At 38.0% G+C, this 72,089-nt stretch overlaps 1 long non-coding RNA gene across 1 annotated transcript; it reads left to right on the top strand.

Moving 5' to 3' along the window:
* The first annotated feature begins 23,513 nt into the window (after window positions 1-23,513).
* Window positions 23,514-55,091, top strand: LOC140523348 (uncharacterized). Its single transcript, XR_011973370.1, has 3 exons — window positions 23,514-23,731; window positions 26,909-26,952; window positions 54,973-55,091. It is a non-coding gene; the product is annotated as an uncharacterized lncRNA (long non-coding RNA).
* The last annotated feature ends 16,998 nt before the right edge of the window (window positions 55,092-72,089 follow it).

Here is a 72,089-nt window from a genome sequence, read left to right as displayed (position 1 = left end):
ATGTTAGCGTTAAGGGGAATCAGAAAGGACATCTCATAGAAGATGAGATTTTCACTGGTGCTCGAAGGAAGCCAAGGAATCCAGGAGGGAGGAGGGAAGTGGATAAAGAGGAAGAAAATTCTAGGCATGGGAAAGAGCCTTTTAAAAATGTCTGGAGTCAGGAGATAGAGTGTCCCTGTGAGAGGAACAGCAAGGAGGTCAGTGCCATGAGATCCCAGTGTCATATTTTACCATATAATTGTCCATCACATAATCGTTGCTCCCTGCCTTTATTTTTTGCCCCCAAAAACTGATTTATATCTTTTCATCACATAATCGTCGCATGATATAATTCTGTTTGGCATGCTGCTTAAAAAGTAAACAGAACAGCAACGTATTCACCAGTGGTGTATGGATACGCATTTATCTCTGCAGCTGTGAGCATAGAATTCTCAGCGTACAAGCACTGTCTGCATATTTCTGAAAGTTGACTTCCATGGTTTGGTTAGAGTGTTTCAGCACTAACGGTATTGTTACTCAAACCCATGAAAAGCCATAGGTGCAAGGGGAGTCGGTGGGGAGACAGAGTTGCCCTGAGTAAGTCATGTCATATGGAAAATATTTGCATCTTCCCAATTTTAATGTCTATTCATGAGCATTCTGTGAGTCGTCTTAATCTCGCACCAAAGACAGTTAAGTAATAAATGATTTTTAAGCCATACTGGCACAATTTAAAAAAAAAAAGTTTCACATAATGATTGCACCCCACTTTTTAAAAAAAGGCATAAAATCTGCAGTAATCATGAGATAAAATATAGTTTATGAGGGGGAATAAGGTGAAAGAAAACTGGAAAGTTAGTGGAGGACAGGGGGACAGGTTGTGAAAGGCTCTGAACAGCAAATAGATGATGTTCTATTGGATCCTGGTGGTGATAGGGAACTATGAGAGTTTACTGAATAGCGGTGGGGAGAGGGATGACATGATCTGTAGTTCAGGAAGATTAATTTGACAGCCAAGCAGAGACCACACTGGAGCAGAGAGAGAGCTTTTCCCCACCTTGCCTTCAAACATCTTCAACCCTTGCCTAAAAATAGACACAACTTTGCTGAGTATATGTTTAAGACAATGTTCTCTAAGAAAGATCCTCAACTGTCCCCATCTTCTCTCAAGAAACATTTATGGCATGTATAATCCTATTAGTAGATCATCAAATCATTCATAGAGACTGTTACTTGTGCCAGCATCCACTAGTCTGTTTATCATCCAAGAGGGAGCACCAATGGTATGTGTAATGGAACTGAAATTCCCAACCAGTACATTCTCAAAACTAATCTTTTCTTAAAGGCTAATACTTGCACTTCCTTCTCTGATGGCTATGTAATTTCCTCTAAGTAGGTTCTCCTTCAAATGGTGCCAACCCATCTATACCTTTTCATCCTCTCTGAGTCTTGTCTATGTCATCCTATAAATGTGTGTGTGTGTGTGTGTGTGTGTGTGTGTGTGTGTGTGTGTGGTGAAGGCCCAAGGGATTCACCCAAAGTGCTAATAGCCCTTGCTTTGGATCCCTGGACAGAAATACCAGTGGAACATATGGATTGCCCCTGCTTTTGGTACATGACTTGACCAGGTAATGCATTTTGACAAATGTGGACATGAAACTCTGTCTGATTTGTGAGACATTCTTAGTAGGCACATATGCATTACAATGTTTCCTAAAATGTATTTCTCTCCTTTAAGGGATCAGATTTGAAAAAATTCACAGGAGATTGGGGGTAGGTTGGGGAGTGGGAGTGAAGTTAAAGGAGTGGTTGTAGAGGCAGAATAGGAGAGGCTGGGAATAAGAAGAGATTGTCAGTTCAAACTATCTCTACTTTTACTAGCAGATTCATCTCATCTTCTGTGTGCTTCCCCTATTTAAAGAGTTTATTCTCCACCCCTCACCCTACAATTGGAGAAACATATGTTCCCGGCTTCTTGAAATAAGGCCAGTTGAAGATGGAAGCTCCAAACCTCAATCTGCTCATTCTCTCCAGGAACCAGTGTGAACGATTAAAGGATTCAGATTGTGCCAGTTTTAAACCTGCCCCCGTGATGTCTTTATAATCTTGTCTTAAAAAGGCTGCTAAATCACATCTCACCAGTGGGAAGGATGACCTTATTTTAAGATAACAGCAGAAAAAAGAAAAATAAAATTTAACTTTGACGTTTAAATCATGGAATCAAACTAAAAACTAACCCCTGGGAGGGATGCGGGGGAAGCTTTGTTCTCAAACTTATGGCATATTCCTAAAAAGCAGCATCCCTATCAGAGCTATGTCATGTCACTATCTCTGTTGTAGGTGGCAAAATAGATAAGCGTTCTGGTCTTGGAGTCAAGAAAGAACTGAGTTCTAATGATACTTTGTATCCTTTACTAACTGTATGGCCCCAGCAATGGATAAAGCTCTGAGCCTTGAGTCAGGAAGACCTGAAGTCAAATAGGACCTCAGACATTTCCTAGCTTATGTGACTCTGGGCAAGGCTCTGTCTGCGTTAGTTTCCTCAAGTGCAAAGAGTTATAATAGCACCAATCATATAGGGCTATTTGGATCAAATGGAATAATATTTGCCAAATGCTTGCTCGGTACCTGTCACATAATGGTCACTTAATAAATGCTTGTTCCTCATCTAATCTCTTTCCATATTCATTTCCTCATCTATAAAAGGGGCATGATAACAGCATCTGCTTCACAGACTTCTTGTGAGGATCAGATGAGAAGATATATAGGTATAATATAATATATACACATATATGTGCATACATACATGTGTCCTCACTGTCCTCACATGCATACACATTTGATATATGTATATATTATATTGTGGATATATTATATAAGAGTATATATTATGCATATATGTGTGTATAGCATATTGTCACAAGGTCAGTTAGTCCTGTTTGACTCTTCATGACCCAATTTGGGGTTTTCCTGATAAAAATACTGGAGTGGCTTGCAATTTTCTTCTTTAGCTCATTTTATAGATGAGAAAACTGAAGCAAACAGGGTTAAATTACTTGCCTAGGGTCCCACAGCTAGTGTCTGATTTGAACTCAGGTCCTTCCTTTTCCAATGCTAGCACATTATCTAATGTTCCACTTAGCTGCTCCTGTGTGTGTGTAACTTTCTATCTATCTATCTATCTATCTATCTATCTATCTATCTATCTATCTATCTATCTATCTAGATATAGATGCATATCTATCTAGCTAAATGTATAGATATGTAGATATAGATATATAATATATATGTATATACATGCATATACATAAATAGCCACACGTATGCAGACATATTCACATAACATATATGTATATACACATAGACATCTATATCATATGTGTGCATTTTCTAATTTTATAGAGATTAACAGCTGTTAACAGATGTTAGTGATAATGTGACAGCAGCACGTTGGGTCCTTCAGCAGCCTGAAGTGAGAGTTGTTAGTTACTATCTATTTTTCTATTCCACCAACACTGTGTCCTCACTAAAGGACCTATATGGGAACATGTGCAGACAGAACAAGGCCACATCTATAGCCTTACATGTCCTAAATAATACACAAGAACATGATGTAAAATATGAAAATAAAAATAATTACTACTTTAAAGTCAGAGTCTTTTGGGGTTTCTTGCCCTGAAAGAAACAAAAGAGATTTCAATACGATACTTCGCTAACTCTGAAGTCCATCTTCATTCCGATGAGCAGGGTAGGCTGAACTCTGAGTTAGCAACAACCAATTAATCAAACACCACCAATCAATTTGCCTGGCTAATTCAATATAGTAATTCTTTCCCTGTCACTCCCTCTACCCCACCATCCCTTCTGCATTTTATAGTTCAATATCAGAGCATCAAATCAAGAATGCCAGGAGGGTCATATATCATAGGTTATATAATAGAAGAGAGCTGCAATAGACCCTAGAGACCATCTAATCCGTTTTTATTCTACAAATGAAGAAACTGAGAGTTAGAGAGCATCATGAGATACGCCCAATGTCAGACAGGCACTTTTTGTTTTAAAGGAGAGATGAGATTTGAATACAGGTACTTTGACTCCAAAGACAGGAACCATCTGGTCTAACTCCAGCACAGGACAAAGGAATTTATAGCATTACAGAGGTAGAAAGATAATTTTGTAGATTTGGAGCTAAAAAACAAACCAACAAACCCAACAAACAAAGACTCTCCGAAGATTATGTAGTTTAAATTTCCACATTTTAAAGACGAGAAAACTGGGGTTCACATAAAAAAATACTGAGAGTTTGATATTTCTTTTTCTTTCTTTTCTTTTTAAACACTGGATCTCCATATCTCACCCTGATTAGAAGAACCGGAATTACTCACAGAATCTGATGGACATAGGGAATCCTTATATACTTATATACTCTGTTTCTCATCTGGATAGGTTGGTCCCTCTTTAGGTAACTTAATGATGCCTTATACTTGGGAGCTCACGATGTTAAGGCTGAATTTAGTACACTGCCTGATCACCAGAGCTTACAACAATTGAGCAAATCTTTTCTCAAGAAATCTGCCAGAATAGGCAGTTTTCAAATGAATAAATGCTAATTATCAATAATCTTATGAAAACAACGACTCTAATTACTAGGAACATCTGTTAGTTCAGAAGTAGTGACAAAAGAGGAAATAGGCAATTGTTGGAGAGGCTGCGGAAGGTCAGGTATAGTGACATACTTTTTCATTTTTGTAGTTGATATTCAGTTTTTGCTTTTTTCATTAAATTTCTTCTTTTTGGGAATCTAACAAACAATAAACATTTCAAAAGAGAAAAGGAAAAGAAATATACCGTTTTTGGAGCTGGGAAATGGTCCAACCATCAAGAAAAGCATTTGGAACTATCAATTAATGAATCGATAAACATTTATTTTGTTGTTGTTCAGTTGTGTTTGACTCTTTGTGACCCTCTTTGGAGTATTCTTGGCAAAGATACTGAAGTAGTTTGCCATTTTCTTCTCCAACTCATTTTACAGATAAGGAACTGAGGCAAACAGGCTAAAGTGACTTGCCCAGGTTTACACAGCCAGTAAATGTTGGAGACCATATTTGAACTCATGAAGATGAACTTTTCTGACTTCAAGCCAGCCACTCTATCCACTGTACCATCTAATTGCCCACAAGCATTTATTAAATACCTACCATGTGCATCACTATGGTAAGCACTAGGGATATAAAAGAGACAAAAACCAGTCCTGGCTCTCAAAGAACTTACAATCTAATGAGGGAAACAACCTGCAAACAGATATGTACAAAGCAAGCTATACACAGGATAAATAGAAAATCATTAACAGAGGGAAGGCACTGGAATTAATTGAGTTTGGGGAAGGCTTCTTGTAGAAGATGGGATTTTAATTGGGAAGTCAGTAGGTGGAACTGAGGGAGAGTGGGCATTCCAGGAATGGGAGATAGCCTGAGAAAATGAGCAGAATCAGGAGGTAGAATGTCTTGTTCCTGGAACAGCACGTGTCACTGGATTAGAGTATGTATCAGGAAATAAGGTGTAAGACTAGAAAGGTAGGAGGGAGTTAGGTTATAGAGGACTTTGAATATCAAACAGAGAATTTTGTAGAATGCTTCATTCATTGGTGTGTCATCCATGATAATAAAAAAAGTCACTAACCTACAACCCAGCATTGCCACTACAGGGAATAGAATCCAAAGATGGAAGGAAAGGACTCATTCGTACAGAAATATTTATAGAAGCACTTTCTGCTGTGGCAAAGAACTGGACTCAAATGGGGTACCCACTGATTGTTAAACAGCTGAACATATTGTAGTGTTTGAATATAATGGAATATTATTGAGCCACACTAAATGAGAAATGTAGCAAATTCAGAGAAACGTGGGAACAACAGTATGTGCTTATGAGGAGTGAAATTTACCAAACCAGAAGAATAGTTGATCACAAAAAGGTAAAGGAAAACAATTCCAAAACACTACAGGATACTAATCAATTTAGCAACCAATAAGAACTTCAGGAAACTGATGAGGAAACATACAATCCATTTCTTGTCACAAGAAATGCAATCCAAGAGAATTGACTTTTTAAAAAAGTCACAGAAAACACAAATATTATATGTACTTATTTGCATATGTATTATTTCTCATGATAAAGTATAGATTCTTTGAAACCAGGGGAGTATTTTATTTTTGCCTTGGTATCCTGAGCACCTAACAGAGAACCCAACAGGTGAAGGCATTTGATTGATGCTTGATGACTGATCTAGTATCAGTGCTGGAATTGGAACCCAGAGTCTCTGACTCCAAGATGTACCAAGATGCTGCTCTTTAAACTGACAAAAAGAGCTGGAGGAGATGGTGCTGCCTGATTAATTACAGCATATAAAATATTCAGAGCAGAGATAGGAACATTTTTTGGCCAATAATTAAATTATAATTACAAAACTATGAAGAATTCTTTATCACCCACAAAACAAACCTTGAAGGGAAAACTCCACATGATCTGATGGTGGTTTCTAAAGAAAAAACAAACAAACAAACCTTTCACCTCATCACACTAGATTATTGTTGTTTTTAACAGAGCAAAATTTCTGACGTAAAAATGCACTGAGTAAAAGAAATAGGGACTTGAATAATAGACATCATAAAACTGCACCCCAAGCTTTAGAACTCTAGGGAGAGATCTATATTTATAAACTTATATAAATCTCCCCTTCCTACCTACTTCTTTCCTCCCAATATATTCAGTACATTAGATGTGCCTAGGACACTTGTCTATATTCATCTGACCAACTTAAAGGTTTGTCTGTGTCTAATTAGAGCCCCAAGGATATGGAAGGGGTGCAGGGATCAGATTAATAAACAACAAAAAATAAAACTACAGTGGCTTGGCAATTTCAGTTCTGCAGAGAAGAAAAGCAAACCCAGTAGAGGTATAGTGAGTTGTCTAAGGTGAGAGCTAGATGGCATGGTAGACAGAAAGCTCAACTTGGAGTCAAGAGGACTGAGTTCAAATCTAGCCTCACTAGCTGTGAGGCTCTGGATAAGTCACTTAATCTCTACCTGCCTTAATTTCCTTAACTGTAAAATGGGGATCATAATAACACCTACCTTTCAAAGCTGTTCAGAGGATCAAATGAGATAATATTTGTAAAGCAATTAGGACAGTAACAGCTAAATAGGTCATAAGTGCCTCAAAATACTCCTCTCCTTTCTTTACCTCCTTCCTTCCTTCCTTCCTTCCTTCCTTCCTTCCTTCCTTCCTTCCTTCCTTCTTTCTTTTTCTTCCTTCCTTCCTTCCTTCCTTCTTTCCTTCCTTCCTTCCTTCCTTTCTTCCTTCCTTCCTTTCTCCTTCCCTCCCTCCCTTACTTCCCACCTTCTTTCTTTCCAAGTTTTGATGGCAGTAGATAGCAGAATTGGGATGTAAAGCCAGATTCCTTGACTCCAAATCCAATGCAATTCCTGCTATACTGTACTGTAGGATATTATACCCAGCCCAGCTTCCATACCTGGAAACTTGGAGACATATAAGTTCCAACAGCTCTGGGAAGAAGCAGGTGAAACAGTCTCCCCTTCCAAAAGGGAACGGAGCTGCCGAAGTTTATAGATTTGGGTGCGTTGGCGAACCCTTGGTTGATTAGTTTTTGACTGCCTCCGAATAAACCCATAAATGTGGGCATGCACATTTTGCATGGAGCGATGGCCAGGTAAAAGAAGACCCCCAACAGAAGAGTAATGGCAAAGTTCGTTTTTAAAACTCAATCATATCCATCAAAAACACAGACAATATCATTTTTTGTTTTTTCTCTGGAACAAAAAATTGGTTTGACTTGGGGTATAGGGAGCTTCAATCATGCCTCTGAGTATTAATCCCCCATTTTTTTACCTTATCCAGCCTCTGACACTGAAAACTATTGCTGTGTCCCTACTCACTATAAAACACACTACAGCTCTTAATTACTGCTGAACTGGGGCAAGGCAAGCTTTCGCTGTTGGACTGGATCCAGTTCCTAGACTTCTCACACTGGATGCACCTTCCAACTATGTAGCCTCTTCCTCTGATTGGCTGGTTCCTCTCAGGACCTCCATTTTAAGGAAGTCATCCAGGCCAGCCACCTGTCAATGCCCTTCTAGGCAGCACTTTTGACTTCTCACTGACATGCCCCTGTCCGTGACTATCCCCTTTCAACCTCCACCAGCCCATATTCTTCAGCTTTCTTTTGTGAGGTGCCTTTGTAACCTCTGGGAGAGCAGGGCTGTCTTTCTGATAATAATTTCATTCTCAGTGTTCAGCCCAGTGTCTGGGACATAAGTAGCACTTAAATGATAGTTGATTTGAGCTTAGGACCAGAGTCATGCATACTTCAGGACTCAGACTGGAAATAGAGTCCAAGGCACCAGACACTCACCTCCGGGACCCTGTTTTGGACCCTACATTCAAATGTCTGATGTCTTATCATCAGGACTGTATCTATAGTTATGGATGCTAATAGCCCTCCATCTCCCTTTTCCCCTTCTGTTTGAAAAAGACTTGACCCCTCACTTCTGTCATCCCCAGAATTCTTGAGGATAGGAACCCTATGAAAAGGTAAGACCTCTACATCTTGTGGCTAACAAATCATTACCTTTTTTGTGCCCAATTCCAGGGATATTGAATTACTAGCTGTCTAAAACAAAAATCTGCTACCATGGTACATGTTTTCATCTCTATCCACCTCAGTACTAACCCTCCCAAGTCCCATTCAGCTTTGACCTCTTCACTTTGAAATCCCCATTCTTTGGTTGGGAAAGTTTCCTTTACCCTCACGTACATATGTTGCTGAATGAAGATGGAGCCCACTGGGCCCATCATAAATTTAAGTTATACAACCTCAACTAGGCCCTCACTGCTGCTAGGAAATCCTAGTATACCTCCCTTATCAACTCACTATCACACTCTCCACAGAGGCTCTTCCAAATCTTTCCATCCTTCCTCATGGCCCTCCCTCCCCCCACTCTATCAGCTAAGAACCTGGTCTCATATTTTATGGGAAAAAATGAGCCATTCTCCCTGAATTCCCTCTTCTCTCTTGTTCCTCATTTCCTATTATCCGAATGCTTCTTGCCTCCTTCACCTCTTCCCAAACTTAACCCCTCTATTTGTTCTGGAGAACCTTTTGCATCCATTTCCTCCAATATCCACCTCTCTCACTCATCTCTTCTCTAACAGCTATTAACTGACTGCTACTTCTCTGTTTACTTTTCTGGATCATCTTCCAGATCAAACCCTCTCACCATAGGCATCCCTCAGGGTTCTGTCCTGGACCCTCTTCTCCCTCTATACTACTTACTTCACTTGGTGATTTCATCAGCTCTCATGGATTCATTTACCAATTTATAATGAAGATTCTTAAATCTACCTATCAACTGCCCCAAACTCTCTTCTAACTTCCAATCTCACATCTCCCACTGTTATTCAAACCTCTTGCACTGGCTGTCCAGTAAGTAACTTAAATTCAAAATATCCCAAACTAAACTTATTGTTTTTCTCCCTAAACCTTTCCTATCTCCTATCTTTCCTATTACAGCAGAGGATAACACCATCATCCTAGTCCCTCAGACAACCCTCCTCACTATCTCTCACCCTTCCCCAACTTATACAATCTATTTCCAAGGATCACTGATTTCACCTTTGCAGCATCGCTCAAATACTCCCCCTTCTCTCCTCTGACCCAGACACAACTTTGGTGCAGGCCCTCATCATCTAATGCTAGACTATTACCTGCTGGTGGATGTGCCTGCTTCAAGTCTCTTCCTACTCCAGTCCATGTTCCATTCAGTCACTAAAGTGATTTTCCTAAATTTCATATCACTATCCTACTAAATAAACTCCATTGGCTCCCTATTGCCTTCAGGATCAAATACAACACTCTGTTTGGCATTTAAAATCCTTCACAGCTAATCCTCTCTTACCTTTCTAGTTTTCTTATATCTTATCCCCATCACATAACTGTTAATCCAGAGACAGGGACTTCCTGGCTGTTCCACCAATAAGACACTCCATCTCTTGGCTCATGTTGTAAATGTGGGTAACCAGAAGCATGGTGGTACCCATGACAATAACAGGGAAGGGCAGATTTTAGAGAGAAGATAATACGTTCTCTTTTGGAAATGCTGTTTAGGACTATCTAGTTTGAAATTCCAGAAGATAGCATTTCAGAATTGGAGATCAGAAGAGATAATAGGGTCATTTATGCCAATGTGGGCATTATCAAATAGAAGTGATAACTGAACTCATGAGACCTGATGAGATTTGAGTAAGAGACTCTAGAGAGAAAAAATAAGGGTACCAAGGAACAGTCACAGGTAGCAAATAGAGATGAGACAAAGAGATTTAAAAGGAATGGTCAGATACATAGTATAAGAACTGAAACAGCACTGTCACAGAAACCCAAGCAGATAGTATGCAGAATGAAGAAGTGATTATCAGTGGCAATGATTATACAGAGGCCTAGAAGAATGACATCTGTGGAGAAAGTCATTATATTTGCCAACTAAGAGACTGTTGGTAACTTAGGAAAAAGTAGTTTTAGGTGAAAGTTGAGCTCAGAAGCCAGACTGCAGAAGGTTTAAAAGAAATTAAAAGTTTAGGATGCAAGTTGAAACATCAAGTAGATGACTTTTTCAATTTATCTCAGAGGAGGAAAGATATAAAATGACAGTTATCTAGAATGGGTGGGATTTGGTGAGGGTTACTTAAATATATACTTTAGTACATATCTAGACAAAAGGGAAGAAGCCAGTAGATAGAGATTGAAGACAGAAGGGATATACTGGATCATTGTGCTTGAAAAGGTAGAAAGGGATGGAATCAAATATACATATAGAGGGAATGGCCTTGTCAAGGAGAAGGACTACCTTTTCATCAGAGAATGGTGTAAAGAAAGGGACAGGGATGATGTCAGGGGATTTGGGATTAAGAGAATTGCAGAAGAGGGAGGTCATAATGAATGCTTACTCTCTATTCGTATATATATACACACACACACACACGTGTGTGTGTGTGTACGTGTGTACATGTGTCTGTATATATACACATAGACATATAGACACATACATAGACACATACATATATATTTAGAAAGAAAGAGAAGAAAATGGGAGGACAGAGTTCTCAGGTACAAAATTAAAGAAAGAGGCACTGTATTTGGTTGGAGAAAAGAAGAGGTTCTGAATAGCTACTGTTATGAGTAGGATTGATGATGATTTAAGGAGGAGCTGAATGATTGCAATTGTATTTGCTGAGGGACCCTTTGGAGATTTCAGAGCTTAACTTTGTAGTGGATGCAGTCATCAAAGGCTTCCTCCAGCTCTGTTCAGTAGTTTGTGAGTAGAATCTAACATTGCAAGTGATGAGAGATGCTTAGGTTTGAGTTTTGGCAAAGTATTAATAATAGAAAAATTATTTTCTATTATTAGAGAGAAGTTTCAAAAGTAGAAGAGAGTGTGGAACTGATCTGGTTTATCAAAGGGTGGGGATCAAAATAGAAGTCAATTGTAGCCAGAGAAGATATGGCTTGCCCAGGAAAAAGCTAAGGGGTGGAAGGACTGTAGGACAAAGAAAAATTTAAGAGATGGAACAATAAAGGATTATTGGAAAACTTAATTTTGGAGTTCTTGAGCATGCAAGTAGAAGAATTTGAGTGATCAAGGGTATGAATATCATCACTATATGGAGCTGTGATAAAGTGAAAGAGTAAATAATATAATATAGGAAGGCTGAAAATTGGCAAACTGGGCATTTCCAAGGTCATTTTCTCTAAGATGAAGTTGCCTAGTATAAGGGTAAGAGTTGGGATGTAGAGGGAAATTATGTGTAGCCTTATGTAAGGGTCAAATGAGATAATGCATGTAAAAGTATTTTAAAACTGTAAAATGCTATATAAATGGGGGCGATTGTTACTATAAATAGCCAGTTTTTCACATATAATACATTACATACATATATAATATGTGACAGATATAATTATGATGATTCAATAATGATACTAATATAATGAAATAAGGATGAACAGCACTGAACTACCTAGACATGTTATCATAATACAAAACAACTATGAATCATTCTCAGTTTGTCAGGAGTCCAAAGTTCCCTGAGAATACGAGAAGTTATGAGGATTAAACATATCACTTATTTGTTGATTTTCCAAGCAAATAGCCCTATCATTAGTGCCCATTAAAAAACAAGGGATGAGGAGAAAGAATGACACATAAAGCCCCATCTTTTCCTACCAGCACCTTGATGGTGCTGACAGCTGAAACCAGTTCATAAATTCCACTGCTGCTGACTGACTCATGAAGTGGTCATGCAGAACATATTTCATAAGGAAAAAACCGTTAGCTGGCTAGAGGCTGTATTGCTGTTCATGGCTTGGAACTGCAACTACTGGTATGTAGCTATGTATTCATTTCATGCACTATAACACCTAATGTACATGACAAAGTGTTGAATATAAAGTTAATTCACAAAGTGAAGAAAGGAATGCCACTGAGGCTGTGATGGGAAAAAAAGCCTTTCCTCTCATACTTTTAAGACATCTAGGAAAGAACCTGCTACGTTGCATATTTTAAGTCTTTTTAATATACTTTTCCAAGCTTCACATCTTTTGTTAGCAAAAAATGGCCAACTGCTTTTGTACAGACAACACTAACATCCCAAACACTGAGTTTTCTCAATTGGTTTAGAGCAGATTTCAAAGGCAACATTGTTTAAAAATGGCACAGTATAATTATTTTAAGGTCACTTGTTACTTAGATTTTTCTTCAGTCGTTTTTCAACAAACCAAACCACAAATATTTATCTATGGTCTGTTATAGATGATACACTGTAGGAGACTGCAAAGAAGCATACCCTCTAATTTCAAGGAGGTTAATAATCTAGAGACAGAAAATATAGGCAAAAAAATAAGCCACCATACAATTCAGCACAGAACCTGGCATGTGTCGAGTAGGATAAAAGCGCTGATTGATGGACTGGTTGATACAAGTATCAAGCTAAAGAAGGTGATAGCCACATAATCATAGATTCTCACAGTTGTAAGAGACATCATTCATCATCTTCTACCTACCTGACCAAAAGCCCCCTCTACGAAATGCATGACACATGGTTATCAAGCATTTGCTCGAAGTTTTCTTGGAAAAGGGTCAGGCTTTCCCTATAGTGTGAAGGAAGGATCTGGTAATAGGTTCTGATATATAAGAGTGGGAGAGGAGGAAGAGCTGTGAATGGAGTATTTGCAGAAGGTAGAGACAGTACTTTCGGGAGGGGGAAAGTGAAGAATCTTGATTAGTGAGTTTCAGTGTCTTGAAAACTTATAGATGCTTTACTTACTTAAGCTTAGAACTCTTCGTTTTCTGTATTGCTATCTGAATAATTCACATTAATGGATTCATTAAAGCAGTGTCTCTATTAAAAACAGACAGAAGAATGGATGGATAGATGGACAGATGGACAGACAGTTAGATAGTTAGATAGATAGATAGATAGATAGATAGATAGATAGATAGATAGATAGATAGATAGATAGATAGACAGATACACATGGAATACTTGAAAACTTCTAGTATGAGGGAGCCCACTATTTCCTTTGCAATCTGTTCTACCTCTAAATATTTCTAATTATCAGGATTTTTTTTCTTAAGCCAAACCTCAATCTGTTTCCTTGCAAACTTCTACCCACTGCTCTTAGTTCTACCATTTGACAACAAGTGAAATAAATCTAATCTCTTGTCCATGCATGATCCTCATATATAATTAATAATAATACTACCATTTCTATAACCCTTTAATATGTACAAAAGACTTTAGATATATTATCTTATTTCATTCTCATAACAACCTTGTAAGGTATGTGCTCATTTTATTATCCCCATTTTACAGGCAAGTAAACTGAGCCTAAATGAAGTGAAGTGATTTGCCCAGGATCACATAACTAGGAATTTTCTAAAATAGGATTTGAACTTAAATCTTCTTAATTCCTAGTCCAGCAGCAATCTATCCACAAGGCCACCTAGCTGTTGCCTAAGTGAAAAATAGATATGCTCTAAGTCTTTTTTTTTTTTCTAGCTACACTTTTAGGTTTCTACACCTGATCCTGACTTCACCCTTTTGGTAACCATCCTCCAGAAATTGTTCAGCTTCCTTTTGAAATGTGGCTCCCATAAATGAAAATAACATTTTATATATGATCTGACTTGTGCAGAGTAAAAATCTATCTACAATCCTAGATACTTTGCCCATCTTAATGCAGTTTAAATTCTCAGTCACTTCTTTCAGGGGTTATAGCACTTTCTAGAATCATAACGATAAATTATGGGAAAGCCCTCTTTTTCTTCCACCAGAACTGTCTTCTAGCTAGACCTTCCATTTCTAATACTGAGGTGGTACAATGAATATAGTGTTAGGGCAGCTAGGTGCCAGAGTGGATGAAGTGCTGGACCTAGAGTATGTAAGACTATTTCTTGAGTTCTAAATCTGGCTTCAGTCACTTACCATCCAGGCAAATCACCTAGGCGTTTTTGCCTCCATTCCTTAGTCTATAAAATGAGCAGGAAAATGAAAGGGAAAAACCACCCTAGCATCTTCACTAAGAAAACCTCAAATGGGGTCATGGAGAGTTGACGAATGAAAAATGAACCAAAAGTTTGGACAGAGTGTTGAACTTGGCATATGGAAGACCTGAGTTCAATCTGACCTCTTGACATTTACTAGCTCTGAGATCCTGGACAAATCCTTTTGTCTTTTTCTGCCTCAGGCTCCTCATCTGTAAAATGTGGATAATAACAGTACCTACCTTATCTGGTTGTTGTGAGGATCAAACTGAAAATGCTATACAAACTCTAAAGTGCTATTGGAACGCCAGTTCTTCCTGCTTCTGTTGGTCTTTTTTGTTACATCAATTTTTTGAACCCAAATGCAAAACTGGAAATTAATAGGAATAAATATAAGCATATTAAAGAAAGATCAGCCTCCTAGCCTAGCAATAGGATCATAGTTCATAGAAGCATAAATGAAGACCTATAAGATACCTTAAAAGTTATCTAGTCCAACCAAATTCTCTCCCTCTTGCAATTTACAAATTTACACACTGAAACCTGGAGACCTCACTCTCCCAAGGTCACAGAATTAGTAAGTGAGAAACCCAGGACTTAAACTTAGGTCACCTGACTCCAGATTCAGCATTCTTTTCTCTAGACCATGATGCCTCTGCATTATCTATTTAACTAATAATAATTTTATAACAGAATACTTAGTGATAAAGAATATGATCAGTGAGGAAGGCATGATGAAAAGGATAAGTGATTGGACCTAGTGTCTGATTGATTGGTCACTTGGGACCAGTTAGGAAAGGTAGGAAATGGAACTTTTGAACCTTGGCATCATAGAGAACATTGAAATCTTGGAAAGAAATAAAAATAATATTAGCAGTTATTCACCTATTGGAATAGCTATCAGAGAAAGGGAGGACCTGGGCAGAGTTAGGCAAACAAAGAGACTATACTGATACATGTCTGCTTGTAACTTTACCTAGGTCCATCACTCAGTCATAAACATTTATTGGGCTCCAACTACTTGCCAGGCACTGTACCAAGTGGAAAGGGATACCCAGGAAGGTATAAGACGGGTTCTGTTCTTGAGAAGCTCACAATCTAGTAGGGGGAGAAAAATATTCAAATACTACGTACAAACAAGCTGTATACAAGCCTAAATTGGAAATTATCAACAGAAGAAAGGAATTAGAATTAATAGGGATTAGCCAAGGCTTCCTGTAGAAGGTGGAATTTTGGTTGAAACTTGAAGGAAGCTAGGGAAGCCTGGAGGTGGAAATGAAGAGGCAGTCAGTAAAAATGCCAAGAGTAGGGGGATGTAGTGTTTTGTTCAAAAACACAAGAGTCCAGAGTCACTGACTCAAAAGGTATTTTGGAGTGAATAAGGCATAGGAAGACTGGAAAGGGGGAACAGGAGTAGGTGTTGGGGGCAGCAGGTACAGGTTATGAAGGACTTCGACTGCCAAACAGATTTTGTATTTGATGCTAGAGGTAACAGATTTACTGGAGTTGACTCAGTAGGGGGTTGATATGGTCAGACGTGTACTTTAAGATAACTTTGACAGCAAAGTGAAAGTAAGATTAGAGGCTCATGGCAGGCGGACTGACCATCATGCTATTGCAGCAATCTAGGTAAGAGGTGAGGAGGACGTGCACCACAGTCTTGGAAGTGTTAGAAGAGAGAAGGAGGCATATTCAAGAGATGTTGCAAAGGTGAAATCAATACACCCTGGCAACAGATTGGATATGAGGTGGTGTGAGAGTTAATGAAGAGTGAAGAATGACATGTAATTTATGAAACTGCATGACTGGGAGAATGTTGGTGCCCTCAACAGTAATAAGTTAGGAAGGGGAATGGTATTGGTGTGAATATATTGAGTTCCATTTTGAACCTAATGAGTTTAAGATATCTAAAAGACATCTAGTTCAAGAAGTCTAACAAGGAGCTGGAGATGAGAATCTGGAAGTCAGCTGGAGATTAGGGTGGGATAAATAGATTTGAGAAGCATCTTCACAGATGTAACAAGATCATTAGGTGAAATAGTATAGAGAGAGAGAGAAGGAGAGGGTCCCAGACACAGTCCTGTGGGATAATCAGGGTTAATGTATATGACTTTGATAAAGATTCAGCAAACACCAAGAAAGATCTGTCAGAAAGGGAGGAGGAGACCCAGATTATCCCAAAAACCTAGAAAGAAGGAAATACTAAGAAGAGGTTAATCAACAGTGCCAGAAGTCAAGAAGGATGAGGACTGAGAAAAAGCCCCTTGATTTGTCAGTTAGAAGATCACAAATAGCTTTGCAGAAAGCAAGTTCAGTTGACTGATGAGGTCAGGAATCAAACTGTAGAGAGTTAAGCAGAGACTGAGAGGAAAGGGAAATGAAGACATCTATTTCATTCAAGTTTATCCTCAAACAGCAGGAGAGATATAGGATAAATGTTACAAGGCATGGATTGATCAAATGAAGGTTCTTTGAGGATGGGGGAGACATGGTCATATTTGTAGGCAGTAGGGAAATAGCCAGTAGACAAGGACAGACTGAAGATAAATGAGAGAGTGGGAGTGATGGAGGAGTCAATCTGTAGGAAAAACAAGCAAAACGTATAAACAGAAAAAAAACTAGGATGTGTACATAGAGGGTTAACCTTTGCGGAGAGAAGGGCCACCACTTCATGTGACATAGGGGTTAATGAGAAGATAATGGTAGAATGCACCTAGGTCTTTGGGAATATGTGCCCTCACAGGAAGAGGCTTTCATGTAGAAGCTATGGAATAAAAGACATGGTTTTACATTGTGTTCTTACTGAATCTTGAAGGGGGAGCCAGTATATCTATCCACTCTAATCCCATCTAAGGGATTTTTATGCCTCAGATAGGGTTCTAGGGATTTCACACTTTCTAAGTGCTAATAGTGGTCCAGAGCCCCAGAAAAATGAGCTTTTTCAGGGATGACTCTTGTAGCCTGAGTTCCTCTCCAGTTGGTCTGTAAACACAATTAGCACCTCTCATAACAGCAGCTGATAATACAGTAACAAACGGAATCAGGGTTCAAATTCTTCCTCCGATCCTCACTACTTTGTGGTCTCGGGCAAATCACCTAACCTCCTTGGGTCTCACTGTCCTTAAATGGACAAGACGGTCTCTAAGGTCTCTAGTTCGGCTTTAAATCAGTGAACAGATGAAATCAAAATCCTACATGATCTTGGAAGGTAAGTATAGGAGGATTCAAATGAAAAGGTGGATCAATCAATAGGAATACATCTTCCTTCCTAGAAAGAAAGAAAAAACATTGAGTTCCTTGTCTTCTCCCTAGAGAAATGAAAAAGGGGAGTTAAAGTGGAGGGAGGTAAGAAAAATTGTGAATTTTGGGGTTTAAAGAGATGTTTTGTGGAGGATTGCTCCTCTTTTTTTTTTAAATAAAACCTTTCTTTCTAGAAAAGATTGATATATTTAAGTTTTTTTGTTTTTTTGTTTTTTTGTTTTTTTGCTCAAAGGCAGCATAGCATATCAGATAGAGGGAGGCAAAACTCCTGTCTCTTAACACTTACATGATTCTGGGCAGGTCACAACTTCTGAGAGCCTCAATTTCCTCAGTTGAAAAATAGTCCCTATTACCTGGGGTTCTAAGGATTAAATAAGAGACTATATATTGATTTTTTGCAAACTTTAATGTGCTATGCAAATATCAGCCATGATTGTTATTATTGCCATAACTTCATAAAGGACCTAAATTATTTTTTCCTTACAGTAAAATTTATTGTTATATATTACTCAATGGATGCAGTAGTTAGAGCCCTGGATCTACAGTCAAGAAGACTGGAGTCCAAATCCAGACTCAAATGCTTCCTGGCTGTATGAATCTGGGCAAATCTCTTGTCTTCTCTCAGCCTCAGTTTTGACATCTGTAAACAGGGATAATAATCGTGATGCATATTTCCTAGGGTTGTTGTGAGGATCATGAAATAATAACTGTAACGTGCTTTACAGACCTTACAGTACCATAGAATTGCTATTTAATAATAAGATCAGATCAATTACTTTCAAGCTAACCTGAAAATTGGTGGTCATTTATTCCTACTTGCGCAGAGTCACATAGCTAGAATTTAAACCCAGGTCCCCTGATGCCCAGCTCAGTGCTCTTTCCTTTGTTTCATGCTGCTTCTACAAGACCAAGGGATTTCTGTGGGTGAAAGAAGACCCAGCTTGGTGAGATAGATGACTTTAAATGCAATTCACAGTTGGCTCAATTTTAGCACCTTTTACCAGACCCAACCCCAAACGACAGATTGTTCAGGAAGTTCCTCAGAGATAATCCCATGTCCTTACATAATAAAGAACAATGGTATATAAAGCAGAAATTATGCAGACTTTAAATACTGCACATGCAATTTTTACTGTCTCATTTAAACAAGAGTTTTGGCTAAAAATAACTCAAACGGAAATATTTTACCTGTTTGCACATGTATAGCATATCTGATTGCTTACTGTCTCAGGGAATGGGGAGGAGAAGAGAGGGATAGAATTTGGAACTTGAAACTTTAAAAAGATACATTAAAAATTGTTTTAACATGTAATTGGGGGAAATATGTTTAAAAAATAATAAGTTTTGATGAAATAAGGTATTTATGAAGTGGAACAGTAATAGATAATAAATTACCACCACCCCCTTGTCATTTATTTCCTACCATTTATGAGACAGTCTCATGAAAACCCTGAAACTTGGATTAAATTTTGTTCACTGTATATTCGTTAACCTAGATAAAGATGAATGTTTATTGGATAGCTTTTTTTTTTTTTTTAAAGCTAAGTAAAACTTTGGACCAAGTTTTACATTATTTCTGCCTCTAGGTAATTTATTCAGTTGTCACTTGAACAAAATTGCCCAGAAATAATGGCTTATGTTATATTGGAGTCTAGGATATTGGTTTTGGGCACTAGAGAAAAAAAAATGTGATTTTCCTGTTCCTATATCAAACTCACAAGTCTTCACAGTCTTAAAAAAAGCCATCAAGCTATCAAATTCTCTATGAAAAATACACATAAATCTCTATGGTTTTTAAAAATCAGATCTATAAAACTTTTATCACGGGCAAGTCATTAAGACCTTAATCCTGAAACAATGTAACAGTACTAATTAATCATCATCGTTATCACCCTGATCTTCATCCTCATATAGTACTTTGAGGTTCTAAAGTTTTTTATCTCCTTGGATCTTCATGACAAGTCAGTGATGTCGGTGCTATTATAATCCCCATTTTACAGACTGAGAAACTTCAAGTGTTTTGCCCAAGGTCACACAGATAGTAAATTTCTGAACATTTGAATTCCTAAGTACTAAGCTAGTCCTCTAAGCAATGTTCCAGTTAGATGTCATTTTTTATTGCTGACTTTTTATTGACAGTGTCTATATCTTGTTTAATAGCTTCCATCAAGGCTTTCTACTCTGCTGAATTTAGAATCAATCCTGGGTTCAAATTCTAATTTTACTACTTATTGCCTATGTGACCCAGGACAAACTACTTTATCTCACTGAGCTGAATTCAGTGTTCTTATCTATCCAATGAGGCGTTTGGGACCAGATATCCACTAAAGTCCTTCTAGTTCTCAGTTTATGGGTCAGTGTAACAAATAAATATTAAGTACTTGCTTGATGCACAGTACATCTTGTAATGCTAATGAGACTAAAGATCTTTCCCATCCATTAATGGGCCTGCCCATTAAGGGTAGTTTGATTAGGAGAGATTTGAAGGAAAGCCCACATCTTTATTATTATATTATTATTTTATTTGTTTTCAGTGTTCTACAATTACTTTTGTATATCTTAGATTTTCCCCCTCCCTACCCCCCCTTTCGCCCTACCTCCCCACTTCCTCCCCGATATTGCATAGTTTTATATAGATTCTACACATATATTCCTATTAAATACATTTTCACCTTAGTCATGTTGCATAGAACAATTAAAATGAATGGGAGAAATCATGAAACAAAACAAAACATAATACAAAAGAAAATGATCTGCTACATTCTGCAATTGAATTCCATTGTTCTTTCCCTGGATGTGGAAGGTATTTTGCCTTGAGAGACCACTGGGAACTAATTAAGTCCTTGCATTATAGTGAAGTGCTACATCTACCAGAAAAATTCCTCACACACTGTGGTTGTTGCTGTGTACAAAATTCTCCTGGTTCTGCTCTTTTTACTCAGCATCAGTTGATATAAGTCTTTCCAAGTCTCTCTCAAGTTTTCCTGCTCATCATTTCTTATATCACAATAGTATTCCATTACATTCATATACCATAATTTATTCAGCCATTTCCCAACTGAAGGGCATCCTCTTGATTTCCAGTTTTTGGCCACCACAAAGAGAGCTGCTATAAATATTTTTGTACATGTGGGACCATTTCCCATTTTTATGATCTCTTGGGGATACAGTCCCCAAGCAATATTGCTGAGTCAAAGGGTATGCACGTTTTTGGAGCCCTTTGGGCATAGTTCCAAATTGCTCTCCAGAATGGTTGGATCAGCTCACAGCTTCCTCAACAATGAATTAGTGTTCCAACTCTCCCATATCTTCTCCAACAAGCCCACATCTTTTGTTAATGAGGTACTGGTTCTCAAGCGTAGTGATGCTCTCTGGCTCTAAAAACTATATAAATACTCTGAGGTAAGGTTTTACTTTGGGGCTTACTCATCAGAAGTATGTTTTTTTTTGGCCAGATGAGACTCTGGGCAGCCAATCAAGAGTCCTCCAACTTTGGATCTGTCAGGCAGTTGGAAGCCCTGTCTGTTGGTTGAGTTTTGTTTCTCTGTATTTTCTCGGAAGTTCAGAGTGCTGACGTTTTTCCCTGAACAAGGTGAATGATATATGTGCTTGAATAAAGTGATTTTTGACTCCTCAAAAGCTACCCTTCCTTTTAGAAAAGCAGATCAAAGAACCTGTGATAGCAGGCCATAATGGATGTGTGAGGGTGTTTGCTTTTATACATCTCTATCCCATGATGTCTGTGCCTCTACTGGTTTTCTCCAAATTGAAACAAAAATATACCAAACAAAAATCAACCAATAAGCAAACAAATGAAACAAAACAAAAAAACTCAGGCAACTCAACATATAGCATGATTTCCATGATGCTGAGAAAGGTGAAACTTCCACTTAACACAGTGGCTGGGAAAGAATAAATATTTGATAAATATAGAATAAATGGATGATCCTGTCTTTCTTTGTATCAGCCCTTTTACAAATGAAATTGAATGTTGGTCTCAGATGGGTCTGGACAGAAGAGAAAGGAGAGGATGTGAAACGAAGAATAGAAAATTTAATTCAAATTAATTTAATTCAATTCAGCTAATATTTATTATTTCCTAGGTGCTAACAGGTATAACACTAAATGTCTCTATAGAGTCTAAGGATCTCCCTGCTCTTGATGAATCAGTCAGGCACCTGAGGACAAAACAAGCAAATTAGGCTTATGGTCTAATTTTTATTAATTCTTATTAATCTATTAACTCATTAATTCTGCCCTTAAGAGGACAGTTATCAAACTTATGAATACCTTATGATTGTTCTTCCAGCTAATGAAAGAAAGATTGTAACATAAAGTTGGGGTTTGGATGTCAGCCCCACAATCCGGGAGGTCACCATCTCCTTTGTGGCTCCTAGAGGGGCCTCCATGCCCTCAAGATAGGAACTAAGGGAGACAAGGAAATTTGCATGCCTTAGTCAACTGTAAGAACTTGTGAGAAGTAAAACTAATTTTGTAAAGCCATGTTTGTGACATGGTTAGAACTTAAATGCTTGTTGACTTGTCTCCTCTGATTTCAAGTCTTTTCATATCACATTATAGCAGGCACGGTCCATATTATTACAGTGAACATAATTATGTGAAATTGAATATAATACAAGTCTGATCACATCACTCAAAAGATAACAGTGACAGGTAAAACATGTTTGTAGCCATTTAGTTGTTTTTTCAGTCATTTCTCACTCTTCATGGTATTTTTTGAAGTTTTCTTGGCAAAGATATTCGAGTGGTTTACCATTTCCTTCTTCACCTCATCTTACAGATGAGGAAACCGAGGCAACCAGGGATAAGTGACTTGTCCAAGGTCCTATAGTCAATAAGTATATGAGGTCAGATTTGAACTCACAAAGATGAGTCTTTCTGATTCCAAGTCCAATGCTCTATCCACTGTACCACCTAGCTGTTCTCTGATAGATTATAGCTAACCTATAATGTGGACATTTTTTTCTTATCTCTCATCCCCTATTCATGTCATGCAATGATTTTTCCACTGGATAAGTCATTTAACTCTGGACAGAACAAGGCAGTTGAACTTTTCCTTTTTTCCCCATATGATCTCAGTTTTACATATTTCTAAGTAGATGTTAATTAAGTGCAGCATACAGCACAGGTTTAACGCTTCCATCATATTCTGCAAAAGTGATTTTAAGAAAGGCAAGTATAAATAGTCTGAGCACAGATGAGGCATGACAGAGTGGAAGGCCACAGCTGTCCTTTTGTCAGCCTAGAACATTTTGTAACATATTTCAATAGAAAGTAGAATTTAATTCACTAGCATATGCTTGGGATTGTTTCCAACACCTCTGATAGCTTATAGTGATAGAATAACTCAACCATATTTAAATAAGGTAAGCATCTGCAAATCCACATATTGAACATCTTTCCAAAGACATGTAGACTTTAAGATTTTGCCACTGCCAATTTACACTTACGTTTAATTATTATTTTAATGATGTATTTTTAACAGATTATATTTCCATGTTGGTATGATTAATGTGGAGGCTTTTCATCTGTGGTCGAGGGAGTCTACCTGGGATTTATAAACCAACAGGCTAATCTGGGCACTGACAGATCATTTTCTACACCAGGGAACTCTACAAACATTCCCTTCAAACTAGACTAAACTAGTTCAATACACTCAACGGCTTCATGATTTGTTTGTTTTTGTCTCTTTTCCCCCTAGAAATACAACCAAGACTGTGTAGTTTTAGGCTGCCTATTCCCAGAGAAAAAACAAATACTTGGATGCACTCAGCACATCCCGGAGAAACCACCTAAAGAAACCTCTGCATACCTGCGGAGAAACAAACATGACTTGGCAGAGGCTGTGAAAGACCCAAGAGGTAAGAAATCATTTTTAAAGTTCCCCCCAGATCCTTGAATAATATTAAGCAAGTCATTTAACCTACCCTGCCCGTTAACTATCATCCTATATCTCTTCTCTTTTTGGTTAAACTCCTTGAAAAAAAAACTGCCTCTCTAAGTTTTCCTTTTACTCTAGATGAATATTCATTAAGTACTTACTATGTTCAAGGCACTGTGCTAAGGGCTGGGGAAACAAAAAGAGACAAAAGATGGTCCCTGCCCTCAAGAAGATTATAATCTAATGGTAGATACAGCATGCAAATAAATATATACAAAGCAAGCTAGATACAGAGTAAATAGGAAATCATTTACAGAGAGAAGGTATTAGAATTAAGAGGGGTTGGAAACGACTTCCTGCAGAATTTAGGATCTTAGTAGAGACTTAAAGGAAGACTGGGAGGTCAGCAAATGGAGATGAGGAAGGGCATTCCAGGCCCAAGGGATAGCCAAAGAAGCTGTATGGAGCCTAGAGGTAGATAGAGTGTCTTGTTTGTGGAAAAGCCAGGAGTCCAGTGTCACTAGATGGAAGAGTCCATGATGGGGAGTAAGGTGTGGAAGGATTGTAAAGGTAGCCTGGAGTGAGGTTATGAAGGGCTTTGAAGGCCAATCAGAGCATTTGTATTTGATCCGAGAGGCAGCAGGGAGTCACTGGAGTTTATTAAGTAGAGGTATGGGGTGACATGATCAAACTTGTGCTTTAGGACAATCACTGTAGTCACTGAAGGGAGGATGCATCTGAGTGGGGAGAGACCTGGGGCAGGTAGACTCTCCAGCAGGCTATTGCAATAATACAGATATGAAGAGAACCTACACAGAAATGGTGGGAGAAGGGAGAGTAATTTGAGAGAAGTTAGAAAGGTGAAATTGACAGTGTTTAGAAAGAAATTAGATAATCTTTCATGGGCCAAGAGAGAGTGAAGAACCCAAGATGACTCATGGTTTGGGAGCCTGGGGGACTGAGAGGATGGCACTGCCCTCTGTAGTAATAGGTAAGGTAGGGAGGACTGGGAAGATGGTATTACCCTTTACGGTAACAGGCAAGGGGCAGGGGACACAGGGTTTAAGGGAAAGATAATGAATTCTGGTTTGGACATATTGAGTTTAAGATGTCTACTGGACATCCAATTCAAGATGTCTGAAAGGAAGTTAGATATAGGAGATTGAAGGTCAGTAGTGAATTAGGGGAGGATACGTAGAATTATCAGCATAGAGATAATCCCCTGCATCCTGGTTTCTAGTGTTCCCTCTTCACAACTATCAATGATTCAGATTTTTTTTTTTAATCTAATGATCTTTTCTCAATCCTTCATGCTTCTTGACCTCACTGATAGACTCTCCACAGCATTTGATACTATTGAGTAGCTTTTCTCCTTGGAAATGCCCTAGAATTTTACAATACTGTTCTTTCCTGCTTCTCTTACTACCTGTCTGAGCAATATTTCTGTCTCCTTTGCTGTTTCTTTATTCACATCGTGTCTACTAACTGTGGGTATACCATAACACACACACACTCTCTGTCTCTCTGTCTCTGTCTCTCTCTCTCTTAGAATCTTTTTTCTCCATACCTTCTCACCTGGTGATATCAGCTCCCACAGGTTCAACGTATCACCTACATACAGATACTTCCCAGATTTAAGTATCCACCCAAGCTTTCCTCATGAGTTCCATACACATATCAGTTTCCTTTTCAACATTATTAACAGTATATTCAATAGGCATCTCAAACTCTACACGTCCAAAACAGAACTCATTGTCTTTCCTCCCAATCCTTCCCCCTTCCTAACTTCTCTATGAAATGAAGTATATGTAAGTGAAGTATTAATTTAGCACTTACTATGACCATAGCGCAGCGCTAAGTGCCAGAGCTACAAATAAAAATGGAAGAATGTCCCTGCTACCAAGGAGCTCATATTCTAGTGGGGGAGACATATGGAAGGTTTCAGCTAAAAATCAGATGCAATAGTCCCATGGTCATTAGAGTACAGCAGTAAAACAGATGGTAATGCCTTTTCTTTAATATTAATTCCACTCAAAATCAGATCAGTTTCTGATGCTGAATCATTTGCCAAGCCCAAGGACAAGGACAAGCCCACTCCTACACTGGTGCTTTGTCCACTGCACCACCTAGCTGCTCTCCATACACTAGTATGGAAAGGAGGAAAAAGGGAGAAAGGACTTCATATTTAGTCAAAAGAATATACAAATGTAGGGGAAGGCATGAAGGGAGTTAGCATCAGATGAATCTTACTCTCTGAAATAGGGTTGTACACACACACACAATACATATTAGCCAAAAGTCAGGATTCCACAAGACATGGATAGTAATCTGATTGATTACAAGAGAAAGGCACATGCACGTGGGAACTCCTTAAACCAAGAAGCCCATAATACAAACAGAGCATTGCTATTTACAGGGTGCAGCGAAAAAGGGGAGGTTTTATGGGAGGAGTTTGATGGGGGAGAAAAAAAGATCAATAACCTTTTCTGGGGTTTCAGTAGCTGAAACTGTAGGACCTGTGGGAGTAATGCCAGGCTGGATCTCCAATAGGGTTACTTCTCCAGAATGAGAGCTATAGTCACTGAGTTGGAAGCACTGCTTTTCCCAAGGGTCTTAGGTTCAGATTCCTGGGCTGTCACCACAAGGTCTGAGGAAAAATAGTCAAGGTAATGGTGGTGGTTTCGATGGGGTGCTTGGGTGCTTGTTTCTGTGATGGGCAAAGATAGTTTGTTTTACTGGGATCCGCTCATGAGTTATTGCTAGGTGAGGTACACACATTCAATAAATAGGCTTCTTTAAGTAGTTACTCAAGGGATGGCCCCTTTAATAAAAAAAAAAATCAAACTGGGAGAAGAAGAACCTCAGGGTTCCTAGGTAAAAGAGAAACAATTACTGTTTAGTAATTACATTCACTCTGTGCTAGGTGGGTGGGGGCTACTTGTCCAGTCTAGGAGCTCCAGAGTGAGTTGGGTTTAAGGCTTGATCTTTGAGCAAGAAATGTATCCAAAGGAAAAATTATAGTTTTTGACCATGGGGTGTACCTTCCCCTAGGTAGAACACCAGAGGAAAGAGGAGAGGAAAGGAGAGAAGAGGGGAGGGGAGGGAAGGAGGGGAGTGAAGCTGATATTCACAGGTTGTGTTTTTCCTTCTTTTTTAGGACTATGACATCAAGACAATGACATGACTTGTTTGTGAACCTAGGTAAGTCATTTAACTCATCAGTGGCCCCAGGTAACTCTCTAAAATAATTAAATGCTCATTTACTTCATTTTAGGCAGGGTAGTTTTCAAACCATGACTTTGAAAAGGTCTTGCTGGCCTGATAAATGGGACTGCAGAAATCACAGGTTTGGCCCAAAAAACCAAAATCAAATCAAAATAAAAGAAGTCCCTGGGTAGGAGGCGTAGAAGAATAAGAAAGTCTAAAGTGTGGATTATGTTTAAAGAAGTTGATCAATTTTATTACTTTTTTACAGTAACCAGACAACTAATGTTTCCTAGAAGAGGTCCTGCTTAATAGAAGAGAATTCTTTATCATTAGGATAACTAAGTTCTAGCCTTAGGGACTTTTGCATCATTCTTATGCAAATAAAGGCTTCTAAAGAGCTAGAAAACATTTTGTTCTTCCAAGTAGGTAAACATTCTCCTTCAATTATGGCCAGTATCATTCTCACTATTAACAAATGTCACTAAAAACATTTAAAAAAATTTTTTTAGCTAATACTAAGGTGAATTTCAGTCAATCCCCAAACCATTACTTCCCGTTCCTAATTAGTGAACTCTAATCTAATGAATTTTTGTTAGGGCAAAAATAGTATAATAGCTAAATTTGTCAGCCTGATGTATTATCAAGTACCAGATACTTTAAATGAATTTCCAAAGACATTACTGGTGGTTTTGCTTGATTTTCCAGATAATTATCCAATCTCAACTTTTTTTTTTTTCACTTCAAAGTGGTACTCTGGAATTGATTCACACACTTACCTTTGAAACATGGGCAAAACATTTAACCTCTCTGTGCTTCAGTTTCCTCATCTGTAAAATGAAGAACTTTGGACTATATAGCTTCTGAGGTCCTCTCCAGCTTCAGTTCAATAAACCAACAGAGAATAGAACACTGAATTCTGTTGATTTTGGTACTCATAGTTCTTGGTCCACAGACCTTAATAGGGAACCATCCGTCCATCCGTCCATCCATCCATCCGTCCATCCATCCATCCATCCATCCATCCATCCATCCATCCATCTATCCATCCATCCTTCCATCCTTCTTTCCTTCCTTTTTCCTTCTCTTTCTTTCTATCTTTTTTCTTTCTCTCCCCTCTTCCTTTCTTCCTTTTTCTTTCTCTTTTTCTTTCTTTTACCTGTACCACTGGACAAGTCTTTGGTTTAGAGGTTTTTCATACATAATATGAAGGTACTGAATTAAGATTCTTTCTAGCTCTTGATCTTATGATATTCCAGTTTTATCTTTATCTTGCCCATGTTGACAAAGCACATGAACTTAAAATTTCATATAAACATTAGCTTCCAGTGTGACTTTGACCCAAGTCACTTAACCTCTCTGGGCATCAGCTTCCTAATCTTTAAAATAGAGAATTTAAACTAGATGATCGCTACTGACTTTTCCAACCTGAAAATCTTACTTTTTTAAGTTGATGGTTTTTGCTCCTGGTGCTTCTTAATTTTGATAAAAATAATAGTTAACATATATCTAGTGCTTACTACATTCCAGGCATTGTGCTAAGCAATTGACAATTATTATCTCATCCAATCCTCACAAACATCCTGAGAGGTAGGTGCTATTGTTCCCATTTTACAGATGAGGAAACTGAAACAGAGGGAAGCAATTTTTCCAAAGTCACATAGTTAGTAAAGGTCTGAGAGAGGACTTAATTCATGTCTTCCTGACTTCGGATCTAGTGCTTTGTCCACTGCATCCACCACCCACCAACCTCTGGTGATTTTAATGAGACCCTCAGTACCTCAAAGGATCAACAATCCTTTAGTCCTTCAGGGAAGATGGCAACCCATCCATACCACTAAGAATGCATCTCCATTATGCTGAAACTCTTCCTCTAGCTCTTTTTAAATTTCGTGGATGCCAGTCTCTTATCCCTCTCTCTCACTATATAAATGGTCCTCCTTTTCTGATCATCTATCGCTTAGACTATAAACCTTATGCAGTTTCTTATATATAGGTCTTTACTACTAAGGGGGCCATATAAACAACATAGTTCTCTCTTCTTCCCTTTCAATCACCTACAGCTGTGTTTTCTTTGAAAATCACAATATTCAAGGATTCTCAATCCTATAAAATCATCAGCAGAACACTTGTGTTGAAAATATGGATTTTTCTGTTGGGTAACTGCTTGGGTTTGTTGAAGACACTTAAAGTTATCCAAATAAAATCTAGTCTTCTGTCTCAATAATAATAGAAATAACATACACACATGTGTATGTACATATGTATTTTATATGTATATATGTGTATATACATATAAACATGCATATATAGTGTTTTAAGTATGTAATAGTGTTCTATACATATAGTGTTTTAGTGTTGGTAAAATGCTTTACAAATATTTCATTTTATCCCCATAACTCTCTAAGATAGGTGCTATTACATCCCCATTATACAGATAAGGAAAATGAAGCAGACAGAGACTAAATCATTCAAGGTCACACAACTAGTAAGTGTCAAAGGCTGAATTTGAACTCAGGTCTTCTTAACCCTAGGTCCAATGCTCTATACACTGTGTCACCTATCTCCAAATCATTTACTACTATGGACACCTCCTTATCCATCTCGGTGTTTCTGTATCAGATAAATGAATTGATGTACTGATTCAGTGCAACGGCCTGCCATTCTACTACCTGTTAAAATCTAGACAATGGGCATGTTTCATCCATGTAACTGTTCTTCTAAAGGAGGTTAGGCTGATATCTCCTTAATAGTTATGGATTACATATGTCTCCTGAATAGACATGGATTGCATGACAGATGGGGCTTGAGAGCAACCTTCATAAACAACAGTCTAAGTGTAGGGAATTCTATCTTGATGGGACATTATGCTAGATACGTTGTAGGTATCATTGGCCAGAATATAGCTACTTGGTTTATATCTAGATTAATATTAATAATTGAGGGGTCCTGGAATGGATTTTTCTCTGTGGTCACATCTGCGAAGGAATCTTAAATTATATTAATGTAGAAATGCAAGAATGAGGAGATTAAAGTGACGAAAGGAGGAATGCTAATGAAAAGTCGTATCAGAGACCATCAGAGGTAGAAGGAATTTTAGAGATGACCTGGCCTAATCGCTTCATATTACAGAGCAACACAGAAGCCCAAGAATGTAGAGTACATATAGATCGTAAAGACCCAAAACCACAGTGTGAGTGGCAGACAGAATGAGAATTCACAGATATGACTCCTAAAACAATCCTCTTTTCAATAATCCACATCACTAGAAAGAAGCAATGAGTGCATGTGACCTCTATGCAACTCCACAACTCTAACAATGTGATAATTAAAACAAATATCCTGCCTCTCCTACAAACTCAGCTGCCTCTGATGCAGAGGGCAATTACTTGACTTCAATTTAGGTTTAATATTCAGTTTGGTTTAATTTATTCTAATTTATTATTCAAAAGAATATCCTTAAGAGTATCCTTCCACTGCCTAGAATGACTCCAACATAACATATTAATACAATCATTCATCAAATGCAGGAAGGCTAAAGTTTCCTGATCTGAAAGCAGATTTCAAACTGAGGTTGCTCCTGGAGTGAGCATCGTCTGGGCAAGTTAACCATTTATAGTTAGCTGAAATTCTCTTGCCATTCTCTGATACTTAGCTCAGTGCTCTAAGGTATACATTTCATTCCTGAGAAGCAGGCACATATTTGTACATTTGCAGAGATGTTCTGATTGGTCTGTGGTAACCCAATGGCTATAAACATCAGAATGAACAGGAATATAGGTCCCTATTTAAGGAGGAAAGCTCCTAGAGATCCCCTAAAACAGACAAATCCATTGGTATTTGTTCCAGATTGAACAGGCCAATTTTTTTTTCTACAAAACTGACTTTTTCAGTTTTTGTGCTTTTATTTAATTCAATTCAACAAGAATTTATTCCATTAAAGACCTACTATGACCCAGGAACAGTGTTAAATCATGGAGATAAAAACAAAACATGATAATCAAGTTCCCTCAAGGAACACATTTGCTAGTGGGGGAAATAACATGAATACAGATAAGTGAATACAAAATATACATACAAGGTAAATACAAATGATGATCCTTCTGTTCAGGTCATATGTGGAATATGTTCATTTCTGGCCACCATATGCTAGGAAAAAATTGAGAAAGCAGTGGAGGCTGGGCGACTAGTATGATGAAGGACCCAGAGTGTCTATATTTTTGAGGATCCATTGAAGGGATTGGGGATATTTATCCTGAAGAAGAGAAGACTTGGGATGAAGGGGTAGGAATGATATCTATCTACAGGTATATAAAAGGGCTGTCGATAAGAAAATGGATTAGGCTTGTTTCTCTTCCTCTAGAGAGTAGAACTAGGAAAACTGGGCAAATTTAGGTATATAGAAAGTATAAGAAACCTCTTAATAGTTAGAATTATCTTATAGTGAGTAAACTAGCTATCTTGGGGAAATGATGGGTTCCCCCTAATTCAAGATCTTCAAGCAAAGACTGGATGATTGCTTTTTCTAGAGGGGAGATTTGTTAAGATATAGGCTAGTCCAGAAAATCATTGAGGTTCCTTCTAATTCTGGAGGTCCATGAGTTCATAATATTGAATCTTAAAGGGATCTAAGAGATGAAAGTTCAGTTACTCTAACAGTGGTTAGTTTAGGAGATTCATGGAAGGAAGCATGGCACAAGACAGTTGTAAATAATTGTAGAAAGCAGTTTATAAACAACCTATTTAGATAAGGGTCAATACAATAATGGATTTTTATTTTTGGATTATAAAATACAGTTTGAAAAAAAGCATAATAAAAGAGAAGCAAGAGAGGATAGTAGGATTTAGAGATGGAGAGGAACCCAGTTCTGTCACTAAACAACTGTGAAATTGGACAATAATCCAATCAATCATAATATTCAAATAATATAATTAATCCAAATAATCCAGTAAGTCAATAAACATTTATTAAATACCTATTCTGTGACACCTATTGGAGGTACAAGTACAAGCAATGGAATGGTCCCTGCTCTCAAAGAGCATACCTTCTAGTAGAAGAGAGAACAAGTACCTACACAAATATAAAACTACTCAACAATAACAAATAAGAAGGGAATGCATTTGTTATATGAGGAATGACATTTCATGTGTGAGGGATGACATTCCATGGGTAAGGGAGGGCCAGGGCAAAGGAATAGGATTGAGTATCATGTGTGAGGAATGGACAGAAGATCAGTTTGGTTGAATTGTAGAGTGGGAGAGGCAGATTAAGGTCCAAGTAACTTGATATAAAGAATTTTAGATCTCAGAGCTAGAAGTAGCCTTTGGAACATTTAGGGCAACACCTTCAATTTAGAGTTAGAAAAATTAATGATTAGAAAAAGGCTGTGATCCATCCAAGGGCATCCAGCTAGTAAGAAGCTGAAGTAAGACTAATAGCCAGGCTCCTTTTTTTTCTTTATCCATTAAAATGGGAGTATGGACTAAAAAATCTCTAAGGTCTCACCTTGATCTGAAATCAATCCTTCCTCCCTCATTCCTTCCTTCCATCCCTCCCTTCTTTCCTTCCTCCTTTCCTTCCTTCTTCCCCTCCCTTTTTCCTCCTTCCTCCCTTTTCCCTCTCCCCCTCTCCTTCTTCTTCCTTTCCCCTCTTCCTCTTCTGCCTCCCTTCTCTTCTATACCTTTTCCCTTCCTTTCTTTTTTCTCGGTACCCTCAGAACCTAGCATTGTCATAATAGTAGATGCTCAATAAATGCTTGTTGAGTTAACTATCAGGTTCGACAAGTGGAAATGAGTTTTGGAAAAGGATCCATATTATGAGATTTGAAGCCCACAGGCCCTGGAGATCCCTGGTTGGAGGTAGTCCGTGTCAAGGCAGGCATCCCTTTGGAGTCCCTCCTATTTACCCCTTGCTCATTTGGCAGACTGCTTCTGCCCCGGGAGAACTTCGCCTCAAAGGCTGGGAAGTTTAGGCTAGGAGTTCTAAGCTAATGGGAGGGGACTCCAAGTTTTGGAGTTCCATTTTTTCAATGGAACACTGGCCATGACTGTAAGTGGGTAAACACATACCAGATAGTACAGGAAGTGCCTATTAAAGTCACATCCAAGAGAAAATAAATGTTTCCTGCTTTCCTACAGAGGCAGCAAACATTTAATTTCTTTTCATTTTTAAAAGCCATCTGTTTGGAGTAGGGGCACTTTGATGATGCATTTTCATTTTTGGACCATAACTAGATACAACTCAGGAATATGCAGTAAGCCTTATTGCTCATTTCTAAGCTGTTCTTACTGCCAGAAGCACCCTCTTCAAAACCAAAAGAATCATCAAATCATCAAAAGTGAGGATGGGAAGGCAACTTCTGGAAATCACCTAGTTCAATTCTAGTATTTCACAGATGAGAAAACTGAGCCTCCAAGAGATGACTTGACCTACCTAAAATTCCTCCCTCCATCCCAAGAAAGCCTTTCTCAAAGGGGATTATTGTTTGCTAGGAGTTAACTGGTTAATTTAAATACAATGGTTTCCTTAGCAACCATCTCTAACCCAGAATCTTATTTGCTTAGAGGTACAAAAATTTCAGCTAAATAGCACCATACTTTTTAAGAACAGATAAACGAACCTAATGAAGTTTTCAAATATACAACGGTCTTACCAGAGGATCATGAGTAAGAAATATGTAAATTCACCAGTGATGAAGATATAGTCACCTGTGGAAATGGCATCTAATGAAGCTTCTATTTGGAACTGGTCCAGTCCGAGTCTTTATGAATGAGATTCCTGATAGAGAGTGTGATTTTAAAGGAAGAGGGAAGACCTCTTTACTCCCAGGGTACCAGAAACTTCATTCATATCATGCTGGGCCTAGAGATAAGGGTGCCTATCACTGGCTCTTTTTAATTACCTACACCCTCCAGACACTACTTATCAGACTCAACTAGCTGGTGCCATCTCTGAAGCTTTTGTCATCACTATCACCACTATTCCCAGTTTTTCTGAGTTCTCCTTATCCTGTGAAGGAAAAAGATAACTTTTTCCATTGCTCCTGACTTTCCTGTTCTCTTAAAGAATCATAACATCCCTTTGAGGGATTGTCAAAGGAAATTTATTGCAAATGAATAAAGCAGAAAATATGAAGGATAATGAGACAATATATGTAAAACACTCTGCAACCTTAAAATACTGTATGTATGTTAGTGATGATCATAATGATGATGATGATAAGGAGAGGTAGAACACATAAAAGGAACTTAAATATCATAACCTGTAAAGTTCTTATAATCTGATCCTGGTTCCCAACAGTAACTTCAGGGTGTATGTGTGTGGTGCGGGGATCTGTTCTTCTGAGATCTCCTAACTAACTTCTCACTTAGTCTTGGCTGTTGTACTTCAGTCCTTTGAAATCTACGATTGCAACTATCGATTATGGATATGAAAGGCTATGGCACCTGAATAGTTATTTTCTTCTTCCATCCTTTCCCCTTGCAACTTGGTCATTCTTCATTCTCTGCATAGTTCATTCTGACTCATTGCTTGTGACCTCCCTGGCAAAGTCAGATAACTGTTTTACTGTAGCTTTTGTTGTTGTAAGGGAGAAATTGATGGGTGGTAAGGGTGTAATATCAGAGAAGTTACTGTAGCATAAGAAGCAAAAGGCATCATTAAAATATATTTCTTTTAAAAAATAAAGTACTTAGATATGGCTTTTGATCTTGATAGATCTCACACACACACACACATACACACACACACACACACACCATTCTTTAATCCTTCTTACAATGTGGGGGAGTGGGTGGTTTAGGTCTGTTTCCCAACAATCCAAAGATCTGAGAGGTTTTCAGGAGTTTCAAGAGATTGTGAGAAAAAGATATTTCCATGTAGGAGAGCTTGACATTATTTCTTCTGACTTCACTGCGTTAAATAGGCTACTCTGTGTGATCATAGTTAATAACATCAACAAACAAAATCCCTCCCTCCCCCACCCTTCCTTCTTATGCCTTCTGTCCCTTCTCCTTCCCTCTCTCTCCCAGGATGGAATTGCAGCCTCCATTCACAGGATCTCACTGCTGATCAGCACAGGAGCATTGACTTGCCCTGTTTCTGATGGTGACAATGATGACTTCTACCTTCCTTAGGAAGCCAGGTGACTCCTGATGTCATATTTGTGCCAAGCTTAATGGAGGCACCAAATTGGCTTTGCCTCCAGTAGCTCAGACAACTTAATCCAAGTGATCCACCAGCCTCAGGATCTGTAACAGAAAATGCAGGTTGTCTGCTACCACACCCACCTCAGAATTATCTTTATAGATACAACTTGCTCATAGGTAATATTTCTAATTCAATTTCAAGTTTAGATAAAAAGGAACTCTTTGAATACTTCTCTGTTTCTTCATTGTCCATACCAAAGAAAAAAGGGACCATGAATATAGCAGAACATTTTGCAGGGGCAAGGGGCAAGGCAAAAGGGCAGGAATAATTATAAAAGGGAGAAATGTATCCTTAAGTCTTTTCTATTCCTTTTTGGATAAGTCTGACTAAGTGTGCATAAGGGAATCAGTATGAGTGTATGTGTGTGCGGATTTGTTGGGTGGGGAGCGTGAGGAATCAGATTCTTTATACATAAATGAAGAGGTAAGAAAGGCACTTTTCTACCAGTATATAAGTCTTTTCCCCATAATAATACCTAAAGCAGCTTTCTTAATGTAGGTCAGGATGAAAAGAGATTTAACTTTTAATGTTTGAATTAAAGCAGCATGAGCAAGTTCTTTGAATACAATAAAAAAGCTACAGGACATCTCCTGAAACAATCATTTCTAACTATTTCCCCCCCCTGCATTTCATAAATAATAAATGTGTTAAAAAATAACCCAGTAGTCACACATTCTCTAATATACTAGTTATGCAAGCTGGATATAACTCTAAGAATCTCTAAATGTGAGAAAAATTGAATTTGGTGGGTCTTTTTTAGCTAAAAATTAAATTTTCCTGGCACCATGCAGACCTTTTCCCTCACAGCTATAGTCATAACTGGATTTTTAAGCCTTCTGAAAACATTGGGGTTTGCAATAAAGCAAAACACTGTGTCAAAAACTGCTTAGAATACAAAATGGCAAGCTTCTAATGTAGCATCACAGGGCTGAGGCTCATTCAGATGAGCTAAAAGTCTTTCTCTACCAGCATAATGTTTAAAACAGTGATTTGCATGCTGAAGGAATGATTCCACTTACATTCTCATTACAAATTGAGTGCCAGTTAATTTTCACTCTTGGTTACCAGATAGCTGCCTTCCCTAAGTGCTCAGTCACCTACCCCTATTTCTACCCACATTTAAAGTGTCCATTTTGTACCAGCTTTGGGTTCTTATCCACAGTGAAAGTGCCTCCCACAGATAGGCATCAGGCAACCCTAGAACAAATTCAGTTTTAAACACTGGCATTTGTTTGGTTAGAACATAACAGTGTCCAAGCGCAGGGATACCTTTAATAAAGTATTAAGAGTGGCAGTGTGGTCTACAGAGAAGGAAATGGCAAACTACTCCAGTAGCTTTGCCAAGAAAACCCCAAATGGGGTCACAAAGAGTCAGAAACAACTGAAGCGACCGAACAACTATAAAAATGCGGTCTAGTGAATAAAACACAAAGCTGCGAATGGAGAGAGAATAGGCCACCTTTCCAGTTCCACCATTAAACTAACACCTATTCTACTTGGAATCAAGTCCCTTGCCAAAGCATAAAAGAACAGGAACACACGTATGTGTCTGCCTGTCTCAGTGGCAAATGTGGACAGTTTCACTATTCGCTGACATGGGGATAGGGTGGGACAATTCTTGAGACTACACAATCCCGCAAAGGCTTTTTTCTAGTCTATATTCTGGACTATTTACTCACCTAAATTCTGCAGGCTTTCCTACCCCCTCCCTCCTCTTCCTTTTTCTATCTATTAAGTAGGAGGAAAAACTGAAAGAAATGACTCCCCTACCCAATAAATCCCAACGTGTCCCTCTAGAATCAATTACAAAATCCTTTGTGAACTAGACTCTTCCTATTTGTCCAGTCTTCTTACACCTGGTTGATGTTGGTCAGCTGTTTCAGTTGTGTCGGACTCTTTGTGACCCCATATGGACTTTTCTTGGCAAAGATACTGGTGTGTCTTGCCGTTTCCCTCTCCAGCTCATTTTACAAATAAAGAAATCAAGGTAAACAGAGTTAAGTGACTTGCTCAAGGTCACACAGCTAGTTAGTATCTGAGACCAGATTCAAACTTAGGAAGAAGAATGAGTCTTCCTGATTTAAGACCCAACACTCTATTTACTTCACCACTTAACTGCTCTTTTTGTCTATTAAGCAGTAGCAAAAACTGTAGAAATCACCTCCGTACTCAATAGACTCCAGTATCCCCTACCACCTCCAGGATCAAATACAAAAGCCTTCAAAAACTAGTCTCCTCCTATCTTTCCAGTCTTCTTACACCTTACTCCCCACTATGGACTCTTCTATCCAGTGCCACTGACCTCCTGACTGTTCCATGAAGAAGAAATTCTACTTCCTGGCGCAGGGAATTTTCTCTGGCTTTCCCTCAATGCCTGGAACGCTCTCCTTCTTTCATTCTGCCCACTGACTTCCCTGGCTTCTTCTGTTGTTGTGGTTGTTGGCTTCTTTTAAGTCCCAACTAAAATCCCATCTTTTAAAGGGAGTCTTTCCCAATCCCTCTTAATTCTAGACCCTTCAGTCAATTAATTAGTTCCTAATTATCCTGTATCTAGCTTGCTGTGTATGTGTTTGTTCGCATCTTGTCTTTCTTATTAGACTGTAAGTTTCTTTTGTCCTTTTTTATATCTCCAATACTTAGCACAGTTCTTGGCACATTATCAGAGCTTTATAAATTTATTTTTATTTTATAATTTATATTTATAATTTATAAAATTATTTTGTTTGTTGCGTGTCTTTGTCCTTCATTGCTGAAGAAGACTATGCCATCAGAGAAATAATGGCATAAAATTATTTTGTGTATTGATTGAATGAATGAATGAATGAATGAATGAAAAGGCCAGGGAGAAAGGCTGCCTCTTGCTCCTAGAAACTTCTCAGTTCTTTACCTTCATAAGGTGAAGTTATTTTTACTGATCAGTAGACATTCGTGGAATGTCCACATGTGTCTTCCAAAAATACCATAAAAACAACCCAAGAAATAAAGCACACCTAAATCTAGTCGTTGTGATAGCACAGATAAAAAAAAATACAATGAAACATCAGAATCTCCTGTTAGAATCTACTCCTGGTGGAACCATTTGGCCAAACATGTCACTCAGAGTGTGAACCTTGCCCTCTGAAGTTCTAAACTTATAGTTGAAGAACGTTAAATTTTTCTCTTTTTTAAAAATTTTCAGTTCCAAATTATATTCCCCTTTCCATCGCATCCCTGACCACTGTTAAGGCAAGAAATACAATACTTATTATATATATGAAGATATGCAAAACATTTTCACATTTGCCATGTTGTGAAGGAAAAAAGCAAGAAAAAGAAAGTGAACAAAAAGTGTTATTTAATTGGCACCCAGTGTTCGTCATTTTTCTTTAGAGGAGAATACTATTTTTAATGAGTCCTTTGGAACTGTTCTGGGTCCTTGTCTTGATTAGAGTTCTTGATTCTTTGAACAGTTGATTACTGTTACAATATTGTTGTGAGTGTATACAATGTTCTCCTGGTTCTGCTCACTTCTCTTTGCATCAGCTCATCCATCATGTAACACAACTTGTTCAGCCATTCCTCAGTTAAATGAGCATCTCCTCAGTTTCTAATTCTTTGCCACCACAAAAGCTGCTATAAACATTTTTGTTTATATGGGTCTTTTTTGCTTTTTATTTGATGTCTTTTGGGTACAGACCTATTAGCAGTTTTGCTAGGTCAGAGTAAGGACAGTTTTTTAGTCTTTTAGACATAGTTTCAAATTGTTTTCTTCAACAGTTGGACCAATTCATGGCTCAACCAATAATGGACTTGTATACCTTTTCTTTGATATTCCCTTCAACATTTGTCATTTTCCTTTTCTGTCATCTTTGCCAATCAAATGGTTATGAGGTGGTATCTCAGAGTTATTTTTTAAAAAAAAAAATCTTGATTTTGAGATGTGGTCTACAGGCTTCATCAGACTGCCAAATGGGTCTGTAATGCATACAAAAAAGAAAAAAAATAGAAAAGAGTCCCTGCCTCAGGACTACTCAAGCAAGAATAGATGTTAAAGACCCATGGAACAATTTGAGATGCTTAATTAGGAGGTCCTAACTGCATGATAGTCAGAGGAAACACAATTAGCAAAGTCACAGAGACAAAAATTATCACAGAGAGTGCCAGGGACAGTGAAGTAACCCTTTGACTAGGACCCAGAAAGAAAATTCATCCCAGCTTTTGGCTCATTCTATGATTAAAGAAACTGAGCCTTTTGCAAACTATGCAAAAGAGATGGGGAAGGCAGACACCTGGATTTCCATAGTCAAATTTTTCCTAACACCCAATAAGTCATTCATTGCTTTGGTTTTAGAAATGCTTATACATGGAAAATTAGTGATTCCTCTGGATTTTGTTTGATCACAACAAAGATGTTTGACAGGAGTGACCATAGCACTCCACCCAAGGCACTTCTATATCCCACCTAAAAGTATGATTATTTGAGTATATGTCATTTCCTCTACTACACTTTGAATTCCATAGTTAGGTACACTGCTTTCATGCCCTTTGACCCGCCTACATAACTGCTTACTAGTGATGCTTTGTATGTTCCCAGATAGAGAAGGAATATATGTAAAATAAATAAATGAAAGACAATTTACATAATCAACAAGATTCATCTTTAGAATTTTTTCTGCATACTTGGATGCTCAATAATGAAATATATACAATTCTGATTCATAAGGAAGTGATTTGGGACAGGTCAGAGATATTAGGAGATATTTCAGGCATAGGAAACAGTCATAGAGATTTAACATATTCCATTTCAAACTAAGGACTGAAATCTCTTCTTCCTTCTTTTCCTAACAACTCCTGGCATGTAAAAAGCCTGAGGCTAAATCTGGTAAAAATTATTGTTTCTTTTTTTTCCAATAAGAGAATAAGGTAGTTACAACCTTTAAAAAGATTCAAATATTACAGATCCAGGAATAATGGGTTTGAAGAGTTAAATTCTTTGACAAAGGGGAAGATCCAGACTGTTGCTGGGATTTAGCTAATGAGACAATCAAGTGTTAATTGGAAGGATGGATAATAAATTAGAAGATGCTTTAAAAAGTAGAACAAGAGACAGCCAAAAGGAACGAAGGATTGGGAAGCTCAATCATTTCACAGCAAAGAGCCGAATGCTCTGGAGAACCTGTATGTAGGAAGAGAGAGAGAGAGAGAGAGAGAGAGAGAGAGAGAGAGAGAGAGAGAGAGAGAGAGAGAGAGAGAGAGAGAGAGAGAGAGAGAGAGAGAGAGACAGAGAGACAGAGAGAGACAGAGAGACAGAGAGACAGAGACAGAGAGACAGAGAGAGACAGAGACAGAGAAAGAGACAGAGACAGCTTTGGTAGATATTCCTGAATTGTTTGAGGATTATATACGTGCATGTCAGTCAGAGATGGAATGCTTTGGTTTATGAAACTGCTTTTATGAACTCAGGGGACCAAAAGGAATTATTTATAAATGTAATTCAGAAGATGTATACTTTATTTTATCCATTGTTAAAGGGGTAAGTGATAAGTGTCCCTTTAACTTGATTATGCAGAAATGTCCCTTCTGGCAGCAAAGAGTTTCTCTAAACTTCTTGTACTGCAGATTTAAAAAAAAAATGTCTTGGCATTCTCCAAGAGCACTTCAACACATACCACCCGTGTTATCTTTCCAAGGCAGAGCCTACAAAAGCTTTTGCTTCTATTTACAAACAAGCTATGGGGAATTCTATAACCAATCCGTGAGCTACAAATGCTAGTACTTTTATCATAAAGCTGAATTTATATCTAGATTAGACAAAAAGTGGGGATAGGAAAATTCCTAGACATACTGTTTAGTGAAGTCTCTTAAAAAAAGAACACATTCAAGTCTTAGTTTTGACTCAAGTTGGATACAAATGTTCTAGTTCTCCCCTACCTGCTTCCTCATTGCATATCTATACGTAAGAAGTTGGGGGCTACACAATTTTATGTCTGCTTAGATTCTTTTTTGCTTTCTGGGACAGCAAGGAAATAAGATGGGCTTACAAAATTCTCTATAAATGATTTATTCTCCATCCTTCTTCCACAATCCCAACTCCACAGAAAGGAAAGAAGAGAGGAAAGGAGCAAGGGAAGGAGGAAAGGAGGAAGAGAAGAGGCAAAGAAGGAGGGAGGGAGGAAAGGAAAGAAGAAAGTGAGGAAGGAGAGGAGAAAAGGGAAGGAGAGAAGGAGGGAGGGAGGGGGGAAGAAGGAAGGGAAAGAAAGAACTGAAAGCTCAAATCTGCAAAGATCAGGTTCATATGGGATCAATTATTTTCATATGCATAGATCTTTAAGGCTGTGTGGCAGAGTGGATAGGGAAACCTGGGTTCAAGTCCTAACTGACACACATTGACTCTGTGATCCTGGGTAAGTCACTTAACTTTTCAGTACTCTAAGAAATTTGCTCAATTATAAATTGCAGAGAAGTTACCAGCCTTTACTACTAGACAGAATTTCTTCATGGAGGATTCCCTATATATGTGAAATCATAGGTCTGGTATTTATCTCTGGCCTACCTTTGGTTGTTTGGATATTTCACTCATGTCTGACTCTTCATGACTTCATTTGGGTTGCCATTTCCTTTTCCAGCTCATTTTACAGATGAGGACACTGAGGCAAACAGGGTTAAGTGACTAACAGGTGGTTAGCTTCTGAGGCTGGATTTGAACTCAAGTCATCTTGACTCCAGACCCAGCATTCTATCCACTGTGCCACCTAGCTGACCCTTTCTGGTAAATAAACCAAGGTTGAAGTAGAGAGAAAAGAAAGAGAACTACAACATTCCCTCTACCTAGCATTAAAAACACACTGACGATGTTCACTTACATAACTCAAGAAACTTGACTACCCCTTCACTCATTTTCTACCTGTGAGATATAATTGGGATTTCAAAGGAAAAATACCGTCACAAGACCATAGGTATAAACAGGTAATCTACTATCTACTATTCCACTTAGCTGCCCAATCAGAGCAATACCTGGTATGATATGGATAATGCCAAGGAATGACTTGGCAAGATTTATACAACTAGCATAGAAATGACACATTGGAGGGCAAAGTTGAAATGTTTACATCAGAACATATTCATGAATATGTAAGAAACTATGGGAAATAAATTTTGAAAAAAAAAACAACTTTATTTATAGATAAGGATAAGAACTGGATCTATGATTTCATAGGTTTGAGAAACTCTCTCTATCAGTGTAGATTGGCATGTTCCCTGTGAGTTGACTAGAACACTAGAGAGATTAAACGGCTTGTCAAGAGCAACACAAATAGTCTGCATGAGGCAGGAGATGACTCCAACTTTTCTTGGTTTTGATACTAGCTTTCTAACCATGACGCTGCACTGTCTCAAAGCAGAAGGTCCACGAAATCAACTACTGACTATTTAAACAGTGTATTAAAAATGTGTGAATGGCTTAGACATGAAGCTTCAAACCTCAATAAATTAGACAAGATCTTGGAATGTACTTTTAAGATCACTTGTCAGAAAATGAGGTTTCTAGTCAGTTCAACCTTTATTAATTAAACACCTTCTGTTCTGTCATCAAACCACTCTGTGATCTTTCTGTAAAATGGAAGGTTCTGACTATATCTACCCAAGTACAGGTTGGCTTAAATGATGCCTGAGGTGTCTTCCAACTCTAAAAGGCTACGAATGTAACAAACCTTTGTCATGAACTAGCACTCAGAAGTCCTGAGGTGATTTTTTTGCTCTGACACTACTAACTTAAGTATTCTGAGCAAGTCAGTTTACTTTTTTGAAGTTCATTCATAAAACAACAATGATAAATTTTGCACTGTTGACCTCATAGAGCTGTTTTCAGGCAAATATTTTGTTATTCTTACTTTTGGTGTTTTGTTGTTATTAAACTGCTTCTGCTGATACCAACATATTAGGGGTGTTAGAAAAATATTCCAATAACCAATTCCAATAAACCTAGAAATGAATTTCATTTCATTTCCTCTACCTAATGTAGGTCAGCCCTGGCTTTGCAACTTTAAGTCTTAGACTTTAAGACTTAGAAAGTTTCCTAGTACCCTGAGAATTTAAATGATTTGCTAAGGGTTCCATAGCCATTATGTTTCAGAATTGGGAGTGAACCTTGGCCTTCCTCACTCCAAGACATCACTAGGCCATCTCTAAAAATGGGGTGCAAATGTGACTTATAATAAATGTCCCAGATCTAAAATTTCCTAACTATGTGACTATGGGAAGTCTACTTTTTGTCTCTAGATCTCAATCTCATTTTGATCAGATAAAAAGAATTCCTAAAGTCCTTTCCAACTCTAAACATTCCATGAGTCTAAGGCTGAATTAGGAAAAACATTTATTAAAAGAAATAGGAATGAACATTCATTAAATACCTTCTCTGAGTATGGTACTGTGTTTGAGAATGCAGAGCCAAAAAAGAATCGTTCCCTGCTTGAATCTAACAAATAGACTGAGTAACATTCTGGCAATCATAAACGAAGACACACATTTTCCTTTCCCTCTAAAACATGCAGAATTATATCCATGGTTCTCTTTGTCTACAGTAGCAGTTTCTAGAAAATAGAACCTTTTTGCCACCCGTGGGGGTGGACTTTGAAATCTAGCAAGGCCCATGTGTCATTCTCAATAAACATGGATTGATTGAAAACTACTAAAGTAAAAGATTACATGTGGAAGGATGTAGTCTGAGATCTTTTAAGTGCTGGACCATTTCCCCAAAATACCTTCCAGTCCAGCTTCACAATCCTAGTAAAGTCTGGGCCAAACGTATAGTCTTTTTTACCTGTAGAAGGTACACAGACTGATGGACTGACTCAGCAGGTTATCTATCCAAAGGGATGTTGTAATTTGAGGAACATACATTCTTCAGCCACATAGGTTTTTTTCTCTCCTACCATGGATGATTAAGTCAGTCTTTCCTAGGTGCCTCTGAATGCCACTTTGGAGACCTTCTAATATTTTAGAGCTCTGTAGAATTAGTAGATGGCATGGTGGGTGAGGACAAAAAAAGCTTTTCATTCATCATGATCCCCTACTCTGTTTTCACTTTAAGAAGGCCACTCTGTGTGGCATATACCCCAGATGAGCAAAAGTCTTTCTGACTAATGACACTCTTATTGTTAATGTTGAGTGGATTGGTTAACAGAATTAACTGTGGTTATGACTATCATAGAATTTCAGATGATTTTAAATGCTTGGGAGACACCTTTAAAAATTATATACATACATAGGTTGTGGGGGGCAGCATGGTGGTGTAGTGGTTAGAGTTCTATGCATTGAGTCAGAAAGACTCATCTTGAATTCAAATCTGACCTCAGAAACTAACTAGCTGTGTGACCCTGGACAAGTCACTTAACCCTGTTTGCCTCAGTTCCTCATCTGTAAAATGAACTGGGGAAGGAAATGGCAAACCACTCCAGTATCCTTGCCAAGAAAACCTCAGATGGGTTTACAAAGACATGACCAAAATGACTGAATGCACATATTAATTATTAGACATAAAATAAACATGATATTGTTCTATTTATTTATCCATATTCAGATGCTACAGAACAACCTCCTTTCCCCAAAAGAGCACTGGCCTCCTTATTGTGAGCCATTTTTCAATAATAAGCACCTACAGAGACTTCCACTAAGAAGAGTGGGATTTAGAAGTCAATTTCACAATCTCATTTTGTGTCCCTCGTTACTATTTTATTAATTAATGACTTAGGGACAAGGGATATGAATTGCAACATGAATGTTATAAATCGGGGACCATGGTGAAATTTAAATAATTAACATTTTATTTGATTGGTTTTTCAGTTTAATTCACTCTGCATTCGTTCATTAAATACTCATCTAGTGGCATCCGGGACTTTCTGGCTCACTCTCTGTACAGCACAGCTACAGTTTTCCCTGCACTGGTATTTTTCCACTACTCCTGAAAGAGGATAAAGAGTTCCCTCGGGCACTGTTGCTCTAAGAGGCAGAGGGATATCTGCTGTGATTCAGGGAAGAGCTGTGCTCAAAAATATGAAATATTTCCGCATGGGATACTGAGGTGCGTGCAGAAACTAGAGTGAAAGTAGAAAGTCTATTCATCAAAACCTGCAGTTCCCATTTCAAGAAAGGCAAAATAATGTTAAAGAAAGGCAACTTGGATTTGGAATGGTTTAATGTCCATGGCAGGGTGGGATAGGGGTGAGGGAGCATTTGTTAGATCTATCAGCTTTTATTCCAAGAGAATATGATGCTTAGATGAACCAGAATCATATATTTGATCTTCTAGACAACGTTTAAACAGATCCACTTTCTTTCTGATTTAAGCAAGGAGATAAGAATACTTTGTTCTAGAAATGGAATAGGTCAAGGGCAGTAGTTTCTGAACTACTTAATAGAATGAAAGTCAAAATTAAACCCAAGTTCTGAAACTTTATATGACCTAATGACTGCAATTTTTTCAGCCAACCATGTTTATTGACCAAGACTGTGATCCTATATGAATTTAATGTGTTTATGTGCATATTTTCATGCATAGAGCTGTCCAAGGACACAGACAACCCAAACACCTTTTGTCTTAGGTGTTATTACTTTTATTAGCCAAATCACTCAGGCAAGGCCAGTGGCTATTCAAGTGTTTGTACTTAAGGTATGTATACATATGTACATATAAAAGGTCACTGATGTTATCATAAATTCAACATGTTTGTGCAGATGACTATGTATGTGCATGCCTATATAATTATACTTGCATGTCAATCAATTTATTAAGAGTCTACTACATGCCAGATGGTATTGGGGATATAACTACAACGAAGGAAACCATGCCTACATACAAGAAATCTATACTTTAATAAGGGAGAGAAGTACATGCATAAATACAAACAGAATCAGTATAAAAGAAATAGAAGTATGTCTAAATATAAAAAGAGTAAATATATTTAAATATAAATAAACACAAAGAAAATGAATGCAAAGTAGTTTGTAAGAGAAGGTGCTGCTTTGCTGGTGGAGTGACAGTGGTCAGGAAAGGTTTTCCGTGGTAGGTGCTGCCTCTCTCTATGAGTTGTATCTTAAAGGAACAGAAGGAGTGTATGAATTAGCATAGAGGATAGCCAGTGGTGCAAGGGAGAAAGGAACAGGAAGTAAGCATTAGATGTAGATATAACTATAGAGATAGATGGATATATATACAGATGTATATGTATGTGCCTGTGTGTGTATATATACATACATACATACACTATATGTGTGTGTGTGTGTGTGTGTGTGTGTGTGTGTGTGTATACATAGTGCCTACTATTTTGCAAATAAAGGCATGGAGATGGAAAATGGAGTGCCATGAATAAGGAAGAGGGAAAGCCAGTTTGTCTAGATCACAGAATTCAGGAGAGAAAATAATGCCCAATGAGGCAGCAAAGGTTCTTTGGGGCCAGGTTGTAAAGGACCTTCAAAGCTAAACTAATGGTTTTATATTCCATGTCAGCCACTAGGGAGCCCCTGGAGTTTATTCAGTAGGGGAGTGACATGATCAGATCTGGACTTATTAAAACCCTTTTAGCATTTATGTGGAGGACTGTTGGAGTAGAGAGAGAATTGAAACAGGGAGATGAATTAGAAGACATTTTAATAGATTAGGTGAGATATGAAATGGGCTTGAACTAAGGTGATGCCTGTGTGAGTAGAGAACAAGGGTTGGATAGAGGATGCAAATGATATCATAGAGGTAAAAATGACAATATTTGGCAACTACCTAGATATGTGAGGTGAGTAAGGGAGACTGAGAAATCAAGGATCGTGCCTAGTTTACAAACCTGGGAGACCAGAAAAATGGTGAAACTTTCAAGGAAAATAGGGAAGTCTTGGAGCAGGGTGGGCTTTGCTAAAAGGACAACAATTTCCTCTTTTGAATGTTATATACATATATGAATGCATACCTGCACAAACATACAGAATTCATGGAAATGATGGTGATCCTTATATAAAAACTTTAGACTAAGAAGAGATTTTAAAAGTCATCTCATCATTTTTCCTAATTTTACAGATAAGGAACCTCATGGAAGTTAGGACTTGCCCATAGATTACAGAGTTTAGTAGCAGAACTGAGGTTCAAAGTCAAGACCTTCGATTAAAATTCCAACAATATTCCTACTGTACTTTGCTTTTCCCCACTTTAATAGTGTTCCAATTTAAGAAAATAACCCTTTTCCTTCTCTCAGGAGAGGGTAGAGAGTAGAGAATGAAGAGTTCCTCCCACATCTTTCACTTATGGAGGTCATACAGGGTAGCCATCCCTTCTGTTTCCATAGACTGTTCTCTCGACTTCATCTTGACCTGTGCCAATACCCTTTTCTTCGGGGTCTTTTTTATTACTGTCTTTCCCTATTGGAATGTGGATCTCTTGAGGGCAAGACCTGCTTTCCCTCTCTTTATACCCTATGTGCTTAGTTAGCTTAGCATAGCTAAGTAGCACACAGTAGGCATTTAATAAATGTTTACTGACTGACTGCTGTTAGGAATGCGAAGGAACGTGAAGGACTCTACTTAGCTGTTGACTTATGACAAAGAATCTTTGGTGGAAAAAGTAAATGGATAATATTTATCAAAGTATTATTTGAGAGGAAGATGTATTCATCATAGATTTTATAGTTGAGTTAAATCATAGATTTTATGGATTGAAAGAAAAATAATAATCCTTCACTCATCCATGAAATATACGTTGAAGGAATGATTCCCTCATTCACAATCTCAAGCATCAATCAATCCATAAATTCATATTGAGCCTGAAGTTCTAGAGAACAGAGCAAAAAGTAGAAGAGAACTTAAGAATGCTGAACTTGTTGCTTAGATAAGATTAATATTTGGATAAAAATTATGGAACATATTTACAGAACTATAAATGAATAGGTGACTAAATGGCAGATTGATGAAAGTGGACAGAGGTCCAGCCTAGATTCAAGTTTCAGCCTTGACCCAGACTAGTTGTGGCACCCCAGGGATGTTAGTTAACTTCTCAGTTTCCTAGGAAGCTCATAACTGCATTCAGGAGATCCCCAGAGGGTTTAAATCACATAACTAGAACACTGATATCCTTCTCCAAAACAACTGCATTTAGTCAAGTGCCAAGTGTTATGGCATAGATTACATATTAACTGAAAGGTTGAGAAGAGATCATGACATCTTTGAATGGTCAAAGAAGGCTTCATACATAAGGTATGATGTGAATTTAGTCTTCAGAATGGGTAAGGGCATGTACCAGGGGTGGGGAACCTTTGACTTTGAGGTCCCAGGTGGCCTTCTAGGTCCTTGGGTGTGGCCTTTTAACTGAGTCCAAATTTTACAGAACAAGTCTTTTTATTAAGGGGATTTGTCCTGTCAAGTTAACTAGGCAGAACAAAGAAGAAGCAGGAGCACAAGTATGGGGTCAGGAATTACTATGATGTGTGAGGGTGACAGTCCTGAGAGACCTTTATCTAGAGAAGAGAATTGCAAAAGAGATTGGGATGGAGATAAAGTTGATTAGACATCTGGGATTATAGGGGATCTTGAATGTTAATTAATGAAAGGAAGTAATTTAATGCATTTAACATGGGAGCATCAGGGCACATCTTCCTCACAAAGACCTAATAACAAATATTAAATGAGAGAGTAGAGTCTAACACTCTTCTGTAATGTGTCCTCTTTGAGAGAAGAATCCCGGCAGTCTCTCATCCCACCAACATCTGGAGAACTGGAAGAACCAGAAGGGGCTCAGGCCCATTGGTTCCAGTGTATGACTAAACTTTCATGAATTGGGTATCAAAGCACGGTTGCCCCCCCAAAAATGTGCTTAGGAATGAATACGCCAAACTCAACTAGATGTTTTAACCAGGAAATTATGAGCTGGCATGAAATCAGAAATGAGTTTATGATGTTCATATTTCCTTCACAGCAGCAAGTAAAAATTTCATTCAGACTATTTTAGCACTGGCTAAATTAGAAATAAAACAAAGGAAAGCTTTCTAACCATGCTGTAATAATATTGTTGCTTAATGTTTCTAGCCATGTCAAGTAGAACATTCTCATAAAGTACAATACATACATTAGGTGGGAAGCATAAATCATCTGTAATTATAATATCCTTCACCCTGAGAGGCCCTTAGTGTTTTCCTTATAAAAGTTACACAGTTGAAAACTGCATACTGCTAATAGATCAGCCCTTACAGAAAATACAATTATGCCACATGCAGGGACTGGAAGTGGTTTTGCACGCATGCTGCCTCAGCGTACGAGACAAAATAGCTTCAACGGTGGACTTAACCACTGACTGGCCAGATGCTTGGTCTGTAGGAAAGGGGCAGCAGAAATAAGAAGGCTGTATTAGCTCGTTGTATGTAATAGGTGGCAGGGCACAAAAATCACCTCTTTATGCAGTCAAAAATAGGTGGCTAAGAAGATCATGAAGGTGCCACCAATCCATGGTCATCAGTCACTTAGTCAATCAACCAACATTGATGAATAAAAAAGAAATAAAGCCCCTACTAGGTTGCAGAATTGTGCTAGACACTTAGAGATACAAAACCCAGAAATAACTCTGTCCCTCTCCTCAAGGAGTTTAATGTCCTATATGAGAGATGGGGCAAAAGACTAAATTTGTGATTAAATTCATATGGGGTGGTGGGGAGAAAGGGAAGTCAATTATTTAGGAAGCGTCAGTTACATGCAAGGTACTGTGCTGAGTGCCCTGTAAATTTTATCTCATTTAATCTCCTTTTAATGTGGAAAACTCCTAAATGAGGAAACTTGTAAAACTCTAATTCATGTTATTATCTTCTGTGCAACTTAAGAGGCTTAGAGACTTCCGTATACGGAGAGCATATATGTAATGTGTGTATAAATATATGCATTCTATATACATATACACACATATATACATGTGTATATGTACATGTATGTGTGCAAATATATATATATATAACATATATATAAGGTTTGGGTGAGGTGGGAGAGCCACTAGCAGTTACGGAGAAGAAACCATATTATTCCTGTGGGGTCTCTGGGGAAATGGAAAATTCATTATATTCCAGAAAATGCATTGTGAACTCCACATGGTCTCTTTTACCCGAGAGGACCTCACCTCTACCTATATAAATTCTTCTCCTTCAAGGCTCAGCTCAAGTTCCATTTTCTCCCTGAAACCTCTCTGCAGTCTCCAGAGATGCATGATCTGTTGCATGTGGGGATTGGGGGGGGACAAGGTTTCTGTGAGTACAAAAAGAGGAAACGAGTTTGGAAAGTAAATCCCTAGGATAAAGGACAGTTTGTTATCAGCATTTCAGGGATGCCAGAGGATACCATTACAAAGACAGAAGAGGGATTGAATTGGGAAAGAAAAAGTTTGAACTGGAGGGGGACAAGAAAGGGTTCAGGGATAAGGGAGTCTTGCCTTAGGAGTCAGTGAGTCAAAGTCCTGGAAATTATGGGAACCTGAGGTGCAAATTTACTAGCCAGGGAACTGAACAAGTGACTGGAGGATTTGCTCTCCAAATAGGATGGAGCTGAACATACATGGAAAGAGTATAGATTAATAAATACCTGGAAACTGAGTCCCAGGAGATAGATGAAACTAGTACACAGACCTAGCTCTGTTGCTTTATCCCCAGGTGGTGGGAAGAGGAGATATTCGCAAAAGAAATTTCAAATGAATAACATGCTAGGTTATATAGGACCTGGTTTCTAAGATTTTGTGCCTGTCTGGGCTTGTGCTTGGCTCGGTGTCTCAGAACCTGGCCTCAGTGATACCTTGGTATCTGAAGCCCTTCCTGGAATGACACTGAGTATGTTTTCTCCCCTGTTAAACTGTAAGCTCCTGTGGCTACAAGTTGTGGTATATGATTGCAATGGAATACTATTGTGCTATAAGAAATGACAAAGGGAGAGGCAGCTAGGTGGCACAGTGGAGGGAGCACTGGCCCTGAATTAAAGAGGACTTAGTTCAAATCTGGCCTAGGACACTTACTAGCTGTGTAATCCTGGGCAAGGAAGAAGGGGAAGGAGAAGGAGGGAAAGGATAAGGAGAGGAGGAGAAAAAGGACAAAGAGGAGGAGGAGTAGAGACAGAAAGGATGATTTCAGAAAAAACCCTGGGAAAACTTACATGAACTGATGCAACGTGAAGTGAGTAGCTTGTACACAGTAAGGCAATATTGTAATGATGATCAACTGAAAGAATTAGCTACTCTGATCAATACAATGATCCACAACAATTCCAAAGGACTTCTGATCTACCTCCAGAGAGAGAACTGATGAACTCTGAGTACAGATTGAAGCCTATTTTTTCACTTTATTTTTCTTGTTTTTTAAAAATTTTTTTTGTGATATGGCAAATACAGAAGTATGTTTTGAATGACTTTACATGTGTAATGGATACCATATTACTTGTCTTTTCAATGGGTGGGGGAGAGGGCAAAGGGAGGGAGAGAATTAGGAACTCTAAATACTTTTGAAAAAGAAAGACTAAAATAAAATAAAATGTAAGCTTCTTCAGTATAGAACCTATTTCACTTTTGTCTTTGAATCTCCAGTTCCTAACACACAACAGGTGCTTAATAAATGCTTGTTGACTTGTTTCCCTGGAAGACTTTAGGTAGAGACTAGTTGATTACCTGAAAGGATGGCATAGAAAGGATTAGCTAACTATGGATCATACTATACTGTCTCTGAGGTCCCTCCCAACTAAGAGTCTAGGGAGCTGTCCATAGAATATAAAATCCTATTATATAGTTTGCTCTGCTCTCCAACTTCACTCCTCTTTCTCTTGATATAGAAGGAATAGTAGACTGTATCAGAATCTTTACATTCTCAATTGGAGTTCAATTTTTCTCTTTCATGTTCTTCCTGTTCCCTCCTAACCCTGTATTAAACCTGATTTTCCATTCTCTTGCAACTAGGTGGCACAGTAGATAGAGTGCTGGACCTGCCATCTAGAAGAGGAAAATCCAGCCTCAGACACTTCCAAGCTGTGTGACTTTGGCATTCAGCTTCCTCATCTCTAAAATAAGGAAAACAACTACTTGTTTTCAGGGTTGTTGTGAGGATAAAATTAGGTAGTATTTATAAAGTACTTTGCAAAAAGTACTTAGAGTACTCACTTTAACTGAGATTATTATCAATATTAGTATTAATTTCTCTTGTGTTCAAAATTACAGGGAGGTTAATTTAATTGCAGAAGAAAGAAAACTCAGAATAGGGGAAGATGAAATACAAAACAGTTCAACTGGCCTTCTCTCTTTACCTCCCTCATCACACGGCACTTTGGCACTTGCCTGCTTTGGCATTGGTCATCCCCAACATCTGAAATGCAAAGCCTCCTCACTTCAGTTTTATTAGAATCCTTCTCAAGATATAGTTCCTATCCCACCTTCACAGTTTTCTTCACCCCCAGACTGCCAGTGCCCTCCCTCCCTTCCTTGTACTTAGTCTTGCACACAGATGGCACTGTATGTCTTTTTAATATATTTATTGTCTCATATTTTTATATGTTGATAGGATCTCCTTCAATACAATGTAAACTCCTGGAAAGCAGTTACCACTTCACTTTCTGACTTTGTATCTTCAAAGCCCAGCACAGTGGCTAGCACATAATAGGTGCTTAGTAAATAAACACCTAAAGAATGATTGGTTAAAATAATTGAAAGTGAATTGATTGATTGAAGCATGATAATATGGCTTCCTATCCTAGGATAAATTAGAAATTCCTCAGCATATCATTTCAAACCCTTTAAGACCTGGCTGTGGTAGTGTTGACTTACAGATGTAATTCATACTGCATCTCTTTGCACAATCTGCTTCTGACACTAGTCACCAAACTTGGCATTCCATTTTTTGCTGCCATACCTTTGCACAGGTTGACCTTACATGAACAGAAGGTGCTCCTTCCTTACCTTCTTTCTTAGCTAAGAATGCTTAACATTTTACTAGGAGGTACTCAGGTACCTCCTCTGATGAGATATCTTTCAATACCTTTTTTCAGTAGTTAGCTGGTCCCTTCATCTTCAAATAATGTATTTACTTAACTCTTGCCACGTTATGTCTCTCAGTAGAATGTAAGCACCGTGTGGGAAAGAGCCCACTTCTCATTTTTTCTCTTTGTATTCAAATTCATTACCTAGCAGGATGTTTTATACATAGCTAATATTTCATAAATATTTGTTGAATGTGTAAATCAAATAAGCTTCTGTTTCCTGCATATTTATCAAAGTTTGGTGACACCATGGAGAGTAAATCAGTAATTGTCAGTTATAGTAATAGGGATACAGGGAAAGGAACTGGGCATTGGTATAGAGAACTGCCAGGTGAGGAAGTCCGCTGTACCAAGGCATGTAGCCACTCCCTCTCCTCTCCTCTCCTCTCCCTGTCTCCTCTCTCCTCTCTCCTCTCTCTCTCTCTCTCTCTCTCTCTCTCTCTCTGTCTCTCTCTCCACACACACACACACACACACACACAATCTTTAGAACAGCAGCAAAGCAACTCAAATAGGAACAAAGGACACTAATCTATATATAAGGATCTCTGTGAGCTACATGGTGACAGTTTTCAAATGGAAAAATGAACTATTATCTAGGTTTTCTGATTTTTAAAAATTTATTCTGTTAAGTATTTCCCACTTAGATTTTAATCTGCTTTGGGCTGAGTTAAGGGTCACGTGCAGCACTGTCTGACACCTGTGCTTTAGAGAGTTGCCTTGAACACAGAAAAAACAAATGACTTGCCCAGAGTGATACAAACAGTATGTGTCCAAGGCAGGATTTGAACCCAGGTCATTTCAGTTGCAAGAGTAGTGCTGTACTTACCCCCTTTAGGGAAGCAGGGTGGTACAGTGGTAAAGGTCAAATCACAGGAGTTAGAGAACTGAGGTCCAAATCCAGACTTTGTGCTTACTAACTATATGTTCTTGTGCAAGCCATTTGAATTCCTTGGTCCTCAGTTTCCTCATCTGCAAAATGAGAGGGTTAGAGCAGCTAGACTCTGAGATTCCTTCTAATTCTACATCCCTGATTCGCACTTTGCACCTGAGAAATTCTTCTCTGAGGCAGCATTTTGTGGAATCACAAAATAATGAATCCAGCCACAATATGGTAATTTGCTTCTTTGCAGAGTAATACCGAAACTGGAAACAATAAGCCATAGTGAATAGGAGGTGGGGGTGGATGTGCACCAAACAACAGATGTTAGTCATAACAAGGCAGTATTAAAGTAGCCCTCTTTTCTCCTTTTCCTTCAATCTTTCCAAAGTTGAAACGCACACAGATAGAAAGGTAGGAGGGGGAGGAAGGGGATAAAATGGGGAGAGGGATAGAGGATGAAAAGAGAGAATAGAGAGAGGGAGGCAGGGAAGAAGAGAACAGAGAGATAGAGAAAAGAGGAGAGGAAAAGAGAGGATAGGGGAGAGAGAAAAAGAGAAGAGGGAGAGTGAGTTAGGAGAGAGAGAGAGAGAGAGAGAGAGAGAAAGTTTGTGGAGTTTGGAGTATGTTATATAAGTAAGGTTTTTTTAAGCTTTACTGCGCACACTGCTATTTCAAATTATTTTAAAATAAAGCAACTTTCCTAGGCCAGAGGCTATTTTCCCATAATTTTTCTTGGTATTGTTTGTACTGTATTTTTATGAGTTTCAGTGTTATTACAGAGTTTTCAACAATCATTAGGTAGTGTGTGTGACATAATTGAATACAATTTTATTACCCCAGTGAACGGATATAAATATTTAATTCTTGTGCACCACATGACAATGTATATTCTTTTGGTTAATAAATCTTTTTATTGTTTTGCTCCTAGGATGGGTACCTTCTGCTGGGATATGCGAAGATTTTCACTGATGTACTATTAAACTCATTAACTCTACTTAAACTCCTAGGTGGCACATTTTTATGTAAAACCAAATAGTTTCTTTCAAAATTAAATAGCAGGTGGAGTTGTGTTGTTTTTTATTACTCTGTGTGTGTGTGTGTGTGTGTGTGTGTGTGTGTGTGTGTGTGTTTCTTTTGCACCCAGGCCTACTCCACTGGATTCTACAGAATGCCACACAGGATAAGAATGCCAGGAGACCTTAACCCTGCCCCTGACCAACTTTAGCTTAGATATACAGTTACCAATAGGACTGTCACCAAAGAGAAAATATATGACCATTGACCTCATTTCCAGGGAACAGCAGTCTAATCTCACCCAAGAGGGTGAGGGAGTAAACATATAGCCCTCAGCTATTAATAACATGTGGAGAAACCAGCATGTTCCATAGGTAGGAACCATCTCACAGTCAGTCCAAAGACACCATTTTCCTCCCTGGTGTGTGAAGATGCCTTGAGGCATTTGTGAAATTCTTTCTAATATGGATGATTAACCTTCTGTCTGCCAATATTTCTTTCTTTTTTGGGGGCAAGGCAGTCATGGCAAACTGATTTGGATATGTGGAGTGAATAAAGCCTGCTAGCTGAATGATTTGAACATATATCTGAGAGGCCTTTTCTTGACTGCAGTTAAATGAGTTTTGCTTGGATGCGATGACTAGGAAACAATCCCTATTTAGCAAAACATGGATAAATACGCTCTGAAAACCATACCCATAACACAATATGCTAATGCAGCAAAGAGCCCAACTGGCAAAATTTTTACTGTCACTAGCTCCCAGGGAAGAAAACTGCACTAAGTTTATTAAGTAATTTCAACCTATATAAATCGGAGGAATCCTCCAAGTCTTCTACTATGCTAACAAGCAGAGCTCTCTGACAGACGGGCAGCCAGAGAGATTTGATCCCCACTGTTTCTGTTTATATAGCAAATTGTTGTTTTGTTGTCTGGGGGATTTTGAAATTAAGAATTTGTAGAAGAGCTTAATTGAGAGAAACTTTTTTTCCCCACAAAATTATCTATTCTGCCTTTTTATCCCCACTTTCCCCACCCCAAGTTGAATGTAGAACAAGCACCTTCTACCATGGAACATGACCTACTCAGCAGGCATGGAACAGGAGGGTCTATGTGAATAGAACAAGCCATGAATGAGAGAGTAAAAAAAGCATGATGTCTCCCCATAGCAATAGTAGTAAGGAGCAAGAGTTATGGCTTTCAGAAACTTACTTGATTTTGCTAATGTGATAAATAATGATAAGAATTCACCTGTGATGGTCCTTTTGAAAAAATAATAATCTAGAGCACAGAAACTTCTTCCAAATGGAGTTTTTTAAAAAAAAACTATTTAATAACAATGAATGTCATTAGGGACTGTGGAGTAATAGATAGAGGAGTAGACTCAGAGTCAGGAAAATTAAACTTCAAGCCTGATATACTGACTCTAAGAACCTGGGCAAATTATTTCTCTGCCACTTTCTAAGGCTCTAAATGGCACAATGTATTAATCAATCAGCAAGTACTTGTTAAGTCAGGTGAGGGACAGTGTGGTGTAGGGGTTAGAAAGCTGACCACAAAACCAGAAAACGCTGGGTTCAAGTCTTTATTCTGACACATGCTGGCTGGGTTCCTGGACACATCGCCTCTTTTGTTGTTCTAGGCACCTCTCTAAGACTGTATGTCCAAGACAAGGGACTGAGAATTCCGTAGATCAATAAAATATCTCTATCCTTAGCTCTGAATGCCATGCACTGAAGCTACAAAGACCAATGTCAAAGTCTCTGCCTTCAAGGAAGTTACAGTTCTAATGGTGCCAACCAATAGGTATCTGTACAGGAATACACAAAGGTGATTTTTGTGGCAGGAGGCACAGGGGGACAGTGCTAGCATCTAGGAGATCAAGAAAGATGTTGGCAATAGAACTGAGCAGGGTACCACCAGCAGCAGCACTTCCCAGATTGCTCAACCCACAAATGCCAAAGACAACTTCAAAGGTCGGTGAGAAAGCTCTTTCATCTGGGTAAGAAGGGAACACAGTCTGGACCTGCCAGCAGCAGCCACTGCAGCAACAGCATCCATTTTTGGAGCCCTCAGCTTAAAGACCCTGGGAGAATTGACCAGCTGATCTGGGTCTCAGCTCTAAGTGGCAACCTTGGGGTGAGGAGGAGTGCTGGCCTGGTGGAGCTGGTGGAGGCTCTGGAGAGGGAATCCTACTCCCCACTTGCAGATCCTGGGCAGAAAAGAGTGCTTGTGGTTGTTCCCAGACCACAGTGCAGGCCAGGAGAGGAGTAAACTCCTCTCCCTTGATTGTGCCACTTTGGAGGAATTGAGAACTTACAGGTCCCCAGAGTATACCCTCCTCTTGACAAAGGACTCAAAAGTCAAGTAAATGACTAGAAAAATGCCCCCAAAATGGAAAGAATAAGACTATAGAAGGCTACTTTCTTGGTGAACAGACATTTTCTTTCATCCTTTCAGATGAGGAAGAACAATGCATAACATCAGAGGAAGACCTAAATTGAAGGCTTCTGCATCCCAAACCTCCAAAATAAATATGCAATGGTCTCAGGTCATGAAAGAGTTCAAAAAGGATTTTGAAAGTCAAATAAGAGAGGTAGAGGAAAAATTGAGAAGAGAAATGAGAGTGATGCAAGAAAATCATGAAAAGTGAGTCAACAGCTTCCTAAAGGAGAACCAAAAAAAATGTTGAAGAAAATAATACCTTTAAAAATAGGCTAATTCAATTGGCAAAAGAGGTCCAAAAAGCCAATGAGGAGATGAATGCTTTAAAAAGCAGAATTAGCCAAATGGAAAAGGAGGTTCAAAAGCTCACTGAAGAAAATAGTTCTTTAAAAATTAAAATGGAGCAGACAGAAGCTAATGACTTTATAAGAAATCAAGAAATTATAAAACAAAACCAAAATAATGAAAAAATAGAAGATAATGTGAAATGTTAACTCTTTTATTTCTTTCCCTTGTATCCCCCCCCAAAAAAGATCTTAATTCTAATTCTCACAACTCCCACAATTCTCCTGAATTCTTTAGGTATATTGTTGACTTTTGCACCTTAACTCAGGACTTCAAGGTTATCTCCCTGCTATCATGGGATAAGGTCAATGAAACAGACTTAAGGGACCTTGGTTCAAATCTTGTCTTTGATGCTTTACTAACCTGGTGACCTTGAGCAAGTTCACTACAGCTCTGGACTTCATTTCCTTCTTATGAGTAAAATGAAGATATTTGAGGTTTCTGAGGGCCCCTCCAAGTCTAGCTTTAATTTGTATTGTTAGTTTTAGCACAATATTATAGCCTGAGTGGGTTTTCTGAATCCAAACTCCAGTGGACTAGCCATCTCAATTTTATGTCATCCCAAGGCATCATAAACAGATCTTCTATTTCCATTATTTGATAATCTCATCCATGAACTGAATCAACTTTTTCAAATCGTCAATAAAAATATCAAAAAGAAGAGACATATGCTTCTAAAAACGAAGCTGGTTTGTCAAGACTCTTCTTAAGAACTCACTTGGTTATAAAGACAAAGAAGGCCAAACAAGGACTTCTAAGAATAGGTTACTTAGCATAAGCTAAAGGTGACTAAGATTTCAGTTTCAACGTGAATGTGATCAGAACTCTGTGGGGACTTTCCTATCTTAAGGTGGTTAGCCAATTGTTATTAGAACAGTTCATTCTGGTTCCTTGGTGACTCTTGTTTCCTTTTCTAGGTGCTCAAAAACAATTTTTAAATAAGCTGAATCAAGTAATTAGTGTTTCACGTACCAAAGAGGCAACTAACTGAACTGCAACTAATGGAATTTTGTGTATGGCATAGGAATTTATGCCAATATGCACAGACATCATCCATGCAATTTTATATTTCTATACACTAGGTAAAATACAATCTTAAGCAAAGGTCTGATAAACAGATGTCTGTAACATAATGGTTCTGAAGGTGTCATTTTCCTGACGTGAAAGAAAAGTGCTTAAAAGCCAGATGGCAAATAAACCACAGTTCATCACTTAGGTTCACACAATATACTCCAACACATTTTTCATCAATTTCCACTTTATATTTAACACAGTAAATACAAAAGTGAACTACATCATTTCTTCTTCCTCTATCCATCTCATCCCTGAATGTTAATCTCTACTGTATGTGAGGCAGTAATTACTCCAAATAAGCAAATGAGTTTTTATATAACAAATTATCTCTTTGCAAAAACAACAAGAAATTCTGTATGCTCAACTGTTTTAGTTTTATTGGAGATTGCTGAAAACAGATTTTGCAAAAAGAAAAAAGTCTCCTCCCTTCTCCCCACTCTTCCAAAGTATAATTAAGACATGGCACCGACAATTATATGTATGCATACTATTTGATTCTCTTTTCAATCACCCACTCACTGTTGTCCTGTGCTAACCATGATTTCCTGGGAAGGAATGGTGCCTGTACCAACAGTAAGCACTTACAAAGTGTTTGGTGGATTAAACTGAGTTATAAAGTATTCTAACATGCCAATTATCACTTCATAACACTGCTCTTTATCCTGTATCTATCAACTCAACTCCATGATGTCAGTATTGGATAGGATGTCCCATCTTTCTGCCTTCATTATATAGTGTCTCCCATACATGAAATTTCAGGTAACTTCCCCTGTGACTTGGCTAACCATGTCAACCAAAGATAGGAAAGTGCCCAGAGAGTTCTGAGCACATGCACATTGGAACTGAGGTCTTGTCCATACTTAGCTTATTCTGATAAGTTTACTCCTAGAAGTCTTAGTTTGGCTTAATATGTCTTTCTAACCAAGCAATTTCTTGATTAATTTTTATGTTAAGGGTGGATTGCAGAGAAAGGGTTCAGGGACCAGGCAAAAAGGGCAAAAGAGTTAAATTCAGTTTGAAATCACTAATAACAACATCACTATCATTTCTCTCAGTACTTAGTGAGTCTTTAAATTCACCTACCAATTGAAGGATACCTATGAGGCTTTTATATGTGGATCATAGGATGTAATCAGTGGCAGATGGGAAAAGGAAGAACAGTGCATTAAAACTGAGAAAATCAAAGTCAACAGTCATTGTAGACCAGTCTAATAATGGTCAGGAGAGTTAAAAATTTTTGAGGATCCAACCTTAGTCAGGATTCATAGTCAGAGAATATTAATGCAGAGTTGCCTAGGGCAGGAGAAGCTGCCTACTGCCAAAGAGAAAATGAAATACAAGGAATGATGCAAATAAATATACACACACACAGATTTGAGAAAATCTCTTTTAGAAATCTTCAGTAAAAAATGCATTATTTCTTTTTACTGTATTCTCACTGACATGAACAATTTATATATCATGTAACTTTGATGTAAGAGCTCATGTTTTGTTTTCTTTGCATCTGTACTTTGTTTCCAGTTTGTAAAAATAAATCTTTAATACGGATTGAATTATGAGTTTTAAATAATTGATCTTTCTGATTCCAAATGTTTCTTATATGAATAATGTGTCTAATCTACACTTTGAGGGCCCAGTCTAGTCTGCTTCTCACTGTTTCCTGTTGACTTTAAGTCACTGTACAATTTGTCTTCAAAGTTCATAGAGTGGTAGTTGCTGATCTTTGGTAGGACAGGAAAGCAGACCCTGATAATGAGCCTGGCTTTATTCATTGGATAGCCAGGACAGAAGAATCAGAATGACCTCTCAATTTTCCTTCCAGCACTACTTGAAAGGCATCTTAGGATCATGGATACTAAAGTATTAGTATAATCTTGAAGCCTGGAGATGTAGGTCCTAGTACTGACCTTGCCACTAGTGACTTAAGTGACCTGGGGCAAAGCACTTAACCTCTGGGCTGGTTTCATTATCTGTACAATAAAGGATTCAGAACAGATGGTTTCTAAGTCCTTTTCTTACTGTAACATTCTCTGATATATGAATTCTAGCATCTATTTTTAAAACAAGCACAGAATAATACTGGGAGATAATGCTAATATAGTCTATATTTTGGGGAATATTTTCTTTGGTTTCTTTTCTAACAGAACCTGTCTAGGAATACATCTTTACTGTGCAATGGTAAACACTGGTCCTAGATAGCTTTCCTTCCATATTTTGCTTGCAAAGAGCACTTAAATGAACCAGACTGAACCACAAGTCCCTATAAGTGAAGAAGTTATATATATGAAATCTCCAAGCTCTTTCTATCTGCTGAAAGGATGTATTACAAATTCTGGATGGAAAACATTTGGAAACACTGAGACATTTAATTTTAGCTGAGTGAGCCACATGTTACTTATGAAATGTCTATTTCAAGAACAGCAGCAAAGAATTAAACTTGACACTTCTTATTCTGGTCTACTACCTTCATGATAAACAAAATAGTATTACAGAAACAAGGCAGGGAATGGCTCTTATGGATACAAAAGAAGGAAATCGGGTGTTTAGGAGCTATATTCAAAGATGAACTTTCATCAGTTTCTTAGAATCACAGACACATTAGATATCACTTTGTCCCACTCCTTTATTTTAAAAATGAGGAAAATGAAAATCAGAGAGAAAAGGTGATGGGCAAGAGGCTGCAGAATGAGTTAATGGCAGAACTGAGACTAGAACCCAAGCCTACTTATTTATAGTCCCTCCTTGCTCCATCATACCTTACTGTTTGACTCATACATATGGGTAGGTAGACCATTTGTTAAAAGTTGGGGCCTACAGGAGAATATTTCTAAGGGGCCTCACCTCCCAATACCACTTCTAGGAATGCTCTCAGGATCCAAAGTCTTTCAAGAACTCACTGAGTAGTGACATGACTTGCACTTGACTGCTTTGACTGAGAGAGAGCTGTGAAGGTCGCCAGCCTCACTTCTCCTCCAGAGCCATCTGAATCCAGTGACCAGATATTCAACAGGATGACTGGAGATGACCCAGGATGAGGCAGTTGGGGTTAAGTGACTTACCCAAGGTCACACAGCTAATGAGTGTCAAGTGTCTGAGGTGAGATTTGAACTCAGGTCCTCCTGACTCCTGCCCTGGTGCTCTATCCACTGCACCACCTAGCTGCCCCCATTGAGTAGTAGTTACTCCATAAAAAGAGGGTTCTGTAGCAAAGAACAAGTTGAACTCTCAAGATTTAGACCTAGAAAGTGATTGAGTGAAAAGAAAATTTAAAAAAGAAAAAGATGCTTTGCATAAGAATAAATACAGCAAAGATGGAGTCAACTAAAGGAATCAGACCTAAAGCATGTTTCTAAAGGCAGGAAATATGCATTTATAAAGCACCTATTATGTGCCAGGTACCATGCTAAGTGCTTTGCAAATATTACCTCATCTTTAGCTTTCCAACAACCATGGAAGTTCTATTATTATCCCCATTTTATAGTTAAGGAAACTAAGGCAAGCAGAGATGAAGTGACTTACCTAGGTTTACACAACTAGTCAGTGTCTGAGCCTTTCTAATTCCAGGCCCAGCACTCTATCCACTGGATCACCTAGCTTTTTAAAGGAACTCTTCAAAAATAAACCAGACTACATTATGATCAAGCAAGAAACCAGCACTTATTAAGTACCCATTATATGCCAGAAATAGTGTTAGGTGCTAAAGATCTAGGGTAAAAAAATGAAACAACTTCTGCCCTCAAGGAATTTGAGGTACCCAGATCTCTTTATGTATTTGGTATAGGTACCAGTTATGTTAATCAATATAAAACATTCATTGTGATTCTACTATGTGCCTCCCACTATCTAAATACATACTGGAAGGGTAACTCGCTAAGCCATGTGCCTTGTTTAAAATATCCCACAAAAACATCTAACTTTCTCTGGTATGGCATTATAACCTTACCAAAACTATTCATTGTTTTCTGAAACAAGCATTTTGGGCTTTGTGGAAAGTATATAAAATCATCACATATTAGCCTTTTATGAACTTTGATATTCTATTTGAGTCAATACATAAAACAAACAAGAAACTTTCTAACAACCAGAGGTGTTCCAAAATGGAATGGATCCACTTTTATCCATTCAATATTTAAGCAACAATTTATTGGATAACTGTCAGATATACCAAGTATTTCAGTTATCTTCTGAGATAGTAGGTTCCTTACCAATGGAAGTATTCGGACAGAAGACAGATGATCATGTGTGAGAAATACTGAAAAGAAAATTTCCACATCATATACCATATTGCATTGAATGATATATGAAGTCTGTGAGATCACTGGATTTGAAACATGAATGAGATTTTTCCCAGGGTCTTGTCATCCCTAAATGAGCTGAGCTTTAAAGTGCCAGGACTATAAATCTAAGTACTGGGTTCTAGAGCAAAGGGGAAAGAAACAAAAACAAAAATATTAATAACAACTAATTTATATTTCAATTTAAGGTTTATAAAATAATTGCATCAGATCAACCTTATGAGGCAGTTAGTGAAAGCATTATTATCCCTTTGTAAATAGATAATGTAAATAAGGCACAGAGGGTTAAAATATTCCAGCAAGTGTCAGAATGGATAACTTGAGAATTTTAACTTGAGATCTTCTGACTTCCAACTCAGCACTTTTCATTAAACCATGCCACCTCCACAACACACCATACTTATCCAGTAAAATACTATGATGGTTATATAGTGGGTTCTCATCTGCTATCTCTTCTCTTACATGTATAATATATTGCATGCAGAATAGAATATCTTCTCATTACTACGATGGAGATTAAACGTACTATATTTAGTCAAAAATGTTTCCTATTTGTGAAAATCCAACTTCTGGTTCAAGGCCACACGTAGACATCTTTATTAACCTCTTACATACCCAAGTCCACTTAATATAATCAATCAAAGATACACAGGGAAAGTGGCAAATTTAATTTGTAAACTATTCTCTTTAAATAACTCCTAAAAAGTATTCCAGAGAGCAGGGGTTCTAAAACATATTTAAAATTTTTTAAAGCAGTGTACTGCTTTGGGGCCCACAGTGAAACCTTTGAACCCCTTCTCAGAATAATAGTTTAAAATGCATTTAAAAATTCATAAAATTTCAAAGGAAGACAATTTTGCATCGAAAAAAAGAGTTATTTTTCTAAAAATAAAGTTATAGGCCTGAAGTTAAAAACCCTTAATTAGAACAAAAATTTTAAGTGAAAAGAACATACATAATATATGTTTGTATAATATATATTTGTATAATTTTGTATTTGTAATATTTGTATTACAATATTGCAAATAATACTTGTAATAAATATATAATATAATATATATTTGTAATCAATGCATATTTGTAAACACATGTCATACATATGAATATGTGTAAGAGGAAGGAAGGAAGCGAAGGAGAGAGGAAGGAAAGAAAGGACAGAAGACAGAGGTATGGCAGGGAAGAAAGAGGAGAGAGAGAGAAAAGTAAATGAAACAAACAGATGAAAAGTGAAGGTGCTGGAAATCAAGAAGAAAGGTAGATAGGAAGGGAAATTATTTTCAGAGTGAATGATTAGATTATCCTTTTTATTCAAGTTTAAATATCTTTGGCAATGTAATATCATGCTGGACAGCTCCTAATTATGTGACCTTGGGGAAATCTAAGTGGTATAATGGATAGAGCGCTGAACTTGGAGTCAGGAATACTTGGATTCAAATCCTTGCTCAGATAAGTACTAGTATGATCTTGACCAAGTAATTTAACATCACTGATTCTGTTTCCTTGTCTGTAAAATGGGGATATTGAAAGAACTTTCCTTGTGGGGCTTTTGTGAGGATCAAATGAGCTACCTGAAAAGTGTTTCACAGATCTTAAAGCACAATGCCAGCTATTATGATGATCATGTCATTTAGACTCTTATTTGTATTTTATATATGAGAACCAAAAAATGATAATAATACTACTTCCCTGGGCTATTGTGATGATGAAATGAGAAAATACATGTAAATCAAGGTACAAATCTTAAAGTGCTATGCAAACATTAGCTATTATTGCTGTTATTAATATTATTTAGATGAAGGACTATCCTCAGAAAATGACTCAGAGAGATATACAGATAGGAAGAAAGCATGGACAAAGGCATTTAAAAGTTAATAAGGATAGAAATGATGACATTCTTCCTTGCCTTTTCCCAGCCAGTAGTGAGCATCATTGCCCTTCTTTTTTAAGCATCTGTCCACTCTGACAAGAATGAAACCTTCCAATGAGGAAATTTTCTCAGAGCTCCAAGGACCCACTGGACACCCACAGCTAGACCCACAAAAAATGTGGAACAGAAGGAGGAGGTTTGGATGGCACAGGGAAAATAATTTCCATGATTTCTTTTTCACAACTAAAGAGGGGAATAGGTTGACAAGGATATAAAACTAAGGCACATAGAATAAATTCAACATACTTTCTATCAACATGCAAATAAATAGCAAATAGGACCACTGAGGACTTCCTCCGAAAATCAGCTTGTTGGGAAAAGGGAAAAACTCACAGCTTGTATTAATCACAACTCCAGCCATGCCATCAGTGACAGGCAGCAACAGGGCTATCCGCCGACTGGGATAGCTTCCACTCTATTTTTGGTGGCAGAAACTTGCTGAAACACTAGATTAAAGACAGATTGCTTTTTCATGGAGTGTTGCCTTTCCCGTTCAGATGAATAAAAGTAAACATTAAGTATGTTAAAGAAAAAGATTACATTAACAATTTTATGTTTGTGGGGAAAAGTTGCAGAGATAAAGCCAGAAAATAGCAATGACCTCAGCTGTTAGGAGGCAAGGGTATTGGGAAGTAGAATGCTAGAAGTCTTGCAAAGATATATGTCTGCATATATACTGATACACACACACACACACAGAGACAGACAGAGACATAAAGACACAGATATATGTATATAAATATGTGTGTGTGCATGTGCATGTCTATATATAGACACACAAATGTATGTATGTATGTATAGTTACAGAAATGAATGTTGTTGAAGTCAGACACAACTGAAATAAATGAAGAACTATATTTACATATGGATATATCTATCTATAGTTACAGAAATGAATGACTAATATGTAAATAGCAAGACACCAAGATTGGAATTATGTCCCCTTCCAAATCTGGACAAGCCCTAAACGTTGATAATATTTAAATAAATGTTAATATCTATGAAATAGAATAATAGATTTCAATGGATCATGATGCCACTGGGTTAAACAGATTAAGGCATCTGAGTAATGAGCTAAAAGTATTCAGGAAAACAAAGGACAAAAAGACAAACTTAGGAACATCTGAAGACTCAAACTGCTCTCATAGGAAAGTCAATCGACCTCCTAAATTCATGCCTTCACATTCATTGCTGAGCAGGCTATTGTGATATTCACCTGTGCCCAGTCTTCCAATGATTCCTCAAGCAAGAAGGGTGAAGTGAGAGTAGGAACTTTAAAATCTGTAAATCAGCTGCTGACAGCAAAAAGATGTGTCTCCCTTGCCTCCCATTCAGCAAGGACTAATAATATGGATAGCTACCTCAGCAAGATGGCCAAAGACTAAATGTGGGGGAAGACTCAGCTGAATTTTTCCACAGACAAACATATACATACATAAGATAGTTTCCAAAGTCTCTTTCACGATGACACTTATTGAATGGCCTATTGTATTCCCAATCTAAATATCATGTAGAGAATACTCTTTATGCCATTGGTGATTGGATTTGAAAGTTATAGAAAGAGGCAATGTGAGATAGTTGAGAGTGGATTGTCCTTGATGTCAGGAATACCTGGGTTCAAGTTCTGACTTTGAAATGAATAGCTGTGTGACCCTTAAGTTCTTTAACCTCTTAGTGACCCAGGGGACTCTCTCTCTACGTCTGTAGCTACAGATGAATTGCCAGTCTGTGTTTGTGGAGGAAGCTTCCCTTGGACCAATGAAACTAAAGGTCTGGATTAAAAGAAAAAACAAAACCCAGAAAGCTTAAATTAGTTACCATTTTATCTGAAACATAATACCATTTTTTTCTTAAGAAAACACAATTTCTCTTCCTTTCTTTCACTTTTCCCTTCCTTTTTTCTTTTATTTCTCTACTTTCTACCTTCCTTCCTCCTCTTTTTTTCTTTCTTCCTTTCTTCTCTTTCCTTCCTCCTTCCTTCCTTCCTTCCTTCCTTCCTTCCTTCCTTCCTTCCTTCCTTCCTTCCTTCCTTCCTTCCTTCCTTTCTTCCCACCGTGCTTCCTTCCTTTCCATTTACCAATCAATAATCCTCCACTGAAGCAGAACTCTGATGTTTCATTGTAACACAGAGGGTTACACCATGCAGGCACAATCATTGCCAGAACCTAGTAAGTTGTAATGACTTTAAGGACAGCCTGGGTGATGAACTGTGTCTATCATCCTAGGTCTGGCCTGGCTAATTTCAGTGATGCCTCTAGATGATCAATCAACCAGCATTTATCAGCACCTACTCTGTGCCAGGCATTGTGCTATTCAAAAAGTGAAACAGTCTCTGTTCCCAAAGAACCTATGTTCTCTCTCTCTCTCTCTCTCTCTCTCTCTCTCTCTCTCTCTCTCTCTCTCTCTCTCTCTCTCTCTCTCTCTCTCTCTCTCTCTCTCTCCTATATGTACACACACACACACACACACACACACACACACACACATATATATATAAACACATATACACACACACATATAGCCACAATAACTCACACAGATAGTCTACTAAGTGGGGCTAAAATTTGCATCAGTGGAAGGAGTAATCTATATTGATAGAAATGTCATTTCCTGAAGCATATCTTACTCTTGAATTACATCTGAGTAAAAAAAAATAAGAATCTTGGAATTAGAAGAAGAATCCTTTGCCATCTTTGACTAACTGAAGAAGTCCAGAGACCTCTCTATCTGAATGACATTTTAAATGTATAAAATAAAATACATAGGATTACAAAGGGAAAAAATTACACTGAAATACAGTTTAAAAAATAATCTTGAAAACAAACTAAAAACAAGTTCAGGAACCTTAGGTTCAGAAGCCCAGAACTAAAAGGAGACTTAGAAAAAAATTCATTTTAAATGAGGAAAATGAAGAGAAGAAGGTAAAGTAATGTATCCCAGATCTCTTGAGTTGGTTAATGGTAAATGTGAGGCTCCAACATGACCTCTTCATGAAAGCCACTTGACTCCAAATCTGGTGTTTTTTTTTCCACTATACCATACCACCTTAGAGGCAAAATGAATTAAAATGCAATGCTTTGCTGAATTATTTGCAAAATGCACAGAAAAACAAGGTTAATAAGAAAAACTTAAAACCGATATACCTAGGACTAACTACTCAGCTATCTTTGTCCTTAAAGAAAAACTTTGACTTTGAGTCCCACACTGATCTTTCCAGTCACATGATAAGCTTAAGGATCAAACCAACAAGTCTTGTTTTACTTTTCTATCTTTTTTTAACCTTCAAAAATCTCTAGAGCACATATAACCTGGGGTAAATTTAAATCTGTCTGGAATGTTTTAAGTATGGACCTGCATGAAGCAGGGGGATGGACTGAACGACCTCTAAAACTTGCTTCCAGCCCTCTAGTTCTACCAAATTCTACCCAGAGGACACATAACAAATAAAAACTACGTGAAGATAAAATTTCTTTGGTAGATAGATAGTGCAATTGAAGGAAAATTTAATTTCCCCCAGAACTGAAAATGAAACCCAAGGCAATAGACGACTATATAAAGGGAACATTGCTTTCTAAACGTTGACATCAGTAAGCTTTTTCCACTCAGAGTTGGGATTTTACCGAAAAATGAGAAAGTTTTCAAAAAGCCTTCCTATGATTGTTTATGTTGTCCATTAGCGGAACGATGCTGAAAGTATGAAACTTAGGCCAGGCAGAGCTTCATCTATTTTTAAAAGATCATTTTAACCCTTATTTTCTTTTTATTGTTGAGAATGACTCTTAATAAAGTGAATACATTTTATGGAAGGAATAAAATTTTTATAATGTCAAGGTTTTGTTTAAAATCCCTAGATATTCAATGTAATCTTAAAGGGAATAGTTGAAAACTTTATAACGTGGACCCCCATGTCCACTCCATGAAATTTCAGCTGAGTTCCAAATAACAGTAATATTTTTGTGGTGTTTTAAGGTTTGCAAAGCACTTTCCTTCCTAGCATCTTTATAGGTAATACAGGTGTCATCATTCCCCCTCTATAGGTAAGGAAACTGAAGTGCAGAAAAGTGAAGGGATTTACTTTATGTCACAAAGAGAAGAAATATAAGAAAGAGTCAGGAATAGGACACTAATTCACTTTAAGTTATACCAAAATGTTTCCCAGGCAGCTAAGTTGGGGCAGTGGATAGAAAGCTTGGGCCTGGTCTCAGGAACAGCTGAATCTAAATCAGGCCTTAGACTTGTACTAACTGTGTGACCCTGGACAATTTAACCCTGCTTTCCTCAGTTTCCTCATCTATAAAATGAGGTAAAGAAGGAAATAGTAAACCACTTCAGTATCTTTGCAAGAAAACCTCAAATAATGTCGTCGAACATGATTGAAATGACTTAATAACAGAAATATTTCTTAATATCAAAATAATTTTTGAAGATTCTGAGAGAGAAGGGTTGGAATCCAGGACCATGGTTTTCAAATTCATTTGTTCTAACTTTAGACAAAAACTGCACAGCGTATGGGCTGAACTTTACAGAAAAACCTTAGCATAACAACTACCAACTTCTGTATCCAATTGACTTTTCCAGGTTGCAATAAGAGCCTTGTGACAAGGAATAAATCACTCAGAGTCAGTTACATAAGGACTAAATTAACTCTTCCCTAGTTATTGTATCATTAGAAATCAAAGTGTCAGCTGGATGGGACAAATTTTGGCAAGAATTACATCACCAGCTCAGGACTTTGAAATCGAGTGCATTTTAGAGATACTATAATGATAATTTACACCCAAAGCCTCATCTTGCTGCTTCAGTAAATAAAGTTCCATGGACTGACCTTTAATTAGAACTGCCACAGTGACCTACAACCTTAGTCAAGGCAAGAACTGTTCTTGGACTGGGACAGAGAAGCATGGACAGTCATCAGCATAAAGCCATTATTTCTCTGGTGCTCATTCATTTTTATCCTAGGTAATAACTGCTTGCTCCCAAGAGATCAATGCAATGGAAACATGAGAGTCATAAGCCACATGCCTTTGAAGAGGACAGAATGTCCCTTTGCAATTTAATTTAACAAATTTTTATTGAGCGCCCGTCTCTGAAGTTCTATTCTGATTTCTTATTTTGACACAGAGGGGACCCTGGGTTCTCAAATGCTATGCCAACAGAGCCCAAACTCTGAATTCTGATTGACATTTTGTAAATGAATACGTTGGAAAGGGATTAAGTCTTATTAAGTCAGGAAGTAATGTGGAACAATGAAAAGAACATTGGGTGTAGAGTCAGAGTATGTGAGTTCGAATCCTGGCTCTGGCACTGCTTTTGTGTCTTTTGGCATATCAATAAAATGTGTTTGGCCTCAGATTTCTTATCTGGGAAATGGACAACTTGACTAGCTGACCTCTGTGGAGCCTTCCAACTCTAAAGCTATGATCCTATAAAATTCTATCCAGGGACGGTATGTCATCTGAGGACCAGTCTACTTGAACTCAGAGTATCTCAGTCTCAATATTTTGGTTAAAAGATGAAGATGATTGGGGGGGGGGGGGCAGAACCACTCACCATGCTATATATTGAGAAGTGGGGGGTTGCAATATGTATTGATAGATGGAATGCCAATACTGATGAAATCAGAGTGCTACCATAGGGTAGGACTGAAGTATGTGCATGTGCAAGGTTATAATCTGGCAAGACACTGTCTAGTAGGGAATTATTATGCTAAACAAATGACATTTTTAAAAAGGTATGTGTAAAAGGGAACATCTCTGAAAGGGTGTGCCCATTTTGTACCAAAGCAAAGTTCAGTATGTGGACTGAATCAAATATTCTCATGAACGTATATTTTTCATACCAAATACTTGTTTGAATAGCATTAAGCCTATAAAAATTATTCTTCTGTGACCTGTGAATTCACTGACATAGGGAACTCCTGGTGACGGTGTCAGCTATCCTGCAAGTTACAGTCCTACTACTTTGCCTGGTGCTTTGAAGTGAGAGGTTAAATGACTTGCCCATGGTAGCACAACTGGTATAAGTTACAAGTAGGACCTAAATCTAGGTGTTTCCTCTTCCTGGTCTGACTCATTATCTGCTCTATCATAGTGCCTTTCCAAATTTTAAAAGCATTAGATAATAATAACACACTGAACATTGAAATTATAATTGAACCTAATTGGATCTTTTTCTAATCATTCAGAAGGTACGTTGGGATCTGCAGAGATAGCATTGTGGGCCTCAGTTATTATGGCACTGTCAATGAGAAGAAAGCTAGTTAAGAAAGTCCTGGCTGAACCAGTACCACATAGAATCATAGATTAAGAGCTGTAAGGTACTTTGGAGGTCTTCTAATCCCACCTCTCCTAGTAATGAGAAAGATGACAGCCATTATTTCTCTTGTAGAATACTGTGGGTTTTGCAGTTACAGTATGTAGGAAACAACTGTCAGAAACATAATTCAGAATAACTTCATGTTCCCTAGCTCTGGTTAATCAAGAATCAGAGATTCAGTTAGGTCATATTACCTGGAGTTTTGAAAGCTGGACACATCCATATTTCACTGCCTTTGGGTACTGGGCATCTGGAGCATGACTGATTGTAAGCTGGCCAAGTATTATACCCCGTAGGCACTGGGAGTATGCACAGCAACTTTTCTCCGTGGCAGGCTCAGCACAAAAAAACCTCTTTTCTGCCACTGCAGCTCATTACAGGTACTTATGTAATACACCTTCACCATTCTCTAAGGCATCTCGGATTTTTGAAACTCTCTGGCTTCCCCTGAAATCCCCACACCCACTCAAAGTAGGTACATTGCTCATAACTAAACAAGACTTCTGTAGATGTATATCCCCCATTTGCACGTCTCAACTCTGATATTCCTTGGTATTTGTACAATTGGTACCTTACAGTCTAGATAAAAATAAATATTCTTTTCAGTATGTACTTTGGATTTAAAAAGCATT

Source organism: Notamacropus eugenii, chromosome 1 (genome assembly GCF_028372415.1).
Source record: "Notamacropus eugenii isolate mMacEug1 chromosome 1, mMacEug1.pri_v2, whole genome shotgun sequence".
Taxonomy (NCBI): Eukaryota; Metazoa; Chordata; class Mammalia; order Diprotodontia; family Macropodidae; genus Notamacropus; species Notamacropus eugenii.
Note: the sequence above shows the minus strand (reverse complement) of the source record. Positions and strands in the feature narration are given on the sequence as shown.